Source organism: Diplotaxodon limnothrissa, linkage group LG16 (assembly GCF_057381915.1).
Source record: "Diplotaxodon limnothrissa isolate DT_005_m linkage group LG16, D_limnothrissa_male_GT1.1, whole genome shotgun sequence".
Lineage (NCBI taxonomy): Eukaryota > Metazoa > Chordata > Actinopteri > Cichliformes > Cichlidae > Diplotaxodon > Diplotaxodon limnothrissa.
In genome coordinates, this window is record NC_140611.1 from 34614759 (window position 1) to 34678911 (window position 64153).

Consider the following 64153-nt stretch of genomic DNA (forward strand, 5'->3'; position numbering starts at 1 on the left):
AGTCAGGAAACTCCTGGGCAGTACCTCATAGCTCCACGCAAAGCATCTGAAATTATATTAACACATGTCACTTACACAACACAAGTGAGCTGTCAGGAGGAGTCGATCCACAGGTTCGATCTGGGTTAGTGAAAAACTACACCAGTGCTTAAAGTGCACTTTCCCCGTTACACTATTGGGCATGTATATTAAATATTTTTAACTAGGTTTGAGATGTAGTGCAGTAAACTCAGGTGTATGTACGCTCAGGGTGAGATTGGCTCGTCAAAGATTTCTTTATATTGCCAAATGCTCCAAGAAAGGTCTTCTTGACATCTTTATGTGTTGTATGTGCATGCTGTTTGATTACTATAATATAATTTTAATGTACTCCAGTAAACATATAAGCCATGGTGCAGGGAGAAAGCATATAATTTGCTGATAGCAGAGGTTTTCCACTTTCAGTCTGCATGTTGTCCCATTTTAAACCAGTACACCTGTTAATTGGGAATAAATAGAAGACTTTTCACTTCTTAGGATTAAAAGACCAAATCCACTGTTGTGTAAGACAACAGCCAGGTAGTGAAGGAAATATTTACCAAACAGAGACGTCCTGCTGTAATGTTTTTAGTCGCTGTCCACTCCCATATCCTATTTGCGTCAAACATGTACAACAGGATGCAAAAAACTGCCATTTCTTATCAACATTGAGAAATTGCTTTAGTTGGTTTTTAGTTTTCTTTTGTAACCTCTGTACAGACAAAAGGATGAGGTAGTGCCCTCAAGTTTGCAGGACCTTAGCAGGCTTCTGCAAAGACTTCAAGTGGAAAATCCATTCAAACCTCTGACCTAATTTTGGATGTTTTAGGTATAAGTTAAAGTGAGTATTGGGATAAAGGATGCATTTTTTGTTGAACTGGTAGTCATGCAAACATTCTCTAGTAAGTCACAGAATAAAATTTAGAGCCGGACACGAGCACGATACAGCGTATCCTCTTTGATAAGATGAGAAAGATAAGATTTGAACCATTTGAAAAGGAGACGGATGCTTCCATTTAGCTAACAGATTTAAAACACTGTTGAGTAAGAGGTTTAAAAACGATGATAGATTTTTTTTTTTTTTTAAAAAGCTTCCTTGTTATCAGATGTAGCTGGACTGTTTAGCAGTCCAGCTAAACTAACAAACAATCAAATCTTGCTCCTTATTGAAAGATTATGCATATATATCGGTTTATAAAGATTATGTTGTATGTTTCAGAACTGCAGAAGTGCCAGATTAGATCAAGACTTCTGCATAAACCTATGCTCATGATATGACCTCACATGGAGAATACTTTGATTAGTTGACATTGCCCCTTGGAAGGACTCATACCAGCCCATCAGCACATGAAATATTGCCACCTACTAAAGCTTATAGCAGTCAAAATGAAGAGCCTGCTTTGTGAGCAATGACCTTGCATTGTTTTGGCTTGGTGGTGTGCGGCTGTGTTTGTATGAAATGCAATCAGTCCTTCCTCTTCCTTGGAAGTAGCCTTGTTTGAGTCGGGGATTCTTTCAATTTGTTTGTCCTCTTTGGAAGAAAAAGGTAATCTCTCTTTTTGGTATAGTGATGGCCCTTTATTCTTTTTATTCTATTGCAAAGAAAGAAGAAAGGAGAGATCCTTCAACATCCTGGTCATGGATTAGGTTCTTAGTGGATGACATCAGTTTTTGGGGCTTTGCCCTGCTATTTAACATTGTGCTGCTACTGGATGGCTGTGTGAGTGAGGGGAGGGGGGGGGGGGGGGGGGGGGATTCTGGCAGGGATTCCCATACCATCAGTTGGGAAAATGCCACCTAACAAATTTTCCATTTTCATTTCTTTTTCCTTTCTGAAAGGACAATCAGGTTCCTGTTGTTTTTAACATGTGTATTCACTGTAATTCTTCAGGCTAATTTACCAGAAAATTAGAATATTAGTTCAGTTGAAAACCCAACTATGAATAAAGGACTTGAATAGCATGAAAAATGAATGCTCAACTGTTTGTTGCATATACAAAACGTGTCAAACCAAAAAAGACAACAACAAAAAGACAAACAGACAAAAATGGCATTATTCAAGACAATCCTGTGTTTCTTTGAGTTTCCCTGTTTAAATCAATATTTTATATAACCACTATCAGACACAGAAGCCTGCTGATTTCTGGTTTCCCGCTACAGGGAGTCTGGATTTCACCAGAGGAAATGCAAAATCTGACAATCTTCAATTGTAGGATTAACATTAAGCCATTTGTGAAATCCAGTTGTGCTGAGGTGTTTGTGTTCTATGGTTAGTGTAGCAAGAAGTAGCTACACACACAGAAGGGTCTGCGTCAAGAGTCTGCCTTAAATTAGAGCCACTGACAGATTATGTTATTACTGTTTTGTATATGAATTTTTACACATGCATCACATAGCTGCATGTGTATATAGATGCATATGTGAGCAAATGTAGTCATGGAGTGAGCTGTAGGTACTGGAAACAAATATATTGTATATTTATATATTTTTATCTCTGAACAAAAGGGGAGTCACTAGCTAAAAGTATCATAAGGACCATAAAAAAGAAAAGAGTGGATATAACACATTAGACAAAGATGTTTCAGTAAGCACAGAAAAACACAATTCTTAAATAAGGATATAAATGGATGTGTAATGTGAAAGCAATTTTGGTGTAATTTGACATAGATCAGGCTCACGTTGAGGAACTAAAGGCTCCATAACTGTTCTTATCTGTCATGGCTGAAACACGTCTTCAGTGCTATTTCACTGGACATGTTGATCACTCTCTTTAATCTCCATCGGAAAGCTCAAAACATCATTCTGGTCCTTAGACTTCTGCCTTAGATTAATTACTGAAGGATTTGCATGTTGCCGATTTTGTGGAGCCCATTTCATGGTGGAGGTGTTCTTTCCAAAGGAAAGTGTTGCTTTGTTGCCTGTTTTCAGTGTGATTCTCATGGGCAGTATTTCAAGGTACAGCTGAGGTCTGACAAGCTATGACTAAGCCTTCAAGTTGGTTCACAGGGCTAATCAGCCTGTGACCTTAACTCTGCTATATTCTGGGATCAGGTTTAAAAATTCTGCTGCAGGCTGGTGGTGGTGTGGTTCAGCCAACATCCAAGACTCAAGCGCCAAGATCACATATTTTTTGATTATATGTCTTTACTTGCTGTTTATTTTGGGGTTTGTTTGTACAGAGCTGATTAGTTGTCAGCTTTAAGTCCAAAAGTGAATTAGTTGCATTATTATTATTATTTTGTTTATAACATTAGAGTCAAAGAGGTTTTAGGAAATTAAGTTTTACTGTTTAATTTCCCTCTAATTAAAGTAGAACATTTGCATATTCAAACATACAATAGAGAAAACTGTCTTGGAGCCAAGTCCAAACATCTGCATTTGTTTGCACACGGGTGCTATTTCTAACAATTTATTTGATATACTCCAGTATATTTTGGGATTTATATTTGGTCAATTCTGGATTAATCTCTGTTGTGGAAAACACATTGCGGCTATGAACCTCTTCCAAACATGGGAGGGAACTGCGGGGATTGTAATTGCACATATGCTGTGCCTAACCAAGCACAGAAGAGCTCACATAAATTCAAACTTGAAGTTTAACACATGGCAGATGAGGAGCTTGACTTCCAAATCTAAGTTCATTAAGAAATGATCATCTTGTTTAATTCCTGGCAGGAAAAGTGCTTTACATGACTTCCACACGGTTGCCACTGCAATTTGACAATAGCATCTGAGCTGGAAAGGAGCCCTCGAGACACATATGTTAGAGGTTCAAGTAAAAACCACGTAGTGGTTGGATGGGGGCAGGGAAGACCGAGTTGTGAGGTTAAAGAGAAGTGTCCATGTGTGTGCCTAAGTCACAGACTGGGCGAAACAAGAACTGAAAGAAGTGTTCGTCTGCATGTGTGCGCATGTTTGTGCCTGAACGCCTGTGATTATCTCAAACACACAGAGATAGTGAATACCATCTGATCCCCCTGAGACACAAGAGGTCAGAGACGTGGAGAGAGAAAGTGCACATTCAGCATTTCCCAGAGAGAGGGTGGGAGGCAAATGGTTAGACAGTTGGAGAGTTAGAAGATGCAAGTGCTGAACGTGCTGGGAAGCAGCAAACTTAACAAGTCTAATCAGGTCTTATCTGGCTGTGCTACAATTTCATGGCTGTTTGAACCAAGTGGGCCATGTTCCTCAGATCTTTCAGGATTTTATCTAAGAAAAAGTTTCCATAAAGCATTTTGCAGCGACGTGGAGAACACGGGTAGTGTGTATGAAAGAGATTATTTCTGCAAGGGTGACTCAAGGCTTTATTTTCAAAAGCCTTGCACATCAGATAAGACAATGACCCAGTAATATTGTAAGACTGAAAAAAAGATAAAGCACAAAAGGAACATGATGTCAAATGGGATCAAAGAGCGCTTTGTTATTTTGAATATCAAAAAGAGTACATGTATGAAATCCTATGAACAATTTGCATAGGTTATGTATTCTTTCAAGCCAAAGTGCAAAACTGTGGCCAGCATCAAGGACATAAGCAGTTAATTCTGTCTTAAACATTACCAGCTTGTGGTTAAAAACATCATTGACAGGAAGTTCGTGTCTATCTAACAGGTTGCCAGATAAAAACATGTGGCTGTTTGGGTTAATGTTGAACAAGGTCGGCCATCTGCATGTTACAATATCATGACACATATTTTAACACAGCTTCTCTTTAAATATATTGTTTTTTGGTGGTTCCCTCTACAGTGAATCATTTCCCTTCATCTCACCCAATCCCTAGCATCCTTTTCTGTCAAACCAACCCTCTGAACATCTTCTTTTGCTATATCCATCAATCTCCTCTGTGGTTGTCTTCTAGTCCTCCTGCCTGACAGCTCCATCAGCATCTTTGGTCCAATATGTCTACTAACCCTCCTCTGCACAGATTAGGTTAATTATCTCAGCCTTGCCTCTGTAACTTTCTCCAAACTGCTTAACCTGAGTTGTCTCTCTGCCCTCATTTCTAATCCTGTCTATCCTGTTCACTGCCAATGAAAATGTATCATCAGTGCCACTGTCTCCAAATTATACATCAGAACAGGTCTCACTGCTGTCTTGTAAACCTTCTCTTTCACTCCTGTTGCTTTCACTCTCTGTCACAAATCACCCTGACACTCATCTTCACCTGCTCAACACTGTGTGCATGCTCTTCTTCATCTCTTTTGTGCACTGTCTTCCAACCAGGCATCCACCTTCTACCTTCACTAATAACTCTCCAGCTCTGCATCTCCCTCCCTTTCATTCTCACTTACACATATGAATTCTGTCTTGCCTCTACATACCTGCATGTCTCAACTTTTCCAGAATTTCTTTCCACATGCCCTCTTACTCTCACTACAGATCAGTGTCATCTGCATATAATTGTGGATGCTCACAGTAAACATGGATAAAGCATCAGATTAAAAAGGCAGTCTATGCATATATAATCCACCCAATATCAAAAACAGCTTTTGGTTCATTGGCATTATGCTACAGACAGCATTTTTCTACTCTTGGCTACCATCAGCCAGATAAGATATCCTTCATATGGTCTAAGCAGCAAACTAAGTGCTTGCAAGGGGTAGCCAGAGCATGACTTCACCAGTAAAAAATAAACAAGGATTATTTTTTAACTGTAAATCATTCAAAACTCAAGTATTAGCATCCATGACTAAAAATATGACATTTCAAATTAGCATATTAGGTCCCCCGTATTAATGGTGAACATTCAATTTTTCAGATTAGTTTGAATGTTCACCATTATTCACTATGCAGGTAGTTCATGTCTCTCTCCCAAATTAAGCAGTTGCATCACTGTTCAAATGCATATTTTAACCCTCTCAGGCCCAAATCAAGTTTTTTGTTGCTAATGCACAACCAAGTCCTGCAGTGGTACTTCTGAGTAAAAAAACATGTATGTGGGGTAATCAGGTTGTTAGTTTTTAACTGTTGCAAATATGCAACGTCTGCCTGGAGAGGGTTAATGTGATGAAGAATAAATTTTTAATTAGTTTAACATGTTTATAGTGAAGAAATAATGTGACTGTGAATCACAGCTTAAATGCTTTCTGCTTTGGGAGATGAAGTTTTATTTGTCAGTTACTGAGTCAAAGACATTTGTTCAATCATGCACTGAACTTTTAGCAAACAGGTGTTTACAGTCATCAGGAGTCATATTTTCTTGCTTTGTAGCAATCTTTGTTCTCTAACAAGCAAAATGACGAGCTATTGTACTGAAATAGTCCTTCATATATACCAGGCACACTGTTTACTCTATTAAGACTTTACTTGCATGTTAACTACATGTTTACTTACTTTGCATTGAAAATTAACATTAAGTTAGACAACACCAAAACAGATTAAGTCACATTCTGGACTTGCGCCAACCTACAGTGACTGAAAACAACGTGAAGTAAAGATCTTAGAATTACGCTTACAATGCAGCTCAACGTTCCAAATACCTCCTCACCTAGCAAAAGTTACATCTTACAGTTTCTCCTACATGATTAACATCCATGTTACTGGTTCACAGAAATCAAAAACAGGCTCCTGAATGCTATCCTCAGCCATCTCAGTCATCTTTAGTTCTGTAATGCCAGTAAAAATCCCCTTAAAAACCACATGTGAAATAAGAATCTAAGCTGTTTTGGCTTATTCCATCTCTTGCAACCAAAACTGCTTAATGTGTAACTCTATTATATGTTTCTCTAACTAATTTGAACCTCCAAAAAAATCCAAAAATCCATATACAGTGTGATTCTTGGTAAAGTATGGTTACTAAAGGGTGGTAGGAAAACCCAAGCAGTGCTCTGTCTTGTGTGCTCAACTGAGTATTAAAAGACCTGAACGATGTGTTCTTACTGTTTGCTTTTTTAACTTGAATAGAGGACCTTGGATTATTCTTGAGGTTTGCCTCGTCATTTTTCAAACTTAAGCTTACACATAAACTAACCCAAACTGCACGAACTGGTTGACTTCAAATGTTCAAGGGCCTTTTGCTTTGTCTGACAAACTGCATTCATATTTGGAGGTCAGCTCAATATATATTACACACATTCACGTACTCCCTGAACTTTTTAACAAACCAAAAAGGGAATTAATTGCCTTCTTGTGCAACACCAGCTATGCAATAAAGTATTCTGTGTCTCTGATGAGTGCATAAGTGAGTGCATAAGTCTTGTCCTCATGTGTTTGCACTAAACATTCATGACCTTGTTCCCTAGTGCAGTCTTCCGACAACCTTCTGACATCCTCACTAAAATGTTCACATGGAAATGCATGTATGCATACTCATATTTTCATTGCTGCCTGCTCCAAGTGGGACTCATAACCACACCCAAATCTATAAAGCTGTAAATACTCTGTTCCTGGAACCCAAATGGAATAGAGGTACAAGCAACAGGTGCTTCTCAGGAACAGCACTTGGTTCAATCTTGGGAACATATTTGAGCAATCTAGCAATATTTCATGACATATTAAATAATGATGTGCTTAGAATGCAGCTAAGAGCTCTCACAAGGGCCATAAAAAACGCGCACTGTGTTCTTGGCAGAATTCGCATTTCAAAACAAATACCCTACTTCCTGCACACATTCTGCCAAGGAAAGGTCAGTTTTACATTACAAAAAAAAGATACCAAAGCCTGATGTACCTCATATTTTCAGGAAACAGATTTTACATTTCTTTGTGACTACATTTTGCTGTAGTGGTCACTGATAGAGCTGCAGGTCACATGGTGCCCCGCTGGCCCAAAGGCCCTTTGACTCATTTCAGCTTGACTGTTTTTCCATTTCTCCAAGTCAAGTATGTTTGGGGAAATGTCAATAAGTAACAGAGCTCAGTTATAGAAAGATGAATGCATTTTAGAACCACAGATGTGAACGTTTGAGGAAACCCAGAAAAAGGGTATTCTTTGTGGATGATTTAGTGAGGGGCTGTCACTGAAGTGCATAGAAATGTGTGCTCAGTAGGATTTGGTAATATGCTAAAATTTTCCGACCAGTCACAGACACTACATTTGCTAGTTCTACATGTTGAGAATGTTGGGAGGCAACAGAATTAGTAAAATAAATCAAAACAACAACAACAACAACTTTGGTGCTTTGATGGTTTTCAATCACCCCATTCAGAGCAGGCAGAAATTAGCTGATTCCAAGCCTCTTGATAACCACTAAAACATGAGGATCCTAGCTTGCACTTATGTGATACGCACAAATGCTCACGTTTCTCTATGTAAAATATGCCAAGTCAATGCAATAAAGTGGTGTCAAATACTCACATTGCTGCAGACAGCTTTCAGCTTCACTGAGTGAGTGCATGAAATGTTTTCATACTTTTGATAAGCTTGATTGATAAAATGAGATTTATTTGAAAATCTGAGCTAACTCACTGTGTAGCATGCCTTGTGTTATGTGCAATGGTTGATGTACAGGGTTTTTTAAGCTCATATCCATGGCACCTGTTTATGAGTCCTAAATTTTTGTGCTTGATAACCTGGATAACTCCCATCCAATCTCCACCATAACACATTCCAAGGTAATGTGTTGCTGTAATCACATAACATTTTTCAGTAACACAGTAATATAATGAATTACTGTACTAAAATTAGTAATGGCATTACAGTTACAATTACGTAATTAATTTAATGTAACTTCTGTCGGTGCTGTGCTTTTTTGGTGTAACTTCTGTCGGTGCTGTGCTTTTTTGGAAGTCGAATTTCCCAGAGGAACCCACCCGAGGGATTAATAAAGTTCTATCTTATCTTATCTTAATTGCATTGTCTGCACACTGTGGCTGGACAAAAAAACAAAAAAACAAAACAGTGTGAGCGATGTTAAAGCAGAGTGTATGTTTCTACAGTCACAATGGCTTTAAAGTGTCTTTGGGCTGGTTTTCAATTGTGTTCAAAATTCTGCAACATATTGCATTAGTAATGTGTAATATGGCAATGTTGTGTAAATGTTACTCAAAAAAGTACCCCCAACTCTGCTCCCACCTCAGGCTGAATTTAAAACCAGTCTTTATAGCTTACACAGATTGAGCCAGGATATAGTGGCCTAGGATAGTCAGAGTTGCATCCTGGTCCAGGGTTTACCCAATTCCACACCAGTGCCTACACCAGTGTGTGGTCTTTAGGACTGCATACAGATAAGATGTTTAGGAAGCTAGAAAACTAGCTGTAGAGGTATCGTGGATATAGCTGACTGCTGTAAACTGACCCCAAAAGAAAGAAAGAAAAAAAAGAAAAACAACCCAAAACACTCTGATAATTTGTAGCAATGGCCACCAAAGATTAACCACTGAGTCAAATTACTTCAGTGGGATATATATCTAAATGATTGTATTAGATTCACATATGGGGTCCAGTTGATGTGAAGTTGGAATAATTGCAATGAAACTTATTAGTGCTGTTATACTTCATTATTACTACATGTACTCATGAGACTCTGTACAATTCTGATAAGATATCAAATAATAAAGCTTTCATTTTTATCAGCCTTGGACTCCTGACTTCAATTAACCAACAAAATGATCCGTTATGGGAGAGTGACAATAGCAATGCACTATGTTGGAGGTCTCTTTTTAATAAATGTTTGCATATTTCCCCCCCCTCAAACCTCCATCAAGCAACACTGTTTATGAAGGTGACTTCATTATATAACAAGCCAAAGGAAGTAACTCATTAATGCCAGCAAAACCACATAATATTCTAAAAAGGACAGGACATGGTTTACAAGGCAGTGAAGGGAGGGCTGGAAAGCCTGTTAAAATCCAACCCGTCCAGATAAGTAATTGGTGCTCATTTTGCCAAAGAAATAACATCATAAAAACAGCATCTATTTAAAACTTACTTGGCCCACAAACACTACCTCCCTAAAATGAGAAAGTCAAATGTGGGTTTCCAGGACTTTAATACATACACCAGGTGGTCCCTAATGAATAGGATGTACTGTTTAAAAGACAGGACATGGATTCAGCAAAAACACACAGCGTATAGATAGCAAACAACATTAACTGCTTAAATCTCATAATTGTGCTTCCACAGGTTTGAATGAATTATCAACATCATTTAATAACCTGAAAATGTAAAGCTAACTGGAAATCTCTTGTGTCTCTACATTTCACACTTAGTGGAAGATAATGGTTACATTTTCTGTAAAAAAAAAAAAAAAAAAAAAAAAGATCTAAAAGGCATATCTTTATACACTAAAACATGAAGAATTTGTTTTGATATCCCTGAATGAAACTTCTTGCATAAAGTGCAGAAGGTACTATGATTAGCAACATCTGTTTACCTTTTGAGAATTATTTTTATGTCACAGATTCTTACAAATCATATTTTATTTGTAGAGCTGATTTCAAAATCAATGGCAACATTGCCTGTACTTTACATATGTTGTTGACACGATGTTTACATTAAAATTGTTCAGCAATATTTATGTGCAAACAATGTAGTACATTGGCCTGTTGGAATCACTAGAATATGCTGTCATGCATATCTAGAATAGCATAGCACTTTATTGTCATTGCACATGCACAACAAAATTGTAGAGATAAGTGGAAATAATGTATAAATAAGTGTTGAACATACATACAGACAGACTGACCGCTGATTACTTTGTCTTATACAATGAAGCCAAAATAAAAGTAATATATACATTATTGTCATGCAAATACATATGCGTTAGCCTGTCATTGTGCCTGTAAATAGGAAAGCTCAAAAAGATTTTAATGAATTCTAATAAACTTAGAATAATAAGCAATCCATTAAAATTTGGCTTAGGTCTTCAGGGTCAACTTAATGATTTATTGGTCAAAAAAAACTTATAATTTAGAAAATCAGATGTTTTATCTTTTAAACTATGCTTTAAATGAGATGTCGGATTAGTTAAAAATAAACTGTGGTATATTATTGTATAATAACCTAAAATAATAGCTAGTATAATAATAAGTCCAGTTATTAAGAAATCAGTACCAAATATCCATGACCTACTCCTACTACTGCACTAGAAACACCTTAAAGTAGGTTTAAAAACAAAACAAAACAAAGAAAACATAATTAATATATACAAAATACTTAGTTTAGTATGCCAGAATCTTTAACAACTCAACACCTCTTTCCAAATATACCTGCACAAAACCTGTCTCTCTACCATCAAGAAAACTTAATGCTTGCTTAAAAATATATATATATACTTTTTCAGTTGTCTGTGTAGTCTGTAGGTACTTGTGGAATCACAATGTAATGCACACAGGTTTTGCAGCATTCGGGAACTTGAGTATTAGTGTCATTCTGACAGGATTTTGGTCCACAACTAAAGAATTTATATTCTGATTATGCCAAAATGTCAACATAAATGATCTATTAGGATAAAATGAAGTGATAATAAATTGCACCAAAAAAGCGCCAAAAATAAACTTTACTATGACATTATAATTTTTTGAAAGAGATAAATAAAAAAAAAAAACAGTCTCTGAATGATGATTTTCTTACTTAGCATTTTAGCTTTCTTTCACTTGGAAATATTCACTAGAATTATATAGTGGCAATAACCGTAGATAGAAAAAAGTCAGACTCAGACTATTTGGTTGAAATGTTTATGATACTTTGTCTCAAGGGAACATTACATAGTGTGTTTCTATTTGTATGTTTTGAAGACTGTCCTCTTTATTTAGTTTAATGTTTTGGAGTTTAGTTTATGGAGTTTAAATTTGCACAGTGACGCCTAACAAACATCTCCACACAATTAATCTGATTTGCAGCTGGTCCCAAAGGCTCTCCACTCAAGATGCTGTTCAAATGTTTCTACTGTATGTCAGAATGTTTGCATCAAACCCCCACAAGAGACGTATCCCATTAACAGGCTGATGCATTTGGCTTTTTATTGTTGCTGTCTTAAAAGAAAAGGAATCTTTGGTTCTAGAGAGACTGGGAAAGACAGCCTTTATGTATCATTTACTTCAATTTGCTCTCATCTACTTGGGATTTTACCCTTAGCAGACCAAAAATGACTCCTTGTTATTTGAAGCCAGCAATCTGTCAGGAGCTTGATGTTCTGTCACATGCAGCAGGCCTTTTTGAAAGATCCAGTGATGGAGCAACCAGCAGAAACAGACAAAATGCCTCATGCTAAAATCTGTTTCTTGTAAAAGCTTTATGAGCGTGTCCTCTCCCTCATTGAAGTTATGTCCAGTGACTCAACAATGCGAAATCCACAGTCAATCACGTGACACCTATGTAAAGCAGGTTGACAAGTTTTGAAAAATGGGAAGAATCAGAGTGGACGTTGACGCTACACGTATTACATTTTAAAAGTAGTCTGGGAAATATTGCTTGGGATCTCAATCCTAAGGAGAGAGAAGAAAGAGACAGTAAAGTGAGCACATCTGTATTTTGCATCATGATGGGAGCAGTGCATTACACGAACAGCTGGAGAAAAGGGAAAAAAGTAGCAACTCTGAGATAAAAATACATTTCAGTCATGACCACTATAGTAAAAAGAAGAAGGTTGCTATGTCCATCTGCCCTAATTAATATTTGGTGATATGGCTCCACCCTAGAACAAATCCAGAGGCTAGAAGAGCAGCAGCAAGACCCCCATACAGAATGCAGCAAGCGTTAATGACAACAGACAAACCGCATGTAAAAGAGGAGCTGATGGTGGGTTACAAAGTGGCTTGCAGTTGTTCAGCAAATGTAGGCTGGCTACAGTGAAAATTGTGAAGTGGTCATTTGAATCATTAACTTGTATTTACTGACCTCGACTGATGCTATGTTTCATTTTGTATTTCAAAGACAAACATTTCAGCCTGTAGAAACAATGGATCTCTCTTATAGTGAATGGGCCAATTATATAACAAAAGTACAAGAAACACATTTTGAACATTGCTGGTGTTTGTTCAAAAGTCACACACCCTTCCTTTTATATAGGGTTGTTTAATAAAGCAGAATATATGGGCTTTAGCTTTTGTTAGAGGATATTATAAACTAGTGGTGACAATTACTGATTCCAAGTTGGTGCCAGACTTTCTTGCAGGAGACCTTTTCTTCCTCTCTTGAGTTGGCAATGTTAAAATGCTTCCCAAATGAGTGGGAAGTCTATTAACACAGACGGGTGGATCTGAAGGCCTACATAGCCATGCCCTCACCACAGCAATTCAAACTTTAAATGTAACAACAAAACATCATCAGTGTTTCGCAGAAGTCACAAGAGCGAGTCCACTGTGTCTGAACGTGGTCCCCACTTAACAGCCGTGGATGACATACAGAATGTTCGAATTTGTCGCTGCCCTGCTTTGCCTAAGCTTTCTTTTCTTGCACCCCTCCCTTGGTTAGAGCTCGTTAATTCTTGCAGGCTGGTTCCACATTGCCACACCACCAGCTGAACACAAAAACATCAAGGGACCCTTCAGTGTGAGGGACATTTTGGAGGTCAGCTTATCGCAACGCTCTCTCTTTAACAACATTTGCAAATTTTGTGCAACTTTGTAGAACTAGGCCTCATTGTGTTCATTAGTCCTTTGTGCTGTAGTTCCTAAAGAAAAGCAATGCCTTGACATTGCCTTAATGAGCAAACCGTAGCCATGGCATTTGCCATTTGCTTTGTCAGGCTCTATTGCCACATTGTGGTGAGCATAAATGTCAAACAATAGCCCTTTTTGAGTCACATTGCCCAAACTGTAAACCTATGAATCACTGTGGCTTTTCTTGTCCTTCAAGGCGTCATCTGGGCACAAGGAATTCAGGCTTTGGCAGCTCATTTTTGAACAAAAGCTGACACTTTAAGAGTAGCTCTGCATTAACATTTGTGCTGATCACAATGCAAGTTGTCTTATGCACACCCAAACCTTCGTCACTGCTAGATAATGGCAATCCTGTCTCCACCTGTTTATCTTTGCTCCATCTCTTGATTTGCTCTCAGTCTGGTATGCACAATGTGTCCTTGTGCACACAGTGAGCCAAGCAATCAGGAGGCTTCTTCTTTCTTTCAGCGCAGATGCCAAGTCTAATTTACACTCAAAGATGTCAGCCCTAAATCTTATTCACTGCTTGTTTTTTCTAATGACACACGGCTATGCCTTTTTGGCTTCTTTTCAAGAATTTGCAGTTTGTACGAGCAATCTGCTCTGAAATGAAATAAAGAATTCATTATACTACCTATTATCTTATTTTTGCATATCTAGCACAGCTGAAGTTGAATACCTACAGTTGTTGGAAAGATAAAGGTAGAATCCATAGGTAACTTTTTTCAAATTTGTTTTCCCTATTATAAATTGGCAGCCATCCCCTCCAAGGTTTTCTTCTCCTAGAACTCTGCAGTGCTTTCAGTGATTCTGCACAAATCTGCACAGAACACAGACATCAGCTTTTGTGTTGAATTGATCAAACTTCATGTCCACAATCATCAGTGGTGATGAGACCTGGGTCTCCAGCTACCATGTAGAGGGAAAGAGAGAGAAAACAAAACATTTCGAATTAAAGAGTGCCCAAGCCTAACCAGGAGTGTGCTCCTAATATTATTTCTTTATTATTACTATTTTTTGCATTCACAGTATTGTTGCCATTAGTTCCAAGATTTCGGACAGTATTCTTCAAAATGTTTTTGCCCACCCTCCTGAAGGCCACTGACATCCCAGTCCAGCTGAAGTCATGAGGCAGAATTCATTCATTTCTTCTCATTTTTCATTTCAGTGGTTGTTTTGTTGTCTTCCCTACACAGGAAACTGATCTGTTTATCTCCTCACTATGAGTCAGGGCACTTGATGTGTACAAATACAGGAAATTCACATGTTCATTTCATCTTTTGTTAGTAAAATCCAGGCACACCTAGGAGTTGGCTCAAGCCATGTGAGCCTTGCCACACCATTCGCGAACCTCTGGTTTAGACTATCCATAAAGGTTGTGACTACATCATGTAGCTCACAGTGCATTGAAAAGGCAGGCATTTTTGGCCACACAAAGATACATTTTTCTCACCGTATGTATGAGTGGTCAGAATGGGACTTTGAACGAAGCATTTAACTACGTCATCACCATCAGCAACACCACCTGCTTTATAGATAGTGCAAAACTCCACAAGGAGATGAGCTAGAAAGGGAGCTCAGCCAGCTTTAAACCAGGTATAGTTTTTATTTTGTCTGGGAAGGGTTGCTGAGCATTGGGCTGCAGGCAGCATGCAGTATTAATTTCACTAGAAATCACTAAACAATCCCAGGGCTGAGACTGAGAGAAAGACAACAATGAAATTACCTGTGTAGCCCAGAGATGTTTAGAGGACCTCAGTTTTATTTCTAATGTAAATGTATATATGACTAGTTCCATTTGTTCATTTTTGTATATCCATACAGAGGAATTAAGTTTGTTGTTAAGGTGCTTTTATTTTGGAGGAAGAGGTCACGTGGAAGAGGAAGCAGAGAGCAGGCCGCAAGGAGATGAGAGAGAGGAAAGAGTGAAGGCACGAGGGACCCGAGTGAGATGGAATTGCGTACGGTTGGATGTGGCTAGCATCAACTAGGACACTTGTGAGGGATGGCGAGGATAACCCATCCGCCATCTATGGCCAAGGAATGGAGCAAAAGAGAATGTGGGTTAGTGCAGCTTGGACTAGCTTTGTTTTTCTGCCCAGAAAAATTATTTTGATACCGCAAGCGACTGTTTGATTTAATGATTTCATTTTTGTTTTTCCACGTCACTCAGTAAACAATTTTCGTTGAACTTGAAGATCTTGTTGCTTTGTAATATTTCTTATTTCCAGCTAAAGGTTTACCAGCTTGGCCCATGTCCCCCTTTTAGGTTTGGTAGTGTTTTTAGTAGATAAAGGCGAATGGCTTAATCATAGATAAGCTGCGGTTTGGGGAAGGCCTTGATGGGGACTGGCGGTGGCTCCCAGGCCTGCCAGATCCCCATGTACTAATGAGAAGTGAAGAAGTGAAAGAATTGAAAAAAAGGGGCAGGAGAGTGGAGCACAAAAACGAGAACAGCTTGTAGAACTGGGGGTTATATGTAGATAAGACCCAGAAGAGGCGTGTTTGAAGGCGTGGTCCTGCTCCTGAAATTCTGATAATGTCCAAAGCGTGACAAGAGGTGTGACGCTGAAGTTACCAGTAAATTGTTAACTTGCAAGGAATTTTCTGAAAACCAAGGGATCAGGAACTGATAACAAACTGGTAATATAAGGTAAAACAAACTCAGGCTGTACCTAGCTATTTCAGAGGGCTGAAGACACCTAGGACCAAATTAGCAGACCTCCTTAATGAGGCTAAATTTGAACGAAATTTTGCGACTACATTTTGCAATACAAAACACTCAAAACTACATTCATTGTTAACTAACACAAGGCACTACAACCCTCATGAAAACAGGGAGCCCATGGGTGAAATGTTGCCCCTTGTGGTCCATGTCCTGGCTGAGCCACGCGAAATATAGGGGCCTTCTGTTATGTGCAACATCCCTTAACATCTTCAAGCGATCATGCTGTGTCCCTCATCAAATCCACTCACAAATGTTCATACTTATGCTTGTGCACAGCCTGCTCTGCATGAGTCAAACATGGACCTACGCAGACAAAACAATTTCAACTGCTTGCCAGTGTTTTAGGAGTAATAGCTAAAATGGCGTTGTGTGACAGGTCTTCACTTCTTTATGCCAAGATTTATTCATCTTACATGTATGTACCCTTGTTGTTTTATGAACTTTGATTGCTCCAGAGTGAACTAAAACACATCTGATAAATGCCAAAAGGGGAACGAAGGGTCTTGGCCGTATTTCTTTGTGGCAGTTTCCCTAAGGGAGGAGATGGGAGAACGCCCAACTTGACTTCAAGGAAAGACAACATGGTTTCTCGCACCGCATCGGCAGGATGCAGATGCATGGTCTCCTAAAACAATACTGAGGAGCAGCCAGCTTCATTTACCGTGATAAAGAAAAACAGCTTTTTTCCCCTGTAGCCCTGGTGGGTGAACACTCTTCAGAGAATGTTGTAGCAGATATTTCCATTACCAGTCCTAATGACTAACAGTGGTTTAAGGGTGTCAATGTTGACATTAGCTTGACTTTGACTGGGCTGTATTGTTGTGTTTCTTCGTCTCCCAATTGTTCAAGTAACCTTTTCTATTGCCTACATGTTCTTCTGCTTTTCTCTTCAGTAGCCTCCCCATCTCTTCATCTATACAGTCCTTGTGCTCACCCATCATTCAAGATAAACGCTTGTTATTCCCTGTGGGTATGAGTTAAAACTGATTTCTGAGCCAAGGTCAGCCTCAGCTTCTGTTAAGAAGCACAAGTGTTAGAGTCATAACAAGAGTCATTAGGAGAACTGTTCTTTTAAATTGTGCATGTCTTTAAATCACACTAGAATTGGTTAACTCCAGGGTTTTTCCTGCACTCATTTGATCCAAAGCCAAAAAACTATAACCATCTTTGGGGTGCTGAAATGTTTTTTTTTTATTTAGAAGCCACTCATTTGTGTCTTACAGTTTAATCATTCATGCATGCAAGCATTTATTAGCTCTTTAATTCAAAAATGGACATCATGAATATAATCCTGTCCAGAAGCTTTTCATTAGAAGACTTTTTTTTTTTTTTAAAGGTATACAAGCATACAAGGTTACTTCAGCCATCAATTTTGTGTCGCTTATTTGGTCACCAGAGCAGCAGTGAAAGATGCCTGGATCTTCCTCTCTCCCCAGCCACCCACTCCAATGTTTCCAAGGTGTTCTGAAGCTAGCTGAGAGACATAAAGTGTCTAGCGTGTCCTGGGTCTGCCCTGGGGGCTCCTTCCATTTGCCTCACTTCACCTAGGAGGCATCCAAGACAGATATCCGAACCACTTTAATTAGCTCCTTTCATTGTGGCGGAGTAGCAGCTCTATTCTAAGCCTCTCCTGAATGACCAAGCTGCTCACTCTTTCTCTAAGGGAGAGCCTACACACCCTTCAGAGAATGTTTATTTCCACTGCTTGCATCAGCAGTCTTATTCTTTCAGTCACACAGCTCGTGGTCATAGGTGAGGGCTGTAATGTAATCGGCTGCTTTGCTTTCACAGTCAGCTCTCTCTACAGATTATCCATTTATCTTTTTTTTTATTTTTTAAAACAGCCAGTTACACCAAAGTCTGATAATTTTGCGTGAGTTTTGATGCTTAATTACCCCAATGAAAAATGATGAGACAGCAAATAAAATAAAAAAAGGCAAACAAATGAGTGCCTTCAGAGTTAGGATACCAACTGCAAAAACACTTCATTTCCCTCCAGCTCTGCATGGGCTGACCTGTTAGTTCATCAGAATGAACATAGTGATTTCTTCTTTTCGCCCCACATACACCATTCTGCCACTGAAAAAGCTCACTAGACCACCAAAAGTGCATTCATCTTCTGCTGAAAAGACTCCCCAACAATTGCAGCAGTCTTGAGTAATGTTAGCTACTTGCCCAGGTGTTTTAGAAAATTGCAGAGCAATTATGTACATTTGTAATCATATTGAAAAGAGTAGAAACAAGTGGGTTTATGTCATGGAACGCTGTGCGGCAGGCAGGAGTAGGACCCAAAATGCAGGACTCACAGGCACGAGGGAATAAACTCAAAAGGCAGCTTTATTGCGTAACAGAAGATGATAGGCGATACAAAACTAGACTGGGGAAAAACTAACATACGCAGAGACACAGGGAGATCCACACAACATGAGGGACGACGTCACGCTGAACAGAGGGAGACGCAGACAGAAATACACAGAGGGTTAACGAGGGGAGTGGGAACACACGGGGAACACAGGTGACACTGATAGTCATAACGAGACAGGGCGGGGTGAACTGAACACTGACGGGAGAGGTGAAACAGGGAGCACAGAGGTTCAGACAGGAGGAGAGAGAGCACGAGTAGAACACCAACGTAACAGGCAGGGGAGACATGGAATAAACACGAAAGGGGACGAGGGCTCATAAATACATAGAGGGCACACAGGGGGAAGAGAGAGCACGGGGAGAACTTAGACATAATGGGCAGGGGAAGCATGGAATAAAACATAAGGAGAGACGAGGGCTCACAGATACACAGAGGGGCACACAGGGAGACATGAAGGGCAAGGGATCAAAACTAGAAGCCATAGAATAAATCACACAAGTACAATAATACGAAAATCACAAAGAACTAAAAACGCTGGGTCAGGAGACCCAGGACCGTGACAGTACCCCCCCCTCAAGGGCTGGCTCCAGACAGCCCAAACACAGAAAAACAAAACCAAACAGAAAACAACCCAGGGCGGGCGGCGGGGGCCCAGGACGGAGGGCTCGGAACAGAAAACAAAGAGCACAGAAAACACCGGAGCCCAAGAAAACAACCCAAAACACAGAGCAGTTCAGGGGGCCGACCGTGCGGAAGGCAACGGCGGAGACGCGGAAACAGTTCAGGAGGCCGACCGCGCGCAAGGCAACGGCGGCGACGCGGAAACAGTTCAGGAGGCCGGCCGCGCGCAAGGCAACGGCGGCGACGCGGAAACAGTTCAGGAGGCCGGCCGCGCGCAAGGCAACGGCGGCGGCGAAGGAGACGACGGAGCAGTTCAGGAGGCCGACCGCGCGGAAGGCAGCGGCGGCGGCGAAGGAGACGACGGAGCAGTTCAGGAGGCCGACCGCGCGGAAGGCAGCGGCGGCCCTCCAGTCCCAGGCGTGCCGGCCATGGCCCGGTGGGCGCAGGGCCAGACGAGGCAGCTGATGAGGATGCTGGACCAGACGAGGCAGCTGATGAGGAGGCTGCGGCAGACGAGGCAGCTGATGAGGAGGCTGCGGCAGACGAAGGCTCTGAAGAGGAGGCTGCGGCAGACGAAGGCTCTGAAGAGGAGGCTGCGGCAGACGAAGGCTCTGAAGAGGAGGCTGCGGCAGACGAAGGCTCTGAAGAGGAGGCTGCGGCAGACGAAGGCTCTGAAGAGGAGGCTGCGGCAGACGAAGGCTCTGAAGAGGAGGCTGCGGCAGACGAAGGCTCTGAAGAGGAGGCTGCGGCAGACGAAGGCTCTGAAGAGGAGGCTGCGGCAGACGAAGGCTCTGAAGAGGAGGCTGCGGCAGACGAAGGCTCTGAAGAGGAGGCTGCGGCAGACGAAGGCTCTGAAGAGGAGGCTGCGGCAGACGAAGGCTCTGAAGAGGAGGCTGCGGCAGACGAAGGCTCTGAAGAGGAGGCTGCGGCAGACGAAGGCTCTGAAGAGGAGGCTGCGGCAGACGAAGGCTCTGAAGAGGAGGCTGCGGCAGACGAAGGCTCTGAAGAGGAGGCTGCGGCAGACGAAGGCTCTGAAGAGGAGGCTGCGGCAGACGAAGGCTCTGAAGAGGAGGCTGCGGCAGACGAAGGCTCTGAAGAGGAGGCTGCGGCAGACGAAGGCTCTGAAGAGGAGGCTGCGGCAGACGAAGGCTCTGAAGAGGAGGCTGCGGCAGACGAAGGCTCTGAAGAGGAGGCTGCGGCAGACGAAGGCTCTGAAGAGGAGGCTGCGGCAGACGAAGGCTCTGAAGAGGCTGCAGCAGGCGAAGACTCGGAGGCCGGGCCAGGCGAGGTTGCAGAGGCTGAGGCCGGGCCAGGCGAGGTTGCAGAGGCTGAGGCCGGGCCAGGCGAGGTTGCAGAGGCTGAGGCCGGGCCAGGCGAGGTTGCAGAGGCTGAGGCCGGGCCAGGCGAGGTTGCAGAGGCTGAGGCCGGGCCAGGCGAGGTTGCAGAGGCTGAGGCCGGGCCAGGCGAGGTTGCAGAGGCTGAGGCCGGGCCAGGCGAGGTTGCAGAGGCTGAGGCCGGGCCAGGCGAGGTTGCAGAGGCTGAGGCCGGGCCAGGCGAGGTTGCAGAGGCTGAGGCCGGGCCAGGCGAGGTTGCAGAGGCTGAGGCCGGGCCAGGTGATGACGAGGCGGTCGCAGATGGCGGCTGGACAGGCTCCTCGGGCCCTCCAGCTGATGCGGCGTGAGGCTGAACGGGCCCCTCGGACCCTCCAGCGGAGACAGGAGGCTGAACGGGCCTCTCGGACCCTCCAGCGGAGACAGGAGGCTGAACGGGCCTCTCGGACCCTCCAGCGGAGACAGGAGGCTGAACGGGCCTCTCGGACCCTCCAGCGGAGACAGGGAGGTGCTGGCCGGGCTCACTGGAACCCCCAGCGGACGAGGTAGATGGCGGCGTGGGAGCCGCGGAGTCCTGGATGAGCTCATCCGAGCTTCCAGCAGGAGCTGAAGCAGAGCCAGAGAGGATTGGGACCCCGGGCTCAATGTTAAGCTGGCTAGAAAACCGCACTGCTACGGGGAACTGGGCCAAAGGTTCAGGTGCGAGCTGAGCTGCTGGACACACGGGGACCTGAGCTGCTGGACACACGGGGACCTGAGCTGCTGGACACACGGGGACCTGAGCTGCTGGACACACGGGGACCTGAGCTGCTAACGGTGGAGAAGTAAATGACTGCACAGGGGACTGAACTGATGTCTGTAGTAACGGTGGTGGTGAGGGTGGAGTAGGTGGTGGAGTTAATGACTTCACAGGGGAATGAACTAGAGGTAGTGACGGTTGTGGTGCTGGTGGTTGAGTGGGTGACTGTGCTAAAGGAGGCTGCACTGGGGACACCGGAGACTGCACTGGGGACACCGGAGACTGCACTGGGGACACCGGAGACTGCACTGGGGACACTGGAGACTGCACTGGGGACACTGGAGACTGCACTGGGGACACTGGAGACTGCACTGATGGTTGTAGTGGAGGTGTAACGGGTGAAGGAGTGGCTGAAGTGGCTGTGGGTCGGACGGCTAGTGGCTCAGCTACAGGGTATGGCAACGGCAGGGCTATGGGTTGAATGACTGGCTGAGTAGCAGCCTGAGTGGCTGGGTGTAGTGACGGTTGTGGTGGAAGAGAAACAGGTGGCAGTGTGGATGATGGAGCTAAGGGCGACTGAGTGGCAGACCGAACTGATGACTGAAGCGATGGTAGAGGTGAAAATGGAGCTTGTGGTGGAGTTAATGGCTGAGCTAACGGGGACACAGGAGACTGAACTGAGGGTGGCTGCGAGGGAGCTAACGGAGCTGTGAAGGGCTGCGAGGGAGCTAACGGAGCTGTGAAGGGCTGCGAGGGAGCTAACGGAGCTGTGAAGGGCTGCGAGGGAGCTAACGGAGCTGTGAAGGGCTGCGAGAGAGCTAACGGAGCTGTGAAGGGCTGCGAGGGAGCTAACGGAGCTGTGAAGGGCTGCGAGAGAGCTAACGGAGCTGTGAAGGGCTGCGAGGGAGCTAACGGAGCTGGGACGGGCTGCGAGGGAGCTAACGGAGCTGGGACGGGCTGCGAGGGAGCTAACGGAGCTGGGACGGGCTGCGAGGGAGCTAACGGAGCTGGGACGGGCTGCGAGGGAGCTGGCTGAGCTGGGACGGGCTGCGAGGGAGCTGGCTGAGCTTCTGGTAGCACAACAGGTGAATTAGAAGGCTGAATGTCCGGCTGTGGGGTGGCGCGTCGGCGGCGTGAATGCCGTTTCTTTTTCCCCGCAGATGGCTCCAAAGGGCCGGGAAAAACCACATCCGGCCGGTGAAACTGACGCGGCTGCTCCAGGGTGGCTGTTGTCTGTTGCTGCTGGGCCAAGTCTGATATTTCCCGAGTTCGCGCCGCCTCCCGGGCGTTATTCAAATTGGCCAATAGGTCCAAACATCCACTGACCTGGCGGAGATGAGAATTTCCTTTGAGGATTGCTTCGATAGCATTTATCCCCACAATCTTGGCCCTTGTATTGGAAGTGTGAGTTATCCACTCGACTAGGCGTTGGACACGTATCAGATCGCTCTCCCCGGGTAAGTCTGCTGGGTCCATATCTGGTGACGTCGTACTGTCATGGAACGCTGTGCGGCAGGCAGGAGTAGGACCCAAAATGCAGGACTCACAGGCACGAGGGAATAAACTCAAAAGGCAGCTTTATTGCGTAACAGAAGATGATAGGCGATACAAAACTAGACTGGGGAAAAACTAACATACGCAGAGACACAGGGAGATCCACACAACATGAGGGACGACGTCACGCTGAACAGAGGGAGACGCAGACAGAAATACACAGAGGGTTAACGAGGGGAGTGGGAACACACGGGGAACACAGGTGACACTGATAGTCATAACGAGACAGGGCGGGGTGAACTGAACACTGACGGGAGAGGTGAAACAGGGAGCACAGAGGTTCAGACAGGAGGAGAGAGAGCACGAGTAGAACACCAACGTAACAGGCAGGGGAGACATGGAATAAACACGAAAGGGGACGAGGGCTCATAAATACATAGAGGGCACACAGGGGGAAGAGAGAGCACGGGGAGAACTTAGACATAATGGGCAGGGGAAGCATGGAATAAAACATAAGGAGAGACGAGGGCTCACAGATACACAGAGGGGCACACAGGGAGACATGAAGGGCAAGGGATCAAAACTAGAAGCCATAGAATAAATCACACAAGTACAATAATACGAAAATCACAAAGAACTAAAAACGCTGGGTCAGGAGACCCAGGACCGTGACAGTTTAGGGTGGAGTGCCATAGACAGGGTAGGGAATTTAGAGCCAGACTAATGCATTTTGTTCTGAATTGTTTAAGCATAGTTTTGGCTTTTCTGTGGGATTCATTTATAATAACAAAAGTCTAGAATAACACCAGTCGTATTGTTTAAGGTTAGTGGAGAGAAAGGCCATGTGCTGTGATGCCCTTTTCTGTGCTGTGTCACTGGTGTGTGGTCTCACACAGCAAAATGTATCCCTGAACACCAGAAGCTATACACTATATTTAAAAAAGAAATTCTGGACCTTGATACTTTTACAGATTACACATTTTTTGAATCATTATTTAGAGCGATGTCTGCTCTCAGTTTAGTATGCAACCAGTTTACTTTAAAACAACATAATTTGTATGAGAGACTAACTTTTTCCACTGTTTCCTGTGCCTGCTCTGGCAGCATGTGACTTATGTAAAAGCACACAAAGGAAGCCAGGTTACATAGCAGATACTAGACCCTGCAGCCTGAAGAAGCTCCTGCTATACTGAGTCAAGAGGAACAAGTGTCCAGAGACGCAGGAGGTGAATCAGAAAGGTTTCTTGAACAAAGTTAGTGGTTAGCACATCTTGTTGACTGTTAGTTCACCAGTTCTGGCTTTACTTTTGCTCTCTGGACAACAAATTAGGCACATGTGCCAAAAACATTTTCTCAACATGCACAACAGCGTTTCCATTAGTTTTTGAGTTAAATAAAGCTTTTATGGCTAGCTGCACATGCTAATGAATGACTATTTTTATTCCAAAGAGAGTCAGATGCTTAGTTACTTCTGTTACTGCAGAGGCACTAACCTAGCAAATATTTTGACACTGAATATTTTTTCTGTCAACTTCTAGTCCTGTTTTAACAATTGTTCCAAAATTAAAGCTGAACTGATGTCATGGATGTTTCACCAGGATTAATTGTAGGTATACAGTGGTCCCTCGCTACACCGTGGTTCACCTTTTGCGGCCTCACTGTTTCGCAGAATTAAATTTTTTTTTTTGTGCAATTTTGCATGTTTTTTTTTTTTTTTTTTTAATAAAAACAGTGCATTGTGTTCTACATCCTGATCAGCTGTAGACCAGTCTCCTCTGTGCCGTGTCTCCAGTACAGTACAGAATGTGTTCAGCTTGTCACATTTACATAAATCTTCGATCGCTAGCAGTGTGACTCTGAAGTATGAAAATATGATGAAATATTTTGCACCGTCAAAGGCACCTGCGGTAGCACTGAAAAGGCAGAGGAAGATTGTAACCATTGCACAAAATTTGGACTTCTGGACATGCTAAAGAAAGGTAAAAGTTGACATATTTTTCAGACTATAAGGTGCATTAAGCGAAACAAAACAGTCAGCTAAGTCAAACTTTACCCAACTCATTCTTCTTGCTTTCTCTACTTCCGTACCATTGATTCTCTCGCAGCTGCTCTAATCCCATGTTCTGGACCTGAAAACAGGGTTTGATCTTTGGTTTCATTCTATAATACTGGACTTATTTTTCTACGAAGGTGTGAACTTTGAGAGTGTTTAAGACAGAAAAGTGAAAATGTTCATGCCTGTCTGAGAAAAGTGTATAAAGTGTGTAGTGAGGGGTTTTACAGCCTTAAAACATCTATAATAATTGTAAAAAATAAAGCTGGCTACTTCGTGGATTTCACCTATCGCAGGTTATTTTTAGAACGCAACTCCCGCTATAAACGAGGGACCACTGTACCTTCATTGTTGCCTCGTGTTAAGCTTTCTAGCAAGAAAAAGATTGACCAAACCATCTATGACAATCTAAGAGATCAGATTATTGCACAGATTTCTTTTCTACATGGAAAACGTGTCAACATGCATCCATTACATTAATAATTCAACAATTTACAAGGTACTTTTTTGGTTGCTCCGAGTATAATCATGTTCAGCATCTAATGTCTAAAAGTTTTTAAATGACAAATTGTGACAGAAATAATTTTGAAATTAGCTGCACTGCAAAAATCCATTTCTATAAATCTGCCAATGTGTCTGAAATTTGTTAAAAACAAAGTTGTAATTGAGTGGTGGGATGTTACATCCATCTGTATACACGATGTATCATGTTCTGTCTATTTTTGTGGCATAAATGTGACAAGAATGTGACATGTCACTCCACACAATGAAAGATTGGTTTTCAGAGACAAATTTGCCCTCAGACACAGAAACACAATCCAGGAATGTCTGACCTGGTGAAAAGAACAAGAGACAGAACGGACCATAAATCTGCTCCCGATAATAACCTTTTCTGAAAACCTGCTGCATAAGATCCTCGCCGGCTTGAGTTGCATTGTGGAATCTGCATGTTCGAAAACATAACTTCTTATTCTGGGTGTGTTTGTGCATATTTTACATACTTTGCTGCACACCTCTGCCAAACATACAGAGGCAGGGAAGGCAATGAAAGCCACATATGGAAACAGGGAGTGGCGGACTGTGTTTTACATTTCCATGCTTGGTTGAGCGGCACATGAGCATTATCAGATTGAGATTACCATCCATCCCCTTTCACACTGGGCCCCGTATTCAACCTACTATCAATTTTACTGCCACCAACCATCCCATTCCTTTCTGTTCTTTCCTTTAACAGAAAAGCAAAGAAGCTGAAAGGGCCACTGTTGTCAGCAATGTGTTGCCTTATCATCATGGCTCAATCACTGACTCACCAACATGGTGAAAAGATTCTATCCACAGCGTGTTTTAGCACGTTCTTTACATTTTACTCGACCTCAGAGAATGCACATCAACTATCCATCCATTCATAGAAATGGGGAAAATTAGTTGTAATTTTCCCATTTTCGCTTACCCTACAATGCCTACAGATTCAAACAGTCCACCAGTTCTATTAAGAAGAAAAACAATGTGTAATGTTATGTTTGATAACCTTCCTGTGTATTAGTTGTTTCTTCAAGGCTGAGCCGTGTGTTCAGTTTTGTGACTTGTGATAAACATGAAATTTGTGAGTTTAGCAAGCAAAAACATGGAACTACTGGTGCAAAACTATGAAGCCAATTTTGTAACGCAATTTCTCGCATCATTGTTCTCATTTGAGGCTCTTTGTTGAAGGGCAAAGCGGCGAAGTGAGAGCTTCACTTTGTTTGGAGTAGTTCTACTTGGAGGCGTTGGGTTAGACGGTCACTAGGGGAATCTAGCCATATGGGATGAAAAAAAAAAAATATACGAGTTTAAATAAAAAGTCTGCTGATGCATAACACCCTCCAGTTTTGTTGAGAGGTCTTTAATCTCCAGATGAAACTCTGGATCTGCTCAGTTTTACTGCTTAACTCCCAGGTGTGAATGTACATTAATTACACCAAGACGAATAAAGCAAGATGTTAGAAAGCAGCTTGCACGTTTAGAAAAGCCTCTGAATATATCTGAGTTTTTTTTCCCCTACATATTAAATTTTGGATCAGCCTTGTAAAACTTTTACTGCATATATAACATCATCCAAAATTGACCCAGCAGGAATGCAGAGTATATCCAGAAAACCATGAAGGTTACAGTCAAAAGACTGAAAGAGAAACAAAACCACACACACACACACACACACACACACACACACACACACACACACACACTTTATCAAAACGTGATCTTAGTCAGGGGGAAAACCAGTAAGATTACTCATGAGGCAATCTGTGCAAGTATCATTAGCACGTCATTGTAAGCCATCTCCCCTCTTGGTGCTATCATTGCAGCTAATTAGATTAGCATCATTGTGCCATTACATCAGAGTACCTAGGCATTGTTTCAGTTGATGAAATACTGTTTGCAACTCCCAACACATGGAACATCTTACCATATGGACTGCCATACCAAAATATGCTTATACTTAGCAGGCATGCAACACTGGTATTACATCATGCTTGCTTTCACACATGCAAACAAAACACGTTACAAATACACACACCCGTGTGTGTCCCACAGAGAACATATTATCTGAGAGATTTTCATTGAAACAGTGTTACTCAAACTGCTGAGTTATAATATATTACAGTCCTTTTTTATTGGTCTAATAAAAAAAAAAAAGACAATGAAACTGATGGCAACATGCAAATATAGAATAGTTAAGAAGTTTCAAATCATTTGTGACAGTTCTTGCTCCATGGGCTTGAATTGCCACGCACGAAAGAGACAAAGCAAAACCAGTTGCAGGTTTTTCATGTTCTCCCTGCCATAATTGCTGAAGAGAAAACACTACTGACTTTTTTCATGCCCCTCGTGTTAGTGGATTAGAAATCCCCTCCAAAAGAATAAATAATCCACAGTAACACAACTGTTTAAGGGGGGAAAAAAACAACAACAACTTTTTTTTTTGTCAGACAAAGGCGGAAAGAGGCAAACATGTCAGCACTTTTTGTCAGAGTTGCTCATCACTACTTGTTTTGGCTTGCCAACATCTCAGCGCCTGAGGTGCTGCGAGGGTGTCACAAGAGCAGTGCACAGTGGCTCGCATGTGTGTGTAACTGGATATGCATGGCACATAATTTGCAGAGCGCTGTTGCTGGGTGAAATCTCGAGTCTGGAAAAGCACGTGTGAGAAAATAACATTTGTCCAACCTGATGGGCATAACTTTTAAATACAGAGTTCACGGATTCTCCAGGGGCAACCCAAATCATTGACTAATACAACTACTCATCAGCTACACTTTACCTATTACGAAAAATGTATCATTTCATTTATCATGATTTTATGTATTACAGAGGATTTTTCTCCATGTGTACCAACCTGCATCCCCTATCAAATATATGCCAATATTTGCTAAAATATTATGACAGAACCAAAGATTTGTAGGCTACAGGTCTGTACTTACTTAAGCATAGTACTTAGAAACATCTGGATCAAATGAAAATGTATTTAAAGATTGCATTGAGTGCATAATCATAAATGTCATTTCTTGAGTAAATGCATGCTCACAAAAGTCTTTGCTCGGGCTGGCTGAGAGAGACCGACACATTTTGCAAGATTGCACAGCAGCTGTGTATCACATGAGCCTCGGTATCTCAGAAACCAGACAATTCTTTAGACAGTCGGTTTCTGCAGCTCAGTCCTCATCGGCTCATAAAGCTGCAAAAACGCTGTATGACAATGTTCAGCAGGTGTGCATTTAAGAGGGGGTCACGGGTCACAGGTAAACACATAACGTTAAATGGACCAATGAAAATGCCACTGCAAGACATAAATAATGCACGACAGGCCTGTAGCAGCAGCCTGGATACGCAGTTAAACGCTAACTAGAATAGAAGTAACAGACACAAAACTAAAAAACTGTCAGCTGCTAATCATTTTCCACCGATGGTTAAAACTCCAGACTCATGCTAATGTAAAGCCTCTCATTAGGCTGCCCTTGAAATGGGACCTACGCTCAGGATGGCAACAAACCCATCCATCCATCCATCCATCCATCCATCCATCCATCCATCTTCATCCGCTTTGTCCGGGGCCGGGTCGCGGGGGCAGCAGCCTAAGCAAAGAGGCCCAGACCTCCCTCTCCCCAGCCACCTCCTCCAGCTTATCCGGGGGAATACCAAGGCGTTCCTCACCCAGGAGGCGCCCAGGGGGCATCCTTGTCAGATGCCCGAACCACCTCAGCTGGCTCCTTTCGATGTGGACCCCTCCTTGAATCGCTACCTTATCGTGGTGGAGGGGTTTGTGTGTCACAGGGATCCCAGGGGCTATGTTGTCTGGGGGCTTTTGCCCCCTGGTAGGGTCTCCCATGGCAAATTGGCCCTGGGTGAGGGACCAGACAAAGAGCGATTCATAAGACCCTTATGAAAAGGACACCGAGGGAACAGTTTACCCTGCCCGGGATAGGGTTACCGGGGCCCCGCCCTGGAGCCAGGCCCGGGGAGGGTGCCCGAGGGCGAGCGTCTGGTGGCCGGGCCTTAGTCCATGGGGCCCGGCCGGGCACAGCCCGAAGAGGAGACATGGGCCCATCCTCCCGCAGGCCCACCACCCGCAGGAGGCGCCATAGGGGTCGGGTGCATTGTGTGTCGGGTGGCGGCCAGGAGCGGAGGCCCTGGCGGACTGACCCCCGGCTGCCAAGACTGGCAATAGGGCAACAAACCCAATATTATTCAAAGCCCATAATCACTGCATATTGAGGTCTTAAAGGTTAATATGACTAAATTGGTGAGCTAATAGCGTCTTCCTTCTTCCAAGCTGTGAAACTGTAGATCCACTAGTGTCCATAGATATTAGAGCAGGGGTCTCCAGCTCTAGTCCTCGAGAGCTACTGTCCTGCAGCTTTTAGATGTGACCTTGTTCCAACACACCTGAATGAAATGAATTGCTTGTTACCAGGCCTTTGCCAAACTTCATGGCATGCTGAAGAGGTAATTCAGCCATTTGATTCAGCTGTGTTGGAGTAGGGACAGTAGCTCTCGAGGACTGGAGTTGGAGGCCCCGTGTTAGAGTATTTGTTGTGGAGCTTTGGGCTAACTGTCAATGTTTCTAGAGTGTTCTTCCAGCCACACACCCATCCATTTTCTTCTGCTCATCTAGTTCGCAGGCGCTGGAGCCTATCCCTCCAACATGTTCTTTGTAAGGGCTGAATAATGTACGTAGTAATAATTTGGAAGAGTAGGATAAAGCATTGCTTAAAGTTTTCCTTCCTTTCTATGTTGACCATCATATCATCTATCAAGTTAAGAATTCAAAAGTCTTGTATGTACATGTCATATATGGATCACATTTAAAGAAATGGTAGTCATTTTTACAAAACTTGTCAGCGCTCCAGGAGCTAAACGGTTCTAGTAAAGTAGCATCTACAGTCACAGTTGAGCCTCACTCTGCTCAGAGAAACAGATGTTCTACAGGTTACCCTGCTCTGAAAGACTTCTATTGTTGGGGACTAAAACAGAACAAGTGTCCACAGCAGGCCAAGGGTCAGGATGGGCAGGAGGCACCGGGTTTCACAAGTCTTGACCTTTTAAATGAGTGCAATGTGACACAATGTGTGGGTCTGCAGTCAAATGCTGAAAGCAGGCCCACATGTTTAACACCCCATGACCCCGACACCACAAACCAGCGCTTTCTGTTACTGCATGCCGTGTGGTGACTGAGACTGCTGGGATAACAACCCCCTGAGGCTCCTGGATAATTACGGGACCTAATCAAGCAAACCTGGACCTTGGCGTTGTTGGTTATTACTGTCATTTGATTTATAAAGAAAAAACAAAGATTTACTTCTGTCATTACCTCTGCAAGGAGATCTTTTTCTGATTGTTTATTAGCAGGATAACTCAAAAAACGTGTAGAATGGATTTGCACATGGCCTAACTTTAATTTATAATACCTCATTGAATCCCAACAATGTTGTTTGCATTTATACTTGAGAGCTAGTGTATCTGCATTGTTCCACCATCAATAGGTGTTCCTGTTAAATTTAAAGCTAATACATTCTGAACAGTTACTTTTACTAAATGCAAGTGATAGACAAGACCTCAGAACTGGACCGAATACAAATCCACCTAAACTGGTAGAATTGTAGGTTCAGTCAGACCCATCAGTTGTTGTCTGTATTACTTTGACATGTGGTAAGGTGTGCATCAAGCTACAGCACAGGCTAGGTGCCAGGATTTTTTTGGAAGGATTCATTACCTGAGGGGGAAATCTGACAATCTGCATCACATCCCCACAAATACTATCATGTTATTTAGCGTATAGGGATTAGACCCTAAACGCAGGTTGGAGGATCAAAAGTTCAGAGTTTAACAAAGCCCAAAAGGAGCTGATGATGATCACAGACATAAGAAATATAATAGACATCTTCACAATGGACATAGGGTAGACTGGATATTTTATGCACACAGATGGCTGATTAGGGATAAGGCACAGCCTGGGGAATGAGACACAGGTGCAGACAATTAAGACATTCAAACAAGCAAAAAACTACAACCCCAAATAAAACAAGGAGAAACTGAAACTAACTCATGTGGGGAACCAGGAAAAGTTAGGAATATGCGGCGGGAATTAAACACAAAATAGAAACTGGATTAATATATATATAACTTTCAGCAGTTCCCTTGTCACAAGGGGTCACAACAGCAGGTAAGTATACATGTTTGATTTGGCAAACACACCAGGCACCCATCCTGACACAACTCAAAGGGATTTCTGTTTTCTGCTGAAATTGAACCAGCAGGCTTACATTTGTTAAGCAAATGTGTAACCCAGTTCACTATGGAAACTGAAGCTATAGAAAGACTGAGAATTCACAGTGACAGCTAGAATAGTAAATCAAATAAACAGACATTCACAACTATATGAAAACTACACAGGACCCAGAGCTTCAATATTGATAAAACTCAAAGGAAGCAATGAAATCATGAACAAAAACATGGGATCGCAAAACAGAAACAGAAATGGAAGACTTAAAATATTATAGAAATATTAAAAGTAATCAAGTTCACTTTTAGAATAATTAAGAAATCAAAACAGAGGTCCAGTATTTACACATACTAAACCATGACTAGAACTCCAATGCCACAAGAAATATTACTAAAGGTTACTAGTACAATAAAAAAAATCTAAACCTGTATCAAAACCTCAGCTTAACTCCATTTAAATAATAAAGCACTAGAGCATCTGTGAGAATGGACTGAAAGCTGCTGAAAAAAGCAATAACTCAAAGCAATTCAAAACCCAGACAAGACACTATCCCAGCTGTCACTGGGCAAGAGGCACAGTGCACCCTTGACAGGTCATTTTCATGTCAGTTGTTAAATTAAATGAAAATCTCTCTCATGAGAGATGAAACATCTCCAAGAAACTTACAGAAGTCCAGTCACTGTAATTCCAAGCTCCTTAGACAAGTCTGAAATAAGAAAAACTGGGACACGTAATCCAGAAATCCTTCTAGATCCAGGGTCTCAATTCCTGCCTGTTGTGGAGGGCATATTGAGCCTTGGGGGAAGGATGCGGTTTTGCAGCACTGCTCTTGTTAAGTTGGCAATGGAAGGTGAGTATTTTACCATCCATACACATCAATTCATAAATCATTTTTGTAATTTGACAAGCAACTGAGTTACCGAGCTCTACAACAACAACTGTCCTGCAATTAAAGAAAATTTCATAAAGGAGCTGGTCTGCTTTTTACCTGCACCTAATATCTTTCCATTGGAGCCACCGCTTTGCCTTTCATCCTACTGAAAATGCTTCATTGTTGAAATTACTGTATATATTTACCTCAGTTGCAATTCCTATGTCTGAGAGCACAGAAAACCTTTCTAACATGTGTTCATTAAGGTGAAACGATATTTAGCACAAATTAGGGACTCCAGCATGACGTGTGACAAATGCTTTGTGACATAACGATTGCGCTGGTTTAAAGCTGAAGCAGAGCAGATGCTCTGTGGAGAGTCCAAAATAGCCCCACCACATTGGAGGTTTTTCTGACTTAATAATGTCAACACCAGAGCTCTCAAAAAACCAGATGGAGCCACTTTATTTGTTGGACTGATTGCACCTACTCGAGTTTATCTCCAGCCGTTCACAAGGCGGATACAGTATATGAAGGGAGAGATGTCTGGTCCAGTCAATGCTGTAATTTATGAAGTGCTTTTAAAGGCCAGGATTGCCACAAGGTTCTGTGTAACAAAGTACATAAATGCATGATAACAACATCAGAGAACACTGCATACATTTTAACATATGAGTCCAGATTTGTCTCCCCTCCTCTCATTCTCTGAGTGGAAACATGTGAAAGAATAAATAGTAAGGTGACGAAGTTTGTTTCAACCAGGATGACAACTGGAACCATTTAAACCTACTTAGCATTTTTTTCCCCTTCTTTTCTTTATTGAATTTCTTATTTTTATTTGTTTAGTTTTTCCTCACTAATAAATCCAGGAATCTCTCTATGTGTGTCTTACCATCTGTTTTTCATCTACCTCAAAAACCTAGTTCAAACCTGGTGAGTATATTGGTAGGCACTTAAGTGCACTCTCGAGATCGTTTGGATGGGGTGGTCTCATTTTTGGGGTCTTCTCCCAGCTGCTTGGCAGTCACTGGGCAGAGCCTGTTAATGATTTTGTGACTCCAGAGATGATTTCACACGTCTATAATCTCTCCAGTTCAGAAAACAGTGTTTGTTGTAGAAACAAACCTCCGCTGACTGACATCCATCTTTGCATGATTAAAGTCTGGGATAGACTAGAGCCAGTAACCACTGTCTGCCTTAAAGATAATGTATTTAGAGTGCAAGGGGACAGCACATTTGGAACAGCACTACGGCGAGGTCCATCACCAAAACTCCTCTTATATGACAACTAAAAGGCTGTCATCCATTTCTAAATAACACTATCTATTGTTCAGGTGAAACAGTGTGATCTAATAATAATAATAATAATGGATTGGATTTATATAGCGCTTTTCAAGGCACCCAAAGCGCTTTACAATGCCACTATTCATTCACTCTCGCATTCACACACTGGTGGAGGCAGCTACGGTTGTAGCCACAGCTGCCCTGGGGCAGACTGACAGAAGCGAGGCTGCCATATCGCGCCAACAGAAAGTTGTGTGTGTATGTATATATATATTTTATTTATTGTGAATTAAAATAAGGAAATTGTCTCTTTCTGGGTTTGCAATCGGAAAATGGATATTAATCCAGCCCTTCTGCTGAGGGAAATATCAGGATCCTTATTGGCAAACTGCTCCAGTATATTCATCAGGAAGTTCAAGTTGTTTTGATTTACTGTTTGGCGCTTCTAAAAAACAAATTCCAGCAGCAATCAAAAATAACAGAGCAGCAAAAGAGTGCCAGAATTTTAAAGTAGCATTGCAGTAAACAGTTCCTTTCACATCATCGCATAATTTCCAAGATATTATCCTTTGAGCAGTTGTTGTCCTAACACCTACATCTGTACTTGTGATACAGCTGGGACACAAACATTCATTGGTGAAATAGAGTGGTAGCTTTGACTAACACTATTTATCTAGTCTGAATAGCTCAGGGGTTGCTATTGCCTAAATGTTGCCCATATTGCAAAAGTCTATTTTTAAATCACAAGAGTGATCACACAAACATTCACACACATCACATTTACCACATAGACAGACGGTTTTTAAAGAAAGGGAATAATGGCTCATGAAAAGAGTTGTTAGTTTGTCTTTTTTTTTTAAAGTCAACCTTACGCCAAAGTTGCAGCAAGACGTTGTTGCTGTCCGACTCCAGTCCCTACGTTATTCCTTCCCAGCCTCATCTGCATGGAGCCTACCACTGGACCAGATACAAAAGGGATGAGTGAAAAGAGAATAAAGTAACAGCAGACAATTGTTAGACAATAAATTGGTTCCTCCAGGTGTACACCTTAAATATAAGTGTGCCATGAGTATGTACTGCGCATACATGAAATTCTATTTTCCCTAATGCTAAAGCAGGGGTGTCAAACTCCAGGCCTTGAGGGCCGGTGTCCTGCAGGCTTTAGATCTCACCCTGGGTCAACACACCTGAATCAAATGATTAGTTCATTACCAGGTTTCTGGAGAACTTCAAGACATGTTGAGGAGGTAATTTAACCATTTAAATCAGCTATTTTGGATCAAGGACACATCTAAAAGAAAAGCAAGAAAATTGTTGCATTACTTTTCTATCCATCCATTTTAGAGTCTTCGAGGTGCTGAGCCTATGCCACTTGTCACAGAGTGAGACTTGGGTCTGGACTTGTTGGCTGTTCGTCACAGTTCCTTCCAATACCACCAGAACTTCAGGTTTTTGTCTGCAGACTCTAAATTGGTTTGAAATTTAGTTGATAAGAAAACCAAAGGTTTTGAAATTCATCTGCTCAGTTGCTGGTGAATCAAAAACACCAGCCTGAAACACCATCATGGAAAAGAATAACTGCCTGAATGTAAAATCAAAGAAATCCAGCCACACCTATGATTAACCTTATCTACTATCACTTGCCCTCCCCCTCCATAACAGCAAATGATTCCCCACGAGCAAAGATAATAATGATACACTGAACTGAAGTGAGCAGTAGATAAATGAGTGGGAAGATCTCAAAGGTCAGGAAATATAACAACAAAACCAGAAGTCTCACACGTGACATGATGAGCTTATTTTGCTGACAGCAAAATCCAAACTGATGTGTGATATCTTAGCAGTATGATCGAAAGCCAATAAGTTCATCGTGCCTTAATTATTGCGTGAGGAAGACGATGTTCCAGTAGAGGAGGAATGCTGAACTCCTCACAGAAGTCAGTTATGCTTCGTATTAAGTTTTTAAGAAACGTAATCCATTGGACGGTTTCTGCCTAAACAAACATTCTGGCTGGATCTGCTTACATCGAATCAAAGTCAAGGCCAAACCCTTCAGAATCACATAATACATCTCCTTTTTCTGTCTCTCTCTTTCTGTCATCACCGACTTTGTGCTGTCACTTTTATGGTATGCATCTCGCTGTGTCAATTTCACACCCACATTTTGATTCCTAAAGCCAAGATACAACTAAGGTTATATTAATTCATGACACGTCACAGAGGCCACAAGCAAAAGGCATGCAAAGCTTCATCCTGTACAAAAACAATAAACCACTTCCAGGTACAAGGTTCCAACATACATCGCAGATTTCCTTCTCCTTTTATTTAAAAAAAAGCATTTGTCTCTGTGCTGCCAGAGGCTTCCTTGTAAGCTGGGTTTGAAAATGAATGCCTTTATGTTTTGGTTTGGACCCACTGAATAATTTACTATGTAATTACATACTCTGCAAAAGCCTCCGAGTCCACTTGGGCCCGTTTGGGATTCTCTGTAGCGTTGCAGTCACAACCAGAGCCTTGACCAAATCAAAATTCAAACCCACTCTCTAATCAAAAAACCTGGAAAACTCACATCCAGAGGCTAAGTTTTATGTCTGCAGTTTGCTAAATACCCTTACACCAACAATTGGGATGTAATTTCTGATTTGCAGCTCAGCCAACCCTTTTTTTCCCCTTTTCATTTGAGCCAGTGCAAAACAGCACAGTGCAAAACATGTCCCGTCATTACAGTTGGCCGCGGCTTACTGAGTAAAATCACAATACACCGCATGCAGCATGTGATGGGAAGCCCCCGGGAAGACTCAAAAATATGATAACATGATAAACAACAGTCACACAGATGATTATTTAGGTTGAAGAAAACAAAGAATAACAGATTAAAGCTAAGGCAATGGCCACGATCTGTCAGCAGTGTTGAGAAACACACTTTTAAAAATACGTAAAGAGAAATCTGTTTCATTACATCATTACCTACTGACAAACACACAAGCTTAGACAGGCTCATTATACATCCAATACGCGTGTAACCTCCTGTATCTCTGAGTGTCTTGACTTTTCCTCAGTGAAAAGCAAGTAGCTAACGCCAAGCTAGCTAGTTTCCCTCAGCTTTAGCCTAACTAAAAGCTAGCCATAAAGAGCTGTAGCATGGGCATCATACACCTCTTCAATGGGCTCCCTATCAGCATTGTATAGTTATGATTAACTCAAAGGGCTTCTTAAAAACAGAAACCACAACAAGCTTCTTAATTAATAGTTGTGACTGGCTCACTTTTGAAGCCAGCCCTAAGTGGCCATTAGAATAACTGGGAGCTTTTGCCTCTTCCACGGTGGCTCCATTTTAAAGCTGTGGGGATTGCTCCTTGTTTGATAGCACAATTCTTGTTAATAACAGCCTGGCTACAGTATGTGTGCATTCATTCAGTCATCCATTCATTTCCCAAACAACTTTTCCAAGGATTGAGCTTATCTGACAAGCATACACCAGGTTAAACTAACATGCATATTTTTGGACTGTGGGGGGGGGGGAAACCAGAGCTTTGAACAGCAGGTTCAAACTAAAACTGCACTAATTTGATTCTGTTCCAATAACTGGGTTAGTAAACAAAATAGATTTGCTAAAAAATGTCTTATCTATGGTCTGTCTTTCATATTAGAAATCAATCTGCACAGTTTACACTTTTAAACAGATATGGCTTGTCATAATCATGTAGTAGAATGATAGTTCACCAGTGGGAGATTACATCACCTCAGATAATTGTTAAGGAAGCATTTATCTTTAGCTCGTTTTTGCAGTTAATCTGTGAAGTAACTGCAGAGTGACGTGTTTTATGTCCTGCTCATAAGTTTACATGAATTTCAGAGCTCCCATGGTCCCAGTCAAAGTCTTGTTTATGTCATATAAATGACTGAAATTGGTACACTTTTTCATTTTCAGCCCAAATCAGCATAAAATTAAATATTTAGACATTGATATCATATTTGTATCATATTTGATACATACAGTTTACAGAAACTTCTATATCATCAGTGTGACCTAGATAAACTGCACAGCACATTTTTAAGCCATTTTTTTTTTTTAAATGCCAGATTTAGCAAATACAATACAAGTTACAAGTCATTTATAGAAATTGATTTTTTTTTTTTTAAACAAATCTGTCAGGTGGTTCAATAAAGTCTCCATTTTCAAAAAAAGATGGATTTTTATGGCAATTATTTCATGGTTCAGGCTTTAAAGGGTCAAATATCTGTCTAAATATGTTGCAGAATAGTAATTCAGTACAAAATAAACTTGTGCACCACCACTTGAAATGCTAGCAAGATTTTGTAATATTCTGATTTCTTGTCGACTAGCCTGTTTGACCACATTGGGAAAAATCCTTGAAATGCCACTCCTGTGTCCCCAGATGTGTAATAATTCATGGAAATACAGCCAATGCATGTGTATTTTAAAAAACTTCCATACCTGTGTATTACTGCTCCAGGTTAACACATCTGGATGCATGTTTTTTTTTCCTTAATAAAAGCAGACTGTGGGAGTTTCTCTCACTGAGCCACTTACCTTGTAAAACTTGGTTTTGTGGTTAATTTGTCAGCAACTATATAACTATATTAACATAAGTGACCTTTTGTTTGCAGGTCAGACATTTGGAAAGGTTAGCACTTAGTTGTAATTTATCCTGAACCCTGTTTGCTTCACTGGAGTCGTGGCTGACATGGAGCTCCTAGGGCTTACCTCCTCCTCCCATGTGCAAGAGCAAAGATTAACTCCAGCAGCTACATACTGATTTTATTTTAACTCCCTGTATAAATGACTTGCCACAGTTGTGAGAACACAAACATACAGGGATACAGAAACTTACCATTGCATATACACTACTTAAACTCTACTGACCCACTAATTGATCAGATGTCACAAACTCAGCAGCTTTATTCAGACCTGAAAATATTAAATTTGTGTTTCGGTCAAGACCCAAACAATCTGTATCTGAAGTTCTTCATTCAGTATACCTGTTCAACTGTTCATTAGCTATCTAATGAGTCAATCACATGGCAGCAGTTCCGTGCATTTAGGTTAATATGACCTACCAAAGTTCAAACTGAACATCAGAACAAGAAGAAAGAAAAGAAGAAAAGTGATCTAAGGGACTTATAAACATTGCTGGTGCCAGACAGGCTGCTCTGTGTATTTCAGAAACTGCTGATCTGCAGGGATTTTCCCATACAACCATCTCTAGGGTTTACAGAGGATGGTCTGAAAATGAGAAGCTACCAGTGAGCAGCAGGTCTCAGGGTGAAAATGCCTTGTTGATGTCAGAGGTCAGAAGAGAATGGGCAACACTGCTTCAAGGTTAGAGGAAGCCCCGGGTAATTCAAATAACCACTTGTTACAGCCAAAGTGTGCAGAGCATCTCTGAATGCAGAGTATGTTGAAGCTTGAAGCAGAAGACCACACTGGATGCCACTCCTGTCAGCTAAGAACAGGGTACAATTCACATGAGCTCACCAACAGTGGACAAGAAAAGATTGCAAAAACGTTTCCTGGTTTGATGAGTTTTGTTTTCTTCTGTAAAATTTCGATGGAATGTGGTGTAAAAAGATGAAAGCATGGATCCATTCTACCTTGTATACAGTAATAGTTCACGCAGGTGATGATGGTATAATATGGAGTATATCTTCTTGGAAAACTTTGGGCTCCTTAGTACTAACTGAACACAGCCTACTTGAGTTTGTTGCTGAGCGTGTCCATGCCTTTATGACCACAGTGTACTTCTGATGGCTGCTTCCAGGAGGATGACGTTGCATGTCACACAGCTCAGATCATTTTGTACTAATTTTCTGAACATCACAGTCAGGTCACTTCCTCAAATGACCTCCACAGTCACCAGGTTTCAATTCAACAGAGTGCAGTGAAGTAATGGGAGATTCACATCACGGATGTGCAGCCGACAACTGTGTGATGCTGTCGTGTCAAAAACAAATATCTGAGTAATGTTTCCAGTATCTTGTTGAACCTGTGTGATGAAAAATGAATGCTGTTCTGAAGGTAAAAGGGGGTCCAGCCCAGAACCATCAAGCTATACCTAATAAAGTATACAGCATGCCTTTGCACTGACTGGCTTTACATTACAACATACATATTTAAAATGTTTATTCATTCATTCATTTATTTATTCATTTTCAGGCACAACAAATACCTATATTGAACATAAAATACACAAAACAAAAAACAAAACTTGACTGAAAAAGGAGTGGGACGAAGAAAACTTATTAAATCCCACCCCTATACTCACTCATCAACAAAAAAAAACAATAAACTTCCCGCAGCTACGCCCATCATTGCATACAGACCCATCAACAGCCCCGGGCAGATACAAGCATCTAAGCGGCAGCTCGCAACCAACAATTAGAGCCTTCATAACTGAATACAGAATATATAAATTATAAATTGCATTACCACAGGTAACAGGCAGTAATAACTACAAGTAACAGACACACATACATATACATACATATATATCTACACACACAAGTACATATATGTACATACATACGCACACTTTATTTTTTATTTTTTATTTTGGAATCCATACCAGCAATGGTAAGAGGACAGACATTACAGAGCACACTAAAACCCATCATTGAGTATACTGTGACCAGACCAACTGTTTGTAGAGAAATTTAAATCTATGAATATTTTTGCATTGTTTCAATTGTAAACTCAGACTGTTCCAGATTTTCACACCACATACAGACACACAAAAGCCTTTACGGGTTGTTCGAGTTCTGGGTAATTTGAATTCTCCAAAGCCTCTCACATTATAAACCTTTTCTCGAATTTCAAATCTAGTTTGTAAATTTGCCGGTAAAAGTTTAGTAAAAGCTTTATACAAAATTATGGATGTAATTTTGTTTATTCATTACATATAGAACTTTATTTGTCATACACACACACACTGGTGGATGCTTCAGGGGTGACTTGGGGTTCACTATCTTGCCCAAGAACCAAACTGGTAGCATTGTTACTAATCTGAATGCTGGTGGTTTGATCCACAGCTACTTCTTTGCAGCGTGAAGTATCTGTGGGTAAAGCACGAGACCTCAGATTGGTTGTGATGCATCTGTCAGTGTTTACACGAGTATATTATATCACATCACCATTTAGCGCATTGCACACTAATCTGCACCAAAGAGCCACTAGTATGAATGTAGGCTCTTCTTTTGCCTAAATGTTCTCAAATGTTATGCTTATGATATCTGATCTCAGGTTTGCTTATTTTTCTATCCAACTCACTATCCGGCTCAAACTCATCACAATCATAACTCATCTCGCACACACTGAGCCTGGCACAACATGCTAGTATGTTAATGTGCTTGATGTGGTCTCCAGCTGGATCCTGGCAGTGAGAATCAGCCTCTGCCAACATGTCTCCTAACATCCAAAATGCCATTCATACCCAAAGGTTGGCACATACCTGAGCTGCTCAATATCAGGTCTTTTACCCAGAGCTGTTGGCGAGGCCTGGATGAAAGTATTAGGCATTAGATTTAGCCCCTGAAATGAATGACAGACATTTAGCTTGCTTGGGAAAGTTTTCTTTTTTCCTAGACTGTTGGTTTTAGATTCATTAGATTGACATTTTTATATAAATCCAATTCACTGCTTATACACCATTTCCACCCTGACATTTGCTGTTAGCTATTCTAATAAAACACACCTCTGTTCCATAGTGCAGTGAACTGGAATGTCAGTCTGTGAGTCTGAAATCTTTATCTTTAGCTCTTCAGCTTTGCACTGCTCAAACACTGATGATGGATGTGCCTTTTTTGTTTTATTCTGTATGTAGCTGTTTGTGCTTTTGCTTGAAATGTTGCCAGTGAAGGAATTCCATTTAATTTATAGCCGAAGCATTTTTAATGTTTATCTTAGTCTGAGACATTCTGCATGAGAGCATTGGCTAAGTACGGACTAACTAAAGTGTCTGAAAGTGTTTAAAGAATACTCGAGGAGTACTTGATGTAAAAAAATTTTAAATATTTGTAAGCTTGATTAGTCACTTTTGACCCGGCCTGCCGCCTTTATGCAAACACGCATATTCACGTACACATATCAACAAAGACAAACATCTTTTGTGAGGTCGGTTGCATAAGATGCCCTGTCAGTTAAAAGCACAAGGAATATGATAGGGAATATGCAGGTGGCGATGAGAAATGCAGCCTTAAGTAAATCATCCTCAACCATCCACAAATACATTACCTTTTAACAAAGCCCAGATTAGCCATTTCCAGCAAATGGTTTGGCACGAGACCAGTCCTGAAAGCAGGACTGTCTCTAAATGGGTTTTGTTTTGGAAATGCTGTAGGCCAACCATACATTAATAGACTATAAAAAGAGTACCACTTGTGTAGGGTTTTACGCCACCAGCTTATCTCGATCTGCAGAGTTTCCATCACAGCGCTCAGATAAGCCTTCGCACCGACTCACGTTACAGGATCATGCAGGTCTTCTCATGGTCACATCCAGGCGTTTCGATGTTAATGGAAACCTGCGGGGCGATCATCGTCCCAAAGTTCACCGTGCTGTTGACAATGCCACTATAGCAACACAGTCAACTATCGGGAGATGCGATCCAAGGGGCCACGAGCTGAATATTTCTCACTATTTGGTGAATTAAAAGCTTTGTCCACACTTCCAGTGAGTGGATGCTTTTAGAAAAATAAACCACATTGCTAAGATTTATCTGCATGTTGCTTTCATTGAGCCAATGGATATATACAGCTAAAACCACCAGCTTTTCTTTCCAGTCATCTTCCAAATGGTTTTAAATGCTTCAAGGCCGATATTGATATCAGTTTTTTGGTATTGGATCTGTCAATAGCTCATATTTTGCACTGACATTCAATATGGTTTATTAAAATTTGACCAAAGTCAGGCACCAAAATGTCAATATTTTTTTTTATTCCTGACAGAGAAGAAAAGACTGGAGCAGCATTCATAGGTAATAAGATATTAAAGTGTTCCAGACAACTGAAGCCCAGACAAATGGAATAAATAGGTTTAGTGGCTCCCTGTAGCATAAGAATCCATTGCTTTCCTAAAAAATAAACCCAACCTTCTCCATTATTCCTTAAATCAAAGTTCCTAATGAGCTCAGCAAAATGGAAAGCTCTCTTCGTCCCTGCATCCTTGTGTCTTTTTCCTTTTTTTCTACTGATTTTTGACTCAACGGCCTCCAGTTTTATTCAGCAGTTTAAATGACACAGTGCAGACGGGACATTTGAAATGCTGACAATGCTAACAGGTTAATTCCTGGAGCCACGCTGTCTGGTCTCAACAGATATACACAACAACACCTTTCTGTATGTCCTTGGAAGTGAAACTGTTTGTGTGCACTAGAGTGTTTGTGTATCGCGCGCTCCTCGCGTGTATATGTAAAGTGCCGACTTGATGAAGTGGAAGAGGAAAAATTACGAGCTGCGTTCTCTGCTGTTCGTTATTTTCCATCTAAGGGGAACGCAAAGACATAAAACACAAATACACCTACCCACACAAAGACTCACGCACACACGCCGTCTACAACATATCCAGAGCGACTTGAGCACATAAACATAAAATTGGAGCACATGTGCATACGCACACTATTAGACATACATAAACTCACAGAAGCAGAAGCAACATTTGATATGTACACTGTGTGCATGTACGCTACAAGAGCTGAACGTGGCACATAGTGCTGACAATGACAGTACTTTAATTTATATAAGCACCATGCAAATTAAGCCAGTTGGCATAAAAAGCTGAATAACTTTATGCCTTGTGTAATGTAGATAGAAAGTCCCCAAAAAGTTTCCTTTTCTTTTACTGTCATTGTTTGAAACTTAGTCAAAGGATTTCATGTGCAAAAACCATTAAACCATTGTACAAAGTGCCATAACTGTGCTGTGGTTACAGTACACAATTTGAAAAACTGTAACTGATATGTTGTAAACTTTGTTACAGCTCAGCTGATCCAAAAATTGCGCACATCAAAACGTGTTTACCGGTCTGTGGCAGACACATCCGTATGTGTCTAACATATTCCATAAAGCGTTTTGGAGCCCCAGAGGGAGCCATGTGAAGCCTGAAACATGTCTTGAAATGATTTTTGCTTGGGCCAGCATCAGCTGGCCCAGAGGACAACGTATGTGGAGATGAGGAAAAATCTTAAGGTATAAAACTGCTCAGACAGTGTTTCAGTGTTTTGTTGCTGTGTTGGGGAGGAGGGTAACAGGCTGCGTTGAAAAAACACATTTTGATTATCCACACAGCCTGAAATTAAAAGTTCGTTTTGGTGCAAATTGTTCTAGAAAGACTAAAAGGTTTGGAATCGTTGTTGCACTGACCCCTGTGGGTTTAAGTTGTCCAGTCACGCCCATCATCTGCGCAGTGATGTCTTAGTTAGAAGCACAGATCTGGATTCCAACCTTCTAGTTTCTTTCTGTGTGCAGTTTGCACCTTTTCCATTTCCCTGTGTGGGTTTTCTTCCAGGTAGTCCGGCTTCCTCCCGCAATCCAAAGACATGCATGTCAGGTTAATTAGTTATTAGGAAGCTGCCATAGGTGTGAATGCCGCATCCTTAAAGTGCTTAGAAAGAAACTAAAAAGTTCAACTGTGGCTTTGTACAATACCATATCACAGTTATGGTTTGAATAATTCCACCACTAGATGGCAACACATGCAGGATTTTCAAAGCAATTTCAGTGACTCCAAGAAAATGTATTAAACACACCAACCTTTATGAGTACATGCTTATTTAAAATATGGGGGTGGGGGTTGGGTATAATTTTAACTCATCAATCCTAAAGCTCACTTGAGATCCAACAGAAATGCCTCTGAACAAAAAAATAATTGTGAGAGCAGAGCTTTAAGCATCTGTTGCTGAGATGTTCTGAGATGCTGCTTGATCCCTTGGACTGCAGTTGCAGTGCTGAGCAATAGAAAATGCTGGCAGTTGAGCAGTGTAGATGCACTCTGAGAAACTCTCAGATGAGTCCTCTGGCATTCAAAACACACCACCACCCAAAGAAGACATCTAGTCACGGGTTTGCACACTTTGTGCAAACTTTGTTATTGCTCCTTTAAGTCAGAATGATGCATGGGGAGGAGGAGGGTGGGACAGAGGGAGTAACAGATGGATTGATGCATGAACAGATCTTTGGGGAACCCGGATTTGCATTGAGAAAAGAATGAGAGCAAAATAAGGAAAAAAGAACAGGAACATCGTGTCCCCTCGGCAGTGATGATATGTTAATGTACAGCCTTAACTGGGGCTTGTTTTGGGAGCATATTTTCTTTGTAATTTGTCATCCTCTCTTCATCCATCGTCTCATGCCCAGCTGAGATTTAGTGGATGCATCATTAATCCACTCTGCTTTACTATCTTAATCCGGCTCATTATCGCTGCTCTGGTTTGACTAAAGGAGCTCAGATTTATGTCTTGCAGGGTTTTGCCGCTCCTGTTGGTTTTGGAGGGAACACTGACTCACCGCAGCTCTTCGCCCTGGAGCTGACTACTGAGACATTTAACCATCACAGTTCACCCTGTGCAGTTTTCTGTGGCTTCTGGAGTCCGTTGTGACCACCTCCCCCCCCCCCCCCCCGCCCCGCTTTTATTTCTTTGTGTCAAACTCTGACAGAAAAAAAAGCTCACTCCGTTTTCAGATGTGTATGGTTGAAAGCAAGAGATGTGAGGGCGATAACACTGATGGAGGCATGTAAGGGAAACCAGAGAAAAAGCCATGGGGGAAAACAGTGGTTATGAAAGCTTTCAACATCTTCTGTAAACCAAGTTTGAAACAATCACGGCTGAAATGAAGCAAAGAAAACACTAAACGTGTGCAACACTAACTATGAGGTGCAAACACATCACACGTACCAGAGCGATTAGAGAGAAAACGAGGTGCCTGTGTGGATCCAGCTTCATGCAAGTGAGATTATGTAATCCAGGCACAAATTCTAAGAATTGGCTACAAATAAATATTGATGTAGTCTTTTTTGTTTTAGATTCATATGCACTAATACCATAGCACCACATACTCTGTGCCTTTGGAACAAAGACATGATTTCAGTTATGTGCAAATAGAGATTTCAAAAGCACAAACGTTATCAGGGAGCTCCTGTGGAGTTTGTGACTGCTAACAGCGCCTTCTAGTGTTCAACACCTAAACAACAAATCACCTCCGTGGATCCTCAGCCTGCAGGAGCAGGATGAGATAAACCGATAGCCACGTTTAGGAAATGATTGTGGGCCAGTTTATCAAGCGGTGAGTGAATATGGGAAGGAAAATCGACACGGCTTCCTGACTCTCTGCTGGTAGTGAAGAAAGAAAGAAAATCTGTCCTAAAAGCTGCAGAGATGGGAATAACAGCCCCGAGTGTGTGATCGAGAGTGCATATGTGGTAGACACGCACACACAGACACACACGCTGAAGCAATCAGGCACTGTTCTGCATACAGGCTATAAAATAATAGAAGGCGGCTACACTTCAGTTGTCAGCCTCAAACCCAGAGTTCGTGACATCTTCCCCTTCTCTCTCTGACTCTTCTTTCTCGAAAACATGACTCTGGGTTCCTTATGCGCGTGCGCGCACGTGTGTGTGTGTGTGTGTGTGTGTGTGTGTGTGTGTGTGTGTGTGTGTGTGTGTGTGTGTGTGTGTGTGTGAGAGAGAGAGAGAGAGGTAGCACATTGGTGGGTTTCCCTTCTGGCTATATTTCTAACACAAATGGTGCCCAGTAGAAGCAACAGGTGCAGGCTTTAGAGTGGAGCAGGTATCCCTGTGAGTGATATCTAAACGTGTGTGTGTGTGTGTGTGTGTGTGTGTGTGTGTGTGTGTGTGTGTGTGTGTGTGTCGGGGGGGGGGGTAAAACTGGATTGAAAAATGGCAAATCTTCTAAATGTTACCGTTCCAACCGTTTTATAACCCTAAGTAATGATATCACGCACCTTCCCCGGTTTCCACCCTGAACGCAGCATTGACGATATTCCATCCAACCCCGTGGCAAACACACAGCATTATGACTCAAGTAGGGGGTTACCGATGATCCCGTTTTTATGACCGCGGGGAATCGTTATGTAACGTAAGGTAACGACGTTTCCTTGAGGCTTGAACAAAAGTTTTCGGGATAAAACGTTCACAAGTTAGAATGGATTATTTTTGCGCGTAAAAACGTATTTTCCCCCATTTTGTTTGGCGCCAAAAATCTTGTGTGAGGTTTTCCCCAGAGTTTATTTCTGAGAATCAACAGCTGAAATATCCGTCTCCCTGTTTCGTTTTTTAGTGTGAGAATTTATTACAGAATACAAATGTGAACTACTTAAAAAAAAAAATCTATAGGCAGTACAGAAGCCTACAGGTTTCGACTAGCTGAAATGCTTTGATGAGGGCTGCTGTTGCCTTTTGCCTCTTGCACCTCGGCATCAGCTCAGCCTTCAGGGTGAAAGAGCGATCCTCCTGCTCCTGAAAAAAAAAGTTTGGCCGCGTGCCAAACTGCGGAACAAGTGCGCCTCCCCTCCCTGCTGTTTAGCGTATTCATAGTTAGGGGTTTGGGCTGTTTTTTAAAAGGCAAGGCTGCTCTCAAGTTGATCAGTCTGCTCAAGAAACTTGTGGTGGAGAAAGTACCGGAGTCCAAACAGACGGGGGAAGAGATTTTGTGCGCAGAATTGCTTTGCTCCAGCAGAGGACAACATTTCGGGGGGGGGGAAATAGCGCACGTACTTTTAATTGGTCCTTTAAAGTCCTTCTGCAGCGTTCACAGAAAAAACCTTACCATTAATGTTTTTTATAGATAGCAACACTCTTGGATAAAGACTCTTGGCTTTAACTGTAAAAATCGGATTATCTGACTGAGGCATTGTGTTCATTAGACCAAGCTACTTTTCCCCTCCTCTTCGCATTGAGGTTAAGCTATAGCTGAAGAGAACGCGAACAATGTTTCTGAGTTTTTGCCTCCTGGTGACATTTATCTTGGGGCTGTCCGGGTGCTTGGGCTCATACGTTCCGTGCGAGCCCTGTGACCAGAAGGCGCTGTCCATGTGTCCTCCGGTGCCGGTCGGCTGCCAGCTGGTCAAGGAGCCGGGCTGCGGCTGCTGCCTAACGTGCGCACTGTCTGAGGGACAGGCGTGCGGCGTTTACACCGGGACGTGCGCCCAGGGCCTCCGCTGCCTGCCGAGGAGCGGGGAGGAGAAACCCCTGCACGCCCTTCTCCACGGCAGGGGACTGTGCACCAACGAGAAAGGATACAAACCTGCCCACCCGCCCATAGGTAAGACGCTCACTGCTGGGTGACTGAATGCATGCTTGAGAGCGAACATGGGTTTAAAATGTGTGAGAAATGTAACTTCTCGTCTGCATCGGGACCCCCTGGGTGTTCTCTCTCCTCTGTTTATCAGTGTTTGTTGACATCTTGTCCCACGCCGGGATCCAGCGTGTGTTACTCTGAGAAAGGCTCCTGCAGCCTGAGGGACCAACCAAAAGGCAGCACAGTAGCCTGCTCTGTTTTATTAAATGCAAAATCTCCCTCTTAAATGAAATTCAACCCCTTTTCCCAAGTTCTTCCCTCCTCACTTAGACCACCCGAAATAGTTCTCTGCCATGCAAAAGAAGCGCAGAGCCCTGGAGCGCGAGCAGCCGGTACCGGCGCGTTTGTTTGACATATGGTTTGAGGTGGCATCTGATTAACTTTTATCCACCGCTTTGAATCAACTGACTGTAGGAGCTCATTCCGTCTCTCTGCGCAGATCACACATGCTCCTTCTGGTGTCAGGCTGAGCATCTAGCTGTAGCACAGAAGTTTTAAAGGTCTGAATCTCCACAATAATAACACGGCGTGAACAAACACTCCGCTCGTGTCGCCCGGTGCCGGTTAATCTGCTGCGGGATCGACTCTTAGCTGTGGTGAACGCACATGGCGTGTCCCGGCTGAGCTGCGCCTGCAGTACGGGGCAGTGGCTGTCAGACTGCGGTTTAGCGAAACCCGAAAGTGGTTGACAATGATCCAGACAGTCCCCGCTTTAAAATATTTACAGGTTTACAGTCTTTTTGAAACAGTTTTACGCGTCTCTTGACGCAAGCACGAAAGGTGGCCGTGGACTGAATGTTGGTTTATTCTATGCAAGTAATATTCAGATGAAAATAGGGTTCATGCTTCAGCCTCCTTTAACATCCAGCTCTAACAAGTGTCTGTCAAAGCCCTCGATTTTCCATCCACACGCCAGAGCTGTTCTCTGTTTTTCGCCTTTCCCGTCCAACTGCTTAAACTGTGAAATCGATCGAAGGCTTCTACTGTATGAGACAAAATGAGCTGCCACTCTATAAACTTTGGATCTCTTTAAAGCAGAATTTAGGCAGATTTGGGGCTGCAGGCTATCCCTATGGGTGGTGTTTCGAGTCGGATTACCACTAAATCTGTGTGCGTGAGAGAAAAGAGAGAAAGACCGATATAGACAGAAAGAGAGAGAGAGAGAGGGAGAAGGAGAGCTGGGCCAACAGTCTTGAATGATTTAAGATATTTCTGAGGGAAGCAGACAGGTCCACCTTCACTCAGAGTTTTAGCAGCTTGTCAACAACTAGATAAGTAGGTGGAAACCACAAAGGTTTTGGCTACAAGCCTCACTCTGTAAAATAGGCTTCGACTGGGCTCATTTATACTATTGATGGAGTCATGAGGTTATGTCCACCCTGTGAGCAACCCCTCATCTCTCTTCTATGGGTCCAGCTATGACTGCCGTTACAAAACACTCAGGCAATCACAGGTTTGGTAAAGCTTCAGTCAGTATGTGAAATGATGTAGTCTTTTGTGTTTGTTTTCCAAGTTTGTGTGTATTTGCTGCCACATATACTTGGGTGGGGCTGTGTGGGTCTCTGGGTGTGTATTGCATGTGATGACACCTCAGGCAGTTTTGTCTCACTTTGGTTTGCGCCGACACACACACGCACGCACACACACACACACACAAGCAGAACCTGGCTTCTGTGTTGGTCCACGGAGGTAACCGGAGCATCTTTTCCTGCCCCGGGCGGTGCATTCATTGCAGGGCTCTCAGTCACAGCGCAATGATTCAGCAGAATGCCTCCGGCACGCTCTTTCCTCTGAAGGACCTTCTGTCAAACAGCTCTGCGGACGGGAGCTCATGAGGTGAGCTTCTGGTTTCCTGTCGTGTGGGGTTGCAGCTGTCTGCGCGCTGTACCAGCTGAGCAAGGCAAACACAGAGACACAGAGAGGAGGAGCTCAAGTGTCCACCGCACTCGTGAGGCCACGAGAGCTGCGGCCCACTAAATACTGACTGGGACAGTCAAACAATGGCGAGGAGGAATCTTTGCTATCCTCTAGTCCCCCACTCCCCCCTCCCTTTTAAAGAACAAGAATCCTGGCCATCACTCTGCATCTGGGTTCATGTCCCAGCAGTGCATTAATTCATGTTTTGCTCTTGCACTGTGATCCCAGGAGTGGCTTGGATTGTAAGGCACAGGAGGTGGTATGTGCTCCCGGGGCACTTAGACTTTGTTAGCCCCCTGTGAGTGAATCAGACCCCAGAAAGCTTGCCAACAGATATGACTTCATGGCAGCACGCCTCCCGTCCTTCAAGCTTCTGAAAAGGCCTTATGTTTTAACAGATTGCTCTTTGCCAAGAAACAAAAGATGATTAGGGAGTGGTTCCAAAACCAGAATACTCTTCTTACACATGGACAGAAATACTATGCTCCTTATTAGCCTAGCAACAGAAAACCTGCTGCCTTTACTGACAACTTTAATACTTTTACATTTGCCCGGGTCCTTAATGTGTGTGTAGATGCAGTTTTCAGCCGCTGCCAGACAGTTTCAGCCTCGGTGACACTTGTTGTCGCATAATTTTAGAATGCTATTCAATTCATGAGCATTACCATCTGCTTTTTCCACGTTCACATCGTCCCTGGCACGGCGGGTTATTCGGCTGTAGCTGAGAAAATGATGCAAACGCTGACTCTCTCCAACTGTAGACAACCAGCCACCGTACTCTGTCTAATATGTACGTTGCATAAAGGCATGCCACGTTAGATATATCTCCGGTCACGAGTGACTCCAGCTGCCTCACAGCTTCATGACAGGCAAAGGAAAGACTGTATGCGGCTCTCCATCCATCTCACCTTGAACATCTGAGACAGTGCAGTGAAAGCTTACCATGCTGCAGCTCGTGTGCTGCAGGTGCTAGGCAGAGTTATTGGAAAGATCGTTTTCCAAAGATATCACATGACCACTTGAAAAGCTTGCAATTCGTGGCAAAAGATAGCGAAGTGATTTCTCGGATGAGACACTGATACTACTGAGTTTTTTTTTTCCAGGTACAGAATGAGAGTCAACACCACTGGAGTTGTTGCTGGCAAGCAAATACCCTCTTTGGCATGCTTGCTTGAATTCTTCCAATAAAATTTTACAGTGGTATTTGTACAGCTTACCGGTCACTGACACCTAATCTGCCGGTGGCAACAGTTGTGAAAGAAATCAACTCTCACTGTAGTGCAGGATTTTATGATGATGTCACATGTGTTTAGGCCTGATCTGGATATTGTAATCTCACTCCACTCCAACCTGGTTACATTCTAGACCAATAATTATATTATTGTCCTTATAGAGGACTATTTAAAGTGAGCAGTACAACAAACTTCTAAAAAGTTTGGCTCCATTCTCCTAAACGGCCATGTAGTGATTTCTTTAAACTGTACGAAGACTGATTCTCAGTTTTGATTTGAAGAAGCAGCTAGCTTCTCATCCACTGTGGACTTCTTTTCCTCCCCTCGTTCTCCCTATACAGTACATCCACTCTACAGCGCTTGATGCTCGCCAAAATAGCTTCTTCTGCCACTGGGGAGTCAGAACGTCGTCACACCCAGCAATTGTGTTGTGGTAATGGTGACCCAAAAAGAGGTTGCGTCTGTCCATGTGGCTTGTTGAAAACCAAATTCAGATATGGGATGAGACCTCAGACCAAAATTAGCAATGTAGAGTAGAGCAGCCATGCGCCTTACTCTAATAATTTACTTTTCGAACGCTCTGCAACATAAAACTGAACGTTTAGCATCACGGAAACTGTAAACAGGTCAGGAAGTTTGCTTACCTATAGCAGCATTTCCTTCTTTGAAAGCTTTTGCATCCTCTCATAGGCCCTGTTTTGCAATTTATAATCCTTGAATTGTTCTTGCTGCTATTTATACCATGCATTCAGAAAAGCAGGAAACTTTTTGATTGCAATGAACATATTCTGCGTGCACAATACCATGGGAAGTGTTATTTCCTGCATATTCAGAAGCTGATTGAGAGCGTGCACAAGGCCGAACAACAGAAATCCCAGTGAAACAACAGGACATGCAGGTCAAAACATAATTCACTTGCACTTGTGGTAAAAAAAAAAAAAAAAAAAAAAAAAACCTGGACAGAATATTTGATAAAGTCCAGATTTTCTCACTGTTCCAGCTGGTTTGGAAGTGAGCCTTTTTCAGTCATCGGTCTCTTAATCCTTCTCAGGAAACCACTGCGCATCTGTCATGTAATGTGCAGAGGATGTATCTTGTTGGCCTGTTTGGATCAAAATCTCTTAATGAAAACTCAAATGGCTGTTCGTGCCATTTCATTACTTTTTGCCACTGAAACAAACTCTTCATTTTATCTGAAAACTCTTTTGCCATAAAAGAGCTCTGCAACTGGCAACGTTGCCATAATTTGGACCCATTTCCTTTTCTCATCAGATAACTTTTATGCTGCTGCACACACTCCTTAGCGACTCCCACAATCCCTCTTGGCTTGTTCACACCTCCTTTGCTGCTCTAGAAACTGCAGGGTTATTGGGCCGTGCCCTTGCTTTCAAATATTAAGTAGCGGAGGCAGTGTGACACAGAGGGATGGCTTACTAACGTTGTGCTTTATATAACAGATGCCCTTAGGCTCATTTATCCCCACAATTATCTTGTCCTACCCCCAGATGAGATTAAACAGCACCTCTATTCACCGCTCTCTTACATCTTGTAAAGATGTAATTTCAGATGCAGGGCACAGACTGACGTTATCAAAGGCAAGACGTAACAAACGTGGTGTAATGTTGGGAAATCCAATGGAAGGTGGGAGAATCCATTGTCCTGTTTTGTTTTTTTCTCTAAACGATGTTGTTACAGTCTTAAAGACCCAGTGGAGAGAAAAATCAAAAGAAGGGGCAGCTTATCTTTCATTCTTGGACTTGTGCCCATAAGAAACTTGGGATATTCATGAAGCATAATTGTGTGCAGATGTTAATTTTTAAACAGAGGAGTATCAGGTGCACCTCCTTTGGCTACTCCACTCCTCTTGCCCTAATGAAATCTTTAGCTCGAGCAGAGGGAGAAGCGATAGCAGCACGGCTTTGGGCTCGGCTGAATGGAAGAGATGCACATGACTTGGCTCACTTGGCCCCCGTCCAGCATCTTGGCCGAGTTTCAGGAGTTAAACACAGACCCTCTAAGACTCCTTTACAAGCTGGGTACCCTTAGCATGGAAAAACTGAGTTTTTGTGGCAGAGCCTAAGAGGCCACATCAGAAAAGATGAATTTTTGTGATTTTTGTGATTTTTTTTTTTTTCAGCGCAAGCATGGAAGTCAGGCACCATTGTCTTTTCGAAAGCTGCATGAATTTTTTGGAAACCTTCATCTGTCCCGCATTGTTAACCGTATTCTCTCCAGACAGGCATGTTCTCAAAGCGACCGACAGAGAACGTTTATTTTCACCAGGATATTTTATTGCCAGATATGTGGCATTTTAATCAAGCGCCCTGAGAAAGTATTAGACTGTACAGCAGAAATAAAAAGGTTTTCCAAAGTGGTCACATGCACGGTGTACATGAGAATGCTTGTTTGACGTGTTTATTTATAGCACGCAATAGCCCCTTAGTCTGAGCGGGGAGACACAAGGACATATCTAAACACAAACTGAGGCCTGCCAAGTCATGGGTTGCGAGATTAATTTCAAAGAGACGGCAGTGCAGCGCAGAAGCCAAAGACCCAATTCTGGTAATCACCCTGCCTCCAGCCCCCACCTCCCCCTCCCCTCCCAAAGACTCCCAGACACTCATGCTGTGTCAGGCTCTTTGAACATCAGTTTCTCTGAGCTCGTATCCTTGTTACGTCTCAGCGCCTTTCTCCAGGCTGGCTCTCTACCAAGAGGCCAGTCAGAGTCATGCAACTTGTCACATTTCTAACATATTGTTATATTCATAAGTAACATATTCATGTATGGAAGTTGATTTGTCTTCCAGCAGCAGTTGGCCATATAGTTTGCAGCCAACATTCCTCTTTGGTTCAGTGCGCCTGGCCTCGTGCACCACGGCGGGTTTCCTTGTCAGATAAATATAACCAGGGTCATCCACTGGCACCATGGCTTCAGCCATTTGGGGCCTGGCAAAGTCCCCACAATAACTCAGTACTTATGGTACAGCTAAGCCAAGAGGGGGGAAGTGGAAGGCTTGTTTCTGTGGCCTCAAAGAACCTCTGGCTGGGGGTCCAGGCTTAAGAGGCTGAGCCCCAAAGATAGGAATAGGGGGAGGGGAGGGTTTGGGTTAAGGATAAAGGACCTCAACCTGTAAATATCCTGTCAGAAGGGACTTTCAGATCTCTGAGACTACAGTGCCCCCTGGGGGAGCTGGAATTACATCTAAGGAGTGCATACAGTGTGACACAAATGTACAAGCATTTATATGATTCCGTGGTGCAACTGGATTTTCCTGAGCTTGACATTTGAATCAGTTTAATGTGGGACACGTCGCTATAAAGTTACTACACACAGGGGCCTCAGGCCCGGTTGCAGTTTAGCCCAGATAACATGTTAGCAGTTTTTTCCATGCAACACGTGATCCAGGCTTCCCAATTAGTAGAGCTCTTTATGCTCATAAATATCAGTGTGTCTGGATTCATGTGTGAAGACCGGCATGTCTCACTTTTAAACTTATGAGAGGATGTGTTGTTGGTAGACTGTTGAGCAAAAATGTTGTGCATATTTTTCTACATATTTTGTGTCTTTTTCCCTCACAGATAGCCCTGAGCTCAAACATGAATGCAGGATTTCAAACTTTTCCAGTTATAAATAGAGCAAAGGGCCTTTGATAAGTGGGGTTGGGTGAGAAAAGATGATTTAAAACTAAGCTCTTACCAGTAGGAGTTCATCAGCTGTTGGCCAGAGCTGCAGCCTTCTCTCCTCCCTACACAAATGTTAAACAACAGTTGGCACAAAGCCTTGGAAAAGCACCCACCTGTTATTGTTTGTATGTGGAAAGGACTGACAGGCATGATTTATCATTTATGCAGATGACTATACAATAATGCAAAATAACATCCTAAACTAAGATTTTTTTTCCGTTTGTTAAACATTGCAAAAACAAATCTCATGTCACTGTTAATATTGTACATTAATATGTTATTAATGTCATTTGATAGGACATTACCTTCACAGAAATGTTTAAAGTTCCAGTCAAAACAACTACCATGAAATGATATGAGAAATGAGTACGAGATAAAAGTGAGAAGGAACTTTGTTTGACACTTAGTTGCTTCTCTTTCTCTTGCTCACTGTGTATAGCATATAAAAGCTAAATTAGGCATTTAAAATAGTTTATTTTTATATTTAAAAATAGATTTCTCTGATTCTTTAACTAAAAAATCCAGTAATAATAATGCTACCACTGGGCTCCCAAAATTTTCTTACTTCTCTGAACTTTAACGTAAGAGACGAGCACATTATGCTACGTCCAGATGAACAGAATCAGCTTTTTGGGATTTCCTTACCTGAATGATTGAGCATGCATCAAGGCACTTTAACTTAAGAGAATTCCAGTTACACTTGCTGGATGCGCATAAAAATGTAATTTGAAAAAAAAGTAACCTCTTTCTGTTGTTGCTGTTTTTTGTGGTGCAGATCGCGAGTCCCGAGAACACGAGGACACCAGAACCACACAGAGTACAGGCGGGGTTAGACCACCACCACTCTATCCCAAAGAGATTGTGAACAGCAAAAAAGTCCTTGCAGTGCGCAAGGAGCAGAAGAGGAAGCAAGGCAAGCAGCGCATCATTGGCTCAACCATTGATTACTCTCCTCTGCCCATTGACAAGCATGAGCCTGAATTTGTAAGTATTCCATGTGCAAAGTTTCATGTGGTTTTTGCGGTGTATATCTCAGTATACAACTGGTAGTTGTTTGGTTAATAATCCTGTGCTGCATTTCTCTAAAGGGTCCATGCAGGAGAAAACTGGACGGGATCATTCAGGGAATGAAGGATACTTCTCGTGTAATGGCGCTGTCTTTGTACCTTCCCAACTGTGACAGAAAAGGATTCTTCAAACGCAAACAGGTGAGCCTTGATTCTTTAAACCTTATATAGCCTCACACCACCCTTTGAGCAAGCATTTGACCAACATAACAATAAACTGCATAATTTCATTGTTATTAAACATAGTTATTTCAGTGGAATGACAGCAATCAGTGGACTTGCTTGCTAGCTGTTAGCTTTAGCCCTTTGAGAATTCACTCCAGGAAATGCAAATAAACATTGTTATGATGATAGTGGTAAGTTCAGGTTAGCAAGCTGCCTCCAAATACTGCATCATTCTACCACACAGACACAGATGTCTGTTAATTAGAGCTAAATAACTAACAAATAGTTCACTTACAAAAAGCAGTGCACAGACCTCTCAAATGAAACAACATCAAAAATGCTCCAAAGGACATGAACATCCTAAACCAAAGAAGTCAAATACAGTGACTCCAATTAGCAGTGCTGGAAGCTAGCAGAGAGCTAACTATCATTCACCAATAACTCAAGGCAGCCCTAGCTCTAAAAATGCAGTTTATCCTTGCTAAAATATAATTCTCCCCCATAATTCAGAGTTACTAAGAAAAATCCACACTTTGTGGTTATCACATAGTTGGAAAATAGCTCATTTAAATGTAGGCCTTTTAACATGGGACCTTGCTGGATTAACTCACTGTTTTCTTCTCCACAGTGCAAGCCATCTCGTGGCCGCAAACGAGGCATCTGCTGGTGTGTTGACAAGTACGGTGTTCAGCTCCCCGGCACAGACTACAGCGGAGGTGATATTCAGTGTAAAGACCTGGAGAGCAGCAGCAATAACAATGAGTGAAACTGGGAGGGCCATTTTGACCTCCCCCATCCCCCAACCCTTAACCACCACGTGACCCAGGGCCCACGCCTCCTCTCTGAATCACACCTGTATGCTCCGCCCTACGTTCACTTCAAGATTTGTTTTTTCAACTTAAAAAAAGAAGAAAAAAAAATCCAATCGCAAAACAACAGGCTGAAAAAAGACACCTGTATTTTTTTTCCTTTCTTTTCAGTTGACCAAGCACTCTTCTCTAAATGAGGGTGAAAGTCCCAGAAGATTTACTAGATCCTTTGACTATTATGATCACGGGACCGCCCTTCTATGAGCCTGGTCCCTTGGCTGCAGATCCATGAAAATATATGCAACTAATGGATATATTTTTATAGAAGCTGTGGGTTTGTGTGAGGTGAAATTAAAACAATTGTAAAGAAGAAAAAGAGAGAAACAGCATCAGGCTTATTGATTGAAAACAGATCAGTTTTAGGCCATGGAACATGATGCCACTGTGGAGCTGACGATTGGCCAGAGTAATTTGTTTTTATCTGTTCTCCAAAAGAAAAAAACAAAGAAGAGATAGGGATATGCTGTAACAGTTGACTCTATCTGGGTTCTGTCAGAGCACTTATGAATAGGGGAACCTGCTTGGATATGTGTAAAAAAAAAAATCACAAAATGATGCGTGCATGGACGCGTGCATGTGTACAGTTTGAATGTGTGGTATGTATGTTGGTATATGACGGAGTGAGCCTATTACAAAAAAGAATGTCCTTTTTTTTCCTTTTTCTTTTTGGTTTTTTTTTCTGATTTTGTCACAAGTATTGCTAGAGCTTGAAGTGGTATCGGGACTGGCCTTCTCTTAATGTAAAAGCGTAAAAAAACAAAAACAAAAAAAAGCAAGTAGACCATCACAGATGAATCTATGTATGTGGCTCTTTGACAATGTAGCTAGCCTGATATGCCAACTGTGCCTATTTGAACAGACATTGCCATGCAGGGCGACACAGAGCTTAGAGAGCACCGCTGGCTCTACTGGTGAACTAAACGTTTTCAGCTTAAGTCTGACTCAAGTCTGACTCCGATCATGAGTGCATGCAATCCAGCTTCCCAGTCGGGCCGGCCGCTTCTCTGATCCATTTGTGTGAAGTGTAGTTTTGTATGGTTTTGTTTGTGCTGTTTTCTTTGCCTTCAGTGAAGTAAAGACCACCCACTTTTGAGCCATGTTTCTTTATCAAGTGGTTCCCCCTCAGTACTGCTACTACAGTGTAACCATGGTGTATTACATTACTTTTAAATATAGTTACTGAATGTTTGTTTTTCCTGTAGAAACAAAGTATGAGAACAATGTAATTGTGCTTGGGGGGAAAAATAGCCTGTAAAGAATTTCAAAGGATTCTTGTAGGTCAACTACAGGGAAGTCAAAAAAGCTAACAATCTGAAATCCTTCTGCTTACACGCCTCCATGCGGAGGTTATCTACCTTTATCTGAGTGGGGCATGATCCAAACAAAAAGGTTACAGGTTATAACAGGGTCTTTAATAGAGTCGCTCTCTCTGTGTGCAAGTCACAGTGCCTTCCTATATGCAAAGACATTTAAATACTGACGTGAAAGTGACATGGATATCATGCGGGGCAATTTTCAGATACTTGATATGACAATAGAGGTTCTGATTAAGAGAAGAACAGTGAATGTGGTAGGTCCTTTGAAATGGTGTCGATAATATGTTGCAAATCCATTTGTAATCTCCGCCTGGGGGTAGTTCTGGACAAAAATGATGTGTGAGGAACTGCAGTCCGTTAAACCTCCTTCTTCTCTTTGACAACCAATAAGCTAAGATTCATGCTTCTTCATGTGAATGCCAATGTATATGATTGCCAGAGAGGGGAAGCCAAAGGATGTTCGGAGGTAAATCGTGTTTTAGGGCTTTTTTTAATGCTTCTGCAGATGTGTGCATCCTAAATGGCTTCCAGTTGGGAATACATTGTCAAGGCTCCTTGCCCCACTTCCAACACCAAATCCCCGCTACCACTTTCGAAAATAAGCAGCTTGCACTTATTTCAGTTACTCACTATTGATATTGACACACGGCAACATCCTGAGATGTGGTATCATGAAGTTAGTTTAACAGCAAGAACAACAAAAAGTAAAAAAAGCTAAATGTTGTGTTATCTTGTGCTTACCTTTCAGAGGTGGTGCTTTGAGGTAATATTTGTTGACAGGGGCTGTGAAGCCCATGCCTGGGACCTCCAATACAGCAGCATCTTTTAGGGAAAAGTAGATTGAAAGTAACACAGCTAGAGATGTTTTCATGGCCTATTGCACAGAGATGACAGCTGAGATAGAGACAGAGGAGACAGAGAAGAGGGAGAGCGAGCGCCATGGGCAGTGGTCATGATCAGGGCCTAGCCACTTCCCCGATGTGGGGTCACCAATTGCATGACATTAGATACAGTTAGCAGGACAATAACTGGGAGTCGTGGAAATCCGAGGAATGAAATACTGCAATCAGTTTAAATATCTGAAATTGGAACTTGGCAAATATCAGCGTTCCAGTTATCTCTTTCATTTCAATTGCAGGTTGGAATTCAGGATTCCTGTTTGCGAGTAGCAGCTTCCTCAGGTTTCATATCTCCTACTTGGTTTGAATTTCAATTCACATACTTCAGTAGTACAGTAACTACAGTACAGCTTTTATTTCTGAATACATAACACTTTTTGGATGTAATGCGACGATACAATTGGGTTTCGTAATTTGGTGTTCACTGGCTTGTGAAATCGACCCATCGGTGGCAGGAGGATAGCAGGAAATAAAATGGTCAGTATTTGGAGCTACATAAGACAAATAAGAAAAAAAAGACAAAAAAGCTCAAATTATTAAAGTGAATATCACTGTGTAATATTTATTCAACTTGTAATTTATGTACTCTTTTAACCTTTGTCTGTTTTTGTTATGACAAAGCATTTATTTAAATAAAGTTATGTATTCATTTAAGCATTCTGCGTGAAGCTTTCATTTCTAGTACTGCATCTTTAAGGGGAGTAAGTAGCTGCTAAACTGGCTTGAAACATACAGTTTGAGCGGGAATCTTCCTGATTGTAAGCACTAACTAATCTCTGAGGCACGAACTGTTAAACCTCTTAGACATAAGTCTGAGACACCCAGGCTACACTACAGGATCTCATCCAGCATGCAGGATGTGACTTTATAAAGCCTCGCCTGAAGGCAAGTCACCTGGTTTTCAACACCATAGTCAAAAAGATTGCACCGGAAGAAGGAAGTCATTTAACATGAGTTTGAACTTCGGGGGGGATAACATCTACAGGGGCCGGCTCACTATTCAAATGACTGGGAAGAAGAGATCTGTAGCCTGAAGGAGACTTAATCATGTTATGGAAAACCTGCCTTTATCAGCACTTAAAGGAAGAATGCGCTCCCTGTGACACACCTCTTTACACAGACGTATATATCCAGTTGCGTGCATATGGAAGATATGGAAACAATATGGTAATCTTTGAAAGTATTTTCTGTGGATACTAAATGTGAAGCAGTTTCACCATCCAGGTGTTTGTCACAACCATCTTTTGAAAAACATGATATAAATGCACTCAAAGAGCACAGATGCCAGTTTCTGATTAGCTGTTGGCTTTCAGTTAAACATTAAAGGGCTCTAAGGACATGTGCATGCATCTCTGAAGATGGGTGTCTGGTCATTTTTATTCTCTTGTGGCTTTAAGGAAGTGACAGAATAGGACTTTTCTTTTTTTAGGGGGCCACCAAAATCTTTCCCTGGGGACCTCAAGACTTTGACTGACTCCAGATGTGGGTGACTGAAGCAGGGCATGAAAGGGTAGAAGGATCCAGGAGTTCCTGTGTAGCTAGCAGATCAAGGTTGCTGTAAAGGTTGTTGTGGTATGTTTCCATGAGAGTGTGTGTGTGTGTGTGTGTGTGTGTGTGTGTGTGTGTGTGTGTGTGTGGGGACCAGGGGCAGCGCATGCTTTGACTTCAGGGAGGAGGAAACATGTGTAGAAGATTTGATCTGTGAGGTAGTGTACATGACAATTACTATTTGCCTTCAAAGAAACTGACAACTGCACTTAGGACTTCAAAGCATTTATGCCCCTTTTATTAGATAATTAGGCCAACAACGTTGGACGTCTACATCTAACATCAACTCACGCACCTCACTGCATCCCAAATCCAGTCAAACTGCTGTGCTGTGCACTTTTCTGCCCATGCGAGACCTAAGGTGGGATACTTTTCTGTACTGTATTTCAATTATACAATTAAACAAATGGTCAGTGCTGAAAAATCCCAAGCAAAAAGCTTTGGAGATGCTTTTAGTTGCTTGTGCATTGCGTTGCCTGTGGCTCACTTCATTAAATGTGACTTTTAGACAGGATGATGGGACATTTAAAGACATAAGCTTACAAATGGCATGCAGATGTTTACACTACGTATTTAGGATCTCTTCAAATCACTGCTTGTGCTCTTGTATAATACTATCTCTTTAAGAGGTAATAGTGGTTCTTGTCATCACTGAGATGGAGATGAAAGGAGATTTGAAAGAAAGTACGGCAGTTGGGAGTAAATCACATGACTTAGTGATAGAATCCGCCAGTGCTGGTGGTAGAAGACGGCAGACAAGTGTCTGCTAGTTTTCTAGTTTTCATCCAAGCCCTTTCATCCCAAATGGACTAAGACCTAGAATCCCAAATGGTGGGTTGTTCATCGTGGATCGGATGTGACAGTGAGACCCACAAATGTGTGTTAAGTAAACCATATTTAGAGATTAAGATTTGACGTCCTTCAAGCCAAGAAAGAGAACCTTATGGTGCAGTCTAGTAGACGTTCTCAATATTATGGGAGATTCCAGCAATATAAAAACGTAATCTGCATCATTCTAACAACTGAATGAAGTTTTATATTTTAAACAATTGTTTTTAAAAGGAATCAGAGCGAATCTGTGAAATTTCATCAACAAAAGTTTTAAATGAGACAGCGAATGAGATTGGGGGCTCCATGGTCTAGGTATTTTTGATTTTCTCTGACAGCAGTTACTTTCAATCACAACAATAAACGGTTTCTTACACAAGCATACAGTTTCTAGTTTAACTTAAGAAGCAAATTAATTTTTACCTGGAACTTGGTACCATCAAGAAAGGGCACTTTATCACAAATCCTTAACTGACCAATCAACACGCATTACCAGAATCCATTTATGAGCAAAATCAGCTTTCATGTAAAAAAACAAAAGTCATAGCATTGTTTTATTTTTGGGGTGGCTGTAGCTCAGGTGGCAGAGCAGGTCAGCCACTAATCAGAAGGTCGGTGGTTCGATCCCAGGCTGCCTCCTGGCTGCATGTCAAATATCCTTGGGCAAGATACTAACCCCATGTTTGCCTACTGGTGGTGGCCAGAGGGCCCGGTGGCGCCAGTGTCCGGCAGCCTCACCTCTGTCAGTGCGCCCCAGGGCAGCTGTGGCTACAACGTAGCTTGCCATCACCAGTGTGTGAATGTGTGTGTGAATGGGTGAATGACTGAATGTAGTGTGAAGCGCTTTGGGGTCCTTAGGGACTAGAAAAGCGCTATACAAATGCAGGCCATTTTATTTGAGTTTGGGTATTTATCTGATTACATTAAAACACTTTTTTGCCCGGAAGAAAGTGTATAGAATTATTTTGGCTGTTTAGCAGCATTAATGCCAACTTACAGTACATAATGTTACAAGCACTGCTCCAGGTCAATGTTACGTTCTGTGAGGCTGTGGGAGTGTGTGGGTGGGGTGTTTGCCCACTCTCCCTGCCTCCACCCCTCTTGCCACTCCTACCCCTCTCTGTCTCTCTCACTCTCCTCTCTCCCCAGGACACAGCTGCTGCTGATTAGCCTCGTTTGCCACCTGACTCCAGTCAGCAATCATCCTCTGAGGCTATTTAAACTGGGGATGAGCTGTGAGCAGGGTGGCTTTTTCCTCGGTGGCTCTACGCGGTTCTGTGCTAGATTTTGGACAGACAGCCTCTTTCTGACCAGTGAGCAGACGGGCTTGTGGGCCCTGAGAGTGTCTCCCCGTGGTGGGGAGTAGGGTAGGAAGTGTGGGAAGTGCCTCCTTTTTTATTGTGTTTGTTTGGTAGTCCTCCTGCCTTTCGTGGCTGCGAGCGTTTTCTTTGTTTCTTTGGCGTTATTGGTAAGACGGCGTTGCCGGCCCTTTAAGTTAATGTTAACCTGTACCATTTTGTAATAAAGTTTTATTGATGCAGAACAACTCTGTTTGTTTTCCTTTTTCATTCTGATTCCGGACTCATTTGTTACTGGTCCCCTCTCTCACATGCCTAGACCCCTTCGGGGGGAACGTAACAATGTGGGGGCTCGTCCGGGATATGAATGGAAGGAACAACAATTGAGTTTTAGTGAGTTGTTTGCCGGTGGCTTGTTTAGTTGTATGGTATCTGCTGCGCTCTCTCTCCAGTTAGCAAAGGGGAGTGTCTAGCTGAGCGTAAGCTCCTCCTTCAGGCACTCATTTTTTATTTTTCCTTTATTATTTTCGGAGTAATCCCGGGTGGGGATTAGTTCCCTGTCGGGGGTAGGCTTGTCGGTGCTTTGTGCACTTGATGCTTAGCCTTTAAAGTTGCCTCGAGCCTGGTACACTCCAGAAGCTAGCTAGGCTAAGATTTTAGTAGGCAGGTCTGGGGAGAGGGTCGGCGGTACTTTTATTTATTGGTTAACCTCTGGCCACACTTTTCCCGCCTGTTTTCTCATTTGTGTATTGGAGGTGGTGCTTCTTTGTTGTTATTGTTAGCCTCAGGTAGTTTTTTGTTTTTAGAGTTGATGGCTACCTTTGATATTGCCGTGTTTAATAAAAACCCCTCGCTTGTCCAACTGGACGCCTGTAGGAAGAGGGATTTGCATGAGGTGGCATCAGGTTATAGCATTTCTGTTTCCACAGCTCTGCGTAAGGCTGAGCTGAAAGCTGCTCTTGTGGCTGGCTTGGTGGAGAAAGGGATAGTGGCCTTGCCAGTATCTGCCAGTCCACTTGAGCATGGTGCAGCGTCTCAGCCTGTTCCGCAGGCGTCAGCTCAAGCTGTAGGTCCATTGGTGTCGACACCTGTTGGTCAGGGGCTGCCTGTGGACAAACCCATGACATTGCCTCGCTTCGAACCCCTCTCCATTGAATCAAGTGAAGGCTCAAAGCAGGATGCTAAGCTCCGTGT

At 42.4% G+C, this 64153-nt stretch overlaps 1 protein-coding gene across 1 annotated transcript; it reads left to right on the forward strand.

Annotated features, from left to right (window-relative positions):
- Nucleotides 1-47412: 47412 nt before the first annotated feature.
- igfbp5b (insulin-like growth factor binding protein 5b) lies at nt 47413-59900 on the forward strand. Its single transcript, XM_085373830.1, has 4 exons — nt 47413-48100; nt 55745-55953; nt 56058-56177; nt 56830-59900. Exons 1-4 carry the CDS (start codon nt 47767-47769, stop codon nt 56965-56967), a joined length of 801 nt encoding a protein of 266 aa, XP_085229956.1. The 5' UTR covers nt 47413-47766; the 3' UTR covers nt 56968-59900.
- The last annotated feature ends 4253 nt before the right edge of the window (nt 59901-64153 follow it).

Coding starts and splice junctions, on each gene's coding strand:
- igfbp5b (XM_085373830.1), top strand. CDS start 47,767: ATGTTTCTGAGTTTTTGCCTCCTGGTGACATTTATCTTGGGGCTGTCC. Junction 48,101..55,744: donor ACCTGCCCACCCGCCCATAG/GTAAGACGCTCA, acceptor TTTGTGGTGCAG/ATCGCGAGTCCCGAGAACAC. Junction 56,178..56,829: donor GATTCTTCAAACGCAAACAG/GTGAGCCTTGAT, acceptor TCTTCTCCACAG/TGCAAGCCATCTCGTGGCCG.